Here is a 64,616-nt window from a genome sequence, read left to right on the forward strand (position 1 = left end):
TAACCCTAACCCTAACCCTAACCCTAACCCTAACCCTAACCCTAACCCTAACCCTAACCCTAACCCTAACCCTAACCCTAACCCTAACCCTAACCCTAACCCTAACCCTAACCCTAACCCTAACCCTAACCCTAACCCTAACCCTAACCCTAACCCTAACCCTAACCCTAACCCTAACCCTAACCCTAACCCTAACCCTAACCCTAACCCTAACCCTAACCCTAACCCTAACCCTAACCCTAACCCTAACCCTAACCCTAACCCTAACCCTAACCCTAACCCTAACCCTAACCCTAACCCTAACCCTAACCCTAACCCTAACCCTAACCCTAACCCTAACCCTAACCCTAACCCTAACCCTAACCCTAACCCTAACCCTAACCCTAACCCTAACCCTAACCCTAACCCTAACCCTAACCCTAACCCTAACCCTAACCCTAACCCTAACCCTAACCCTAACCCTAACCCTAACCCTAACCCTAACCCTAACCCTAACCCTAACCCTAACCCTAACCCTAACCCTAACCCTAACCCTAACCCTAACCCTAACCCTAACCCTAACCCTAACCCTAACCCTAACCCTAACCCTAACCCTAACCCTAACCCTAACCCTAACCCTAACCCTAACCCTAACCCTAACCCTAACCCTAACCCTAACCCTAACCCTAACCCTAACCCTAACCCTAACCCTAACCCTAACCCTAACCCTAACCCTAACCCTAACCCTAACCCTAACCCTAACCCTAACCCTAACCCTAACCCTAACCCTAACCCTAACCCTAACCCTAACCCTAACCCTAACCCTAACCCTAACCCTAACCCTAACCCTAACCCTAACCCTAACCCTAACCCTAACCCTAACCCTAACCCTAACCCTAACCCTAACCCTAACCCTAACCCTAACCCTAACCCTAACCCTAACCCTAACCCTAACCCTAACCCTAACCCTAACCCTAACCCTAACCCTAACCCTAACCCTAACCCTAACCCTAACCCTAACCCTAACCCTAACCCTAACCCTAACCCTAACCCTAACCCTAACCCTAACCCTAACCCTAACCCTAACCCTAACCCTAACCCTAACCCTAACCCTAACCCTAACCCTAACCCTAACCCTAACCCTAACCCTAACCCTAACCCTAACCCTAACCCTAACCCTAACCCTAACCCTAACCCTAACCCTAACCCTAACCCTAACCCTAACCCTAACCCTAACCCTAACCCTAACCCTAACCCTAACCCTAACCCTAACCCTAACCCTAACCCTAACCCTAACCCTAACCCTAACCCTAACCCTAACCCTAACCCTAACCCTAACCCTAACCCTAACCCTAACCCTAACCCTAACCCTAACCCTAACCCTAACCCTAACCCTAACCCTAACCCTAACCCTAACCCTAACCCTAACCCTAACCCTAACCCTAACCCTAACCCTAACCCTAACCCTAACCCTAACCCTAACCCTAACCCTAACCCTAACCCTAACCCTAACCCTAACCCTAACCCTAACCCTAACCCTAACCCTAACCCTAACCCTAACCCTAACCCTAACCCTAACCCTAACCCTAACCCTAACCCTAACCCTAACCCTAACCCTAACCCTAACCCTAACCCTAACCCTAACCCTAACCCTAACCCTAACCCTAACCCTAACCCTAACCCTAACCCTAACCCTAACCCTAACCCTAACCCTAACCCTAACCCTAACCCTAACCCTAACCCTAACCCTAACCCTAACCCTAACCCTAACCCTAACCCTAACCCTAACCCTAACCCTAACCCTAACCCTAACCCTAACCCTAACCCTAACCCTAACCCTAACCCTAACCCTAACCCTAACCCTAACCCTAACCCTAACCCTAACCCTAACCCTAACCCTAACCCTAACCCTAACCCTAACCCTAACCCTAACCCTAACCCTAACCCTAACCCTAACCCTAACCCTAACCCTAACCCTAACCCTAACCCTAACCCTAACCCTAACCCTAACCCTAACCCTAACCCTAACCCTAACCCTAACCCTAACCCTAACCCTAACCCTAACCCTAACCCTAACCCTAACCTCCTGCCCACACCATACAACCTAACCCTAACCCTAACCCTAACCCTAACCCTAACCCTAACCCTAACCCTAATTCACTAACCCTAACCCTAACCCTAACCCTAACCCTAACCCTAACCCTAACCCTAATTCACTAACCCTAACCCTAACCCTAACCCTAACCCTAACCCTAACCCTAACCCTAATGCAGCACTAACCCTAACCCTAACCCTAACCCTAACCCTAACCCTAACCCTAACCCTAACCCTAACCCTAATGCACTAACCCTAACCCTAACCCTAACCCTAACCCTAACCCTAACCCTAATGCACTAACCCTAACCCTAACCCTAACCCTAACCCTAACCCTAACCCTAACCCTAACCCTAACCCTAACCCTAATGCAGCAACGATGGATGGTACTTAAGGCTGGAGGACGGGACACATTCAGTAGTAGCCAAGCAGGAACTCTGGATGGTGCCTAAAGCTAAAGCACAAGGTGCATTCATTTGGACAACAGCAACAGTCTGAGGTGCGGGCCAGAACCAAGAGGCAGACAACATAGGGAGGGCGTTTTTCCCCCCTCTGCCCACCATTTTAAAACCTAACCCTAACCCTAACCCTAACCCTAACCCTAACCCTAACCCTAACCCTAACCCTAACCCTAACCCTAACTCACTAACCCTAACCCTAACCCTAACCCTAACCCTAACCCTAACCCTAACCCTAACCCTAACCCTAATGCAACCCTAACCCTAACCCTAACCCTAACCCTAACCCTAACCCTAACCCTAACCCTAACCCTAATGCACTAACCCTAACCCTAACCCTAACCCTAACCCTAACCCTAACCCTAACCCTAACCCTAACCCTAACCCTAACCCTAACCCTAACCCTAACCCTAATGCAGCGTAACCCTAACCCTAACCCTAACCCTAACCCTAACCCTAACCCTAACCCTAACCCTAACCCTAACCCTAACCCTAACCCTAACCCTAATGCAGCGTAACCCTAACCCTAACCCTAACCCTAACCCTAACCCTAACCCTAACCCTAACCCTAACCCTAACCCTAACCCTAACCCTAACCCTAACCCTAACCCTAACCCTAACCCTAATGCAGCGTAACCCTAACCCTAACCCTAACCCTAACCCTAACCCTAACCCTAACCCTAACCCTAACCCTAACCCTAACCCTAACCCTAACCCTAACCCTAACCCTAACCCTAACCCTAATGCAGCGTTCCAAGAAGGAACGATGGATGGTACTTAAGGCTGCAGGACGGGACACATTCAGTAGTAGCCAAGCAGGAACTCTGGATGGTGCCTAAAGCTAAAGCACAAGGTGCATTCATTTGGACAACAGCAACAGTCTGAGGTGCGGGCCAGAACCAAGAGGCAGACAACATAGGGAGGGCGTTTCCCCCCTCTGCCCACCATTTTAAAACCTAACTTTTGCAAGTGACGCACTAAGGACTTGGTCTGTTTGTTTGTAGCTCCCTGATGAGCCGCAAGATGGCGAAACCGGTCGGAGTGTTCCAAGAAGGAACGATGGATGGTACTTAAGGCTGCAGGACGGGACACATTCAGTAGTAGCCAAGCAGGAACTCTGGATGGTGCCTAAAGCTAAAGCACAAGGTGCATTCATTTGGACAACAGCAACAGTCTGAGGTGCGGGCCAGAACCAAGAGGCAGACAACATAGGGAGGGCGTTTCCCCCCTCTGCCCACCATTTTAAAACCTAACTTTTGCAAGTGACGCACTAAGGACTTGGTCTGTTTGTTTGTAGCTCCCTGATGAGCCGCAAGATGGCGAAACCGGTCGGAGTGTTCCAAGAAGGAACGATGGATGGTACTTAAGGCTGCAGGACGGGACACATTCAGTAGTAGCCAAGCAGGAACTCTGGATGGTGCCTAAAGCTAAAGCACAAGGTGCATTCATTTGGACAACAGCAACAGTCTGAGGTGCGGGCCAGAACCAAGAGGCAGACAACATAGGGAGGGCGTTTCCCCCCTCTGCCCACCATTTTAAAACCTAACCCTAACCCTAACCCTAACCCTAACCCTAACCCTAACCCTAACCCTAACCACTAACCCTAACCCTAACCCTAACCCTAACCCTAACCCTAACCCTAACCCTAACCCTAACGCACCGTAACTCTAATACAGCAAACCTAATCTCCCACCCCACCCCTAAAATCTAAGCCTAACACACCCCACCCTACTCCTAAACCCTGACCCTCACTTAACCCTACCCCTAATGCAACCCTAACCCATAACTCCAACCCCCCAGCCCTGAATCTAATCACAACTCTCCAAATGCACCCCACTCTACCCCTAAAGCCTAACCGTAACTCTAATACAGCAAACCTAATCTCCCACCCCACCCCTAAAATCTAAGCCTAACACACCCCACCCTACTCCTAAACCCTGACCCTCACTTAACCCTACCCCTAATGCAACCCTAACCCATAACTCCAACCCCCCAGCCCTGAATCTAATCACAACTCTGACCCTGGACCCTAACCCTGATGCACCCTACCCTACCCCTAAACACCTAACCCTAACCCTGATGCACCCTACCCTACCCCTAAACACCTAACCCTAACCCTGATGCACCCAACCCTACCCCTAAAACATAACCCTAACCCCACCCCACCCCTAAACACCTAACCCTAACCCTGATGCACCCCAACCTAACCCCAATATAGCCCTGAACCTAACTGCGACCCTGACCCTCACCTAACCCCAACACTAACCCCAGTGCAGCAACCCTAACCCTAACCTGAACCCCCCAACCTCAATACAACATAACCCTAACACTACGTAAAATAAAGGGTAGAGTTCCAACACCAATAATAATAACTAAATACGACATAGAGGCCATAAATTGGCAAAACCCAGGAACTGATTATAACCCCAGAGGGGGATCAAAGGATTACGGATCAAGAAATTACTAAGAAGCGATCGGCAAGAAAAAGAAGCCAGGTGGTAAGGTAAAGCGTGGGCCAACCAAAAGTGGCAGGTATAAGTGACAAGAAGCTCAAGGGATGAGTGAGAATACGAACACAAGAGGGTGTAACTACCCTCCTGCCCACACCATACAACCTAACCCTAACCCTAACCCTAACCCTAACCCTAACCCTAACCCTAATTCACTAACCCTAACCCTAACCCTAACCCTAACCCTAACCCTAACCCTAATTCACTAACCCTAACCCTAACCCTAACCCTAACCCTAACCCTAACCCTAACCCTAACCCTAATGCAGCACTAACCCTAACCCTAACCCTAACCCTAACCCTAACCCTAACCCTAACCCTAACCCTAACCCTAATGCACTAACCCTAACCCTAACCCTAACCCTAACCCTAACCCTAACCCTAACCCTAACCCTAATGCACTAACCCTAACCCTAACCCTAACCCTAACCCTAACCCTAACCCTAACCCTAACCCTAACCCTAACCCTAACCCTAATGCAGCAACGATGGATGGTACTTAAGGCTGGAGGACGGGACACATTCAGTAGTAGCCAAGCAGGAACTCTGGATGGTGCCTAAAGCTAAAGCACAAGGTGCATTCATTTGGACAACAGCAACAGTCTGAGGTGCGGGCCAGAACCAAGAGGCAGACAACATAGGGAGGGCGTTTTCCCCCCTCTGCCCACCATTTTAAAACCTAACTTTTGCAAGTGACGCACTAAGGACTTGGTCTGTTTGTTTGTAGCTCCCTGATGAGCCGTGAGATGGCGAAACCGGTCGGAGTGTTCCAAGAAGGAACGATGGATGGTACTTAAGGCTGGAGGACGGGACACATTCAGTAGTAGCCAAGCAGGAACTCTGGATGGTGCCTAAAGCTAAAGCACAAGGTGCATTCATTTGGACAACAGCAACAGTCTGAGGTGCGGGCCAGAACCAAGAGGCAGACAACATAGGGAGGGCGTTTTCCCCCCTCTGCCCACCATTTTAAAACCTAACTTTTGCAAGTGACGCACTAAGGACTTGGTCTGTTTGTTTGTAGCTCCCTGATGAGCCGTGAGATGGCGAAACCGGTCGGAGTGTTCCAAGAAGGAACGATGGATGGTACTTAAGGCTGGAGGACGGGACACATTCAGTAGTAGCCAAGCAGGAACTCTGGATGGTGCCTAAAGCTAAAGCACAAGGTGCATTCATTTGGACAACAGCAACAGTCTGAGGTGCGGGCCAGAACCAAGAGGCAGACAACATAGGGAGGGCGTTTCCCCCCTCTGCCCACCATTTTAAAACCTAACTTTTGCAAGTGACGCACTAAGGACTTGGTCTGTTTGTTTGTAGCTCCCTGATGAGCCGCAAGATGGCGAAACCGGTCGGAGTGTTCCAAGAAGGAACGATGGATGGTACTTAAGGCTGCAGGACGGGACACATTCAGTAGTAGCCAAGCAGGAACTCTGGATGGTGCCTAAAGCTAAAGCACAAGGTGCATTCATTTGGACAACAGCAACAGTCTGAGGTGCGGGCCAGAACCAAGAGGCAGACAACATAGGGAGGGCGTTTCCCCCCTCTGCCCACCATTTTAAAACCTAACTTTTGCAAGTGACGCACTAAGGACTTGGTCTGTTTGTTTGTAGCTCCCTGATGAGCCGCAAGATGGCGAAACCGGTCGGAGTGTTCCAAGAAGGAACGATGGATGGTACTTAAGGCTGCAGGACGGGACACATTCAGTAGTAGCCAAGCAGGAACTCTGGATGGTGCCTAAAGCTAAAGCACAAGGTGCATTCATTTGGACAACAGCAACAGTCTGAGGTGCGGGCCAGAACCAAGAGGCAGACAACATAGGGAGGGCGTTTCCCCCCTCTGCCCACCATTTTAAAACCTAACTTTTGCAAGTGACGCACTAAGGACTTGGTCTGTTTGTTTGTAGCTCCCTGATGAGCCGCAAGATGGCGAAACCGGTCGGAGTGTTCCAAGAAGGAACGATGGATGGTACTTAAGGCTGCAGGACGGGACACATTCAGTAGTAGCCAAGCAGGAACTCTGGATGGTGCCTAAAGCTAAAGCACAAGGTGCATTCATTTGGACAACAGCAACAGTCTGAGGTGCGGGCCAGAACCAAGAGGCAGACAACATAGGGAGGGCGTTTCCCCCCTCTGCCCACCATTTTAAAACCTAACCCTAACCCTAACCCTAACCCTAACCCTAACCCTAACCACTAACCCTAACCCTAACCCTAACCCTAACCCTAACCCTAACCCTAACCCTAACCCTAACGCACCGTAACTCTAATACAGCAAACCTAATCTCCCACCCCACCCCTAAAATCTAAGCCTAACACACCCCACCCTACTCCTAAACCCTGACCCTCACTTAACCCTACCCCTAATGCAACCCTAACCCATAACTCCAACCCCCCAGCCCTGAATCTAATCACAACTCTCCAAATGCACCCCACTCTACCCCTAAAGCCTAACCGTAACTCTAATACAGCAAACCTAATCTCCCACCCCACCCCTAAAATCTAAGCCTAACACACCCCACCCTACTCCTAAACCCTGACCCTCACTTAACCCTACCCCTAATGCAACCCTAACCCATAACTCCAACCCCCCAGCCCTGAATCTAATCACAACTCTGACCCTGGACCCTAACCCTGATGCACCCTACCCTACCCCTAAACACCTAACCCTAACCCTGATGCACCCTACCCTACCCCTAAACACCTAACCCTAACCCTGATGCACCCAACCCTACCCCTAAAACATAACCCTAACCCCACCCCACCCCTAAACACCTAACCCTAACCCTGATGCACCCCAACCTAACCCCAATATAGCCCTGAACCTAACTGCGACCCTGACCCTCACCTAACCCCAACACTAACCCCAGTGCAGCAACCCTAACCCTAACCTGAACCCCCCAACCTCAATACAACATAACCCTAACACTACGTAAAATAAAGGGTAGAGTTCCAACACCAATAATAATAACTAAATACGACATAGAGGCCATAAATTGGCAAAACCCAGGAACTGATTATAACCCCAGAGGGGGATCAAAGGATTACGGATCAAGAAATTACTAAGAAGCGATCGGCAAGAAAAAGAAGCCAGGTGGTAAGGTAAAGCGTGGGCCAACCAAAAGTGGCAGGTATAAGTGACAAGAAGCTCAAGGGATGAGTGAGAATACGAACACAAGAGGGTGTAACTACCCTCCTGCCCACACCATACAACCTAACCCTAACCCTAACCCTAACCCTAACCCTAACCCTAACCCTAACCCTAATTCACTAACCCTAACCCTAACCCTAACCCTAACCCTAACCCTAACCCTAACCCTAATTCACTAACCCTAACCCTAACCCTAACCCTAACCCTAACCCTAACCCTAACCCTAATGCAGCACTAACCCTAACCCTAACCCTAACCCTAACCCTAACCCTAACCCTAACCCTAACCCTAACCCTAACCCTAATGCACTAACCCTAACCCTAACCCTAACCCTAACCCTAACCCTAACCCTAATGCACTAACCCTAACCCTAACCCTAACCCTAACCCTAACCCTAACCCTAACCCTAACCCTAACCCTAACCCTAACCCTAATGCAGCAACGATGGATGGTACTTAAGGCTGGAGGACGGGACACATTCAGTAGTAGCCAAGCAGGAACTCTGGATGGTGCCTAAAGCTAAAGCACAAGGTGCATTCATTTGGACAACAGCAACAGTCTGAGGTGCGGGCCAGAACCAAGAGGCAGACAACATAGGGAGGGCGTTTTCCCCCCTCTGCCCACCATTTTAAAACCTAACTTTTGCAAGTGACGCACTAAGGACTTGGTCTGTTTGTTTGTAGCTCCCTGATGAGCCGTGAGATGGCGAAACCGGTCGGAGTGTTCCAAGAAGGAACGATGGATGGTACTTAAGGCTGGAGGACGGGACACATTCAGTAGTAGCCAAGCAGGAACTCTGGATGGTGCCTAAAGCTAAAGCACAAGGTGCATTCATTTGGACAACAGCAACAGTCTGAGGTGCGGGCCAGAACCAAGAGGCAGACAACATAGGGAGGGCGTTTTCCCCCCTCTGCCCACCATTTTAAAACCTAACTTTTGCAAGTGACGCACTAAGGACTTGGTCTGTTTGTTTGTAGCTCCCTGATGAGCCGTGAGATGGCGAAACCGGTCGGAGTGTTCCAAGAAGGAACGATGGATGGTACTTAAGGCTGGAGGACGGGACACATTCAGTAGTAGCCAAGCAGGAACTCTGGATGGTGCCTAAAGCTAAAGCACAAGGTGCATTCATTTGGACAACAGCAACAGTCTGAGGTGCGGGCCAGAACCAAGAGGCAGACAACATAGGGAGGGCGTTTCCCCCCTCTGCCCACCATTTTAAAACCTAACTTTTGCAAGTGACGCACTAAGGACTTGGTCTGTTTGTTTGTAGCTCCCTGATGAGCCGTGAGATGGCGAAACCGGTCGGAGTGTTCCAAGAAGGAACGATGGATGGTACTTAAGGCTGGAGGACGGGACACATTCAGTAGTAGCCAAGCAGGAACTCTGGATGGTGCCTAAAGCTAAAGCACAAGGTGCATTCATTTGGACAACAGCAACAGTCTGAGGTGCGGGCCAGAACCAAGAGGCAGACAACATAGGGAGGGCGTTTCCCCCCTCTGCCCACCATTTTAAAACCTAACTTTTGCAAGTGACGCACTAAGGACTTGGTCTGTTTGTTTGTAGCTCCCTGATGAGCCGTGAGATGGCGAAACCGGTCGGAGTGTTCCAAGAAGGAACGATGGATGGTACTTAAGGCTGGAGGACGGGACACATTCAGTAGTAGCCAAGCAGGAACTCTGGATGGTGCCTAAAGCTAAAGCACAAGGTGCATTCATTTGGACAACAGCAACAGTCTGAGGTGCGGGCCAGAACCAAGAGGCAGACAACATAGGGAGGGCGTTTCCCCCCTCTGCCCACCATTTTAAAACCTAACTTTTGCAAGTGACGCACTAAGGACTTGGTCTGTTTGTTTGTAGCTCCCTGATGAGCCGTGAGATGGCGAAACCGGTCGGAGTGTTCCAAGAAGGAACGATGGATGGTACTTAAGGCTGGAGGACGGGACACATTCAGTAGTAGCCAAGCAGGAACTCTGGATGGTGCCTAAAGCTAAAGCACAAGGTGCATTCATTTGGACAACAGCAACAGTCTGAGGTGCGGGCCAGAACCAAGAGGCAGACAACATAGGGAGGGCGTTTCCCCCCTCTGCCCACCATTTTAAAACCTAACTTTTGCAAGTGACGCACTAAGGACTTGGTCTGTTTGTTTGTAGCTCCCTGATGAGCCGTGAGATGGCGAAACCGGTCGGAGTGTTCCAAGAAGGAACGATGGATGGTACTTAAGGCTGGAGGACGGGACACATTCAGTAGTAGCCAAGCAGGAACTCTGGATGGTGCCTAAAGCTAAAGCACAAGGTGCATTCATTTGGACAACAGCAACAGTCTGAGGTGCGGGCCAGAACCAAGAGGCAGACAACATAGGGAGGGCGTTTCCCCCCTCTGCCCACCATTTTAAAACCTAACTTTTGCAAGTGACGCACTAAGGACTTGGTCTGTTTGTTTGTAGCTCCCTGATGAGCCGTGAGATGGCGAAACCGGTCGGAGTGTTCCAAGAAGGAACGATGGATGGTACTTAAGGCTGGAGGACGGGACACATTCAGTAGTAGCCAAGCAGGAACTCTGGATGGTGCCTAAAGCTAAAGCACAAGGTGCATTCATTTGGACAACAGCAACAGTCTGAGGTGCGGGCCAGAACCAAGAGGCAGACAACATAGGGAGGGCGTTTCCCCCCTCTGCCCACCATTTTAAAACCTAACTTTTGCAAGTGACGCACTAAGGACTTGGTCTGTTTGTTTGTAGCTCCCTGATGAGCCGTGAGATGGCGAAACCGGTCGGAGTGTTCCAAGAAGGAACGATGGATGGTACTTAAGGCTGGAGGACGGGACACATTCAGTAGTAGCCAAGCAGGAACTCTGGATGGTGCCTAAAGCTAAAGCACAAGGTGCATTCATTTGGACAACAGCAACAGTCTGAGGTGCGGGCCAGAACCAAGAGGCAGACAACATAGGGAGGGCGTTTCCCCCCTCTGCCCACCATTTTAAAACCTAACTTTTGCAAGTGACGCACTAAGGACTTGGTCTGTTTGTTTGTAGCTCCCTGATGAGCCGTGAGATGGCGAAACCGGTCGGAGTGTTCCAAGAAGGAACGATGGATGGTACTTAAGGCTGGAGGACGGGACACATTCAGTAGTAGCCAAGCAGGAACTCTGGATGGTGCCTAAAGCTAAAGCACAAGGTGCATTCATTTGGACAACAGCAACAGTCTGAGGTGCGGGCCAGAACCAAGAGGCAGACAACATAGGGAGGGCGTTTCCCCCCTCTGCCCACCATTTTAAAACCTAACCCTAACCCTAACCCTAACCCTAACCCTAATGCAACCCTAACCCTAACCCTAACCCTAACCCTAACCCTAATGCAGCGTAACCCTAACCCTAACCCTAACCCTAACCCTAACCCTAATGCAGCCTAACCCTAACCCTAACCCTAACCCTAACCCTAACCCTAATGCAGCGTAACCCTAACCCTAACCCTAACCCTAACCCTAACCCTAACCCTAATGCAGCGTAACCCTAACCCTAACCCTAACCCTAACCCTAACCCTAATGCCCTAACCCTAACCCTAACCCTAACCCTAACCCTAACCCTAACGCAGCGTAACCCTAACCCTAACCCTAACCCTAACCCTAACCCTAATGCAGCGTACCCTAACCCTAACCCTAACCCTAACCCTAACCCTAACCCTAATGCAGCGTAACCCTAACCCTAACCCTAACCCTAACCCTAACCCTAACCCTAATGCAGCAACCCTAACCCTAACCCTAACCCTAACCCTAACCCTAATGCAGCGTAACCCTAACCCTAACCCTAACCCTAACCCTAACCCTAACCCTAATGCAGCGTAACCCTAACCCTAACCCTAACCCTAACCCTAACCCTAACCCTAATGCAGCGTAACCCTAACCCTAACCCTAACCCTAACCCTAACCCTAACCCTAATGCAGCGTAACCCTAACCCTAACCCTAACCCTAACCCTAACCCTAACCCTAATGCAGCGTAACCCTAACCCTAACCCTAACCCTAACCCTAACCCTAACCCTAATGGCTAACCCTAACCCTAACCCTAACCCTAACCCTAACCCTAATGCAGCCTAACCCTAACCCTAACCCTAACCCTAACCCTAACCCTAATGCAGCGTAACCCTAACCCTAACCCTAACCCTAACCCTAATGCAACCCTAACCCTAACCCTAACCCTAACCCTAATGCACCCTAACCCTAACCCTAACCCTAACCCTAACCCTAATGCAGCGTAACCCTAACCCTAACCCTAACCCTAACCCTAATGCAGCGGGGCCTAACCCTAACCCTAACCCTAACCCTAACCCTAACCCTAATGCAGCGTAACCCTAACCCTAACCCTAACCCTAACCCTAACCCTACCCTAACCCTAATGCAGCGTAACCCTAACCCTAACCCTAACCCTAACCCTAACCCTAATGCAGCGTAACCCTAACCCTAACCCTAACCCTAACCCTAATGCAGCGTAACCCTAACCCTAACCCTAACCCTAACCCTAATGCAGCATTACCCTAACCCTAACCCTAACCGTAACCCTAACCCTAACCCTAATGCAGCGTAACCCTAACCCTAACCCTAACCCTAACCCTAATGCACTAACCCTAACCCTAACCCTAACCCTAACCCTAATGCAGCATTACCCTAACCCTAACCCTAATGCAGCGTAACCCTAACCCTAACCCTAACCCTAATGCCCTAACCCTAACCCTAACCCTAACCCTAATGCAGCGTAACCCTAACCCTAACCCTAACCCTAATGCACTAACCCTAACCCTAACCCTAATGCAGCGTAACCCTAACCCTAACCCTAACCCTAATGCAGCGTAACCCTAACCCTAACCCTAACCCTAATGCAGCGTAACCCTAACCCTAACCCTCACCCTAACCCTAATGCAGCGTAACCCTAACCCTAACCCTAACCCTAATGCAGCGTAACCCTAACCCTAACCCTAACCCTAACCCTAATGCAGCGTAACCCTAACCCTAACCCTAACCCCACCCTACTCCTAAACCCTGACCCTCACTTAACCCTACCCCTAATGCAACCCTAACCCATAACTCCAACCCCCCAGCCCTGAATCTAATCACAACTCTGACCCTGGACCCTAACCCTGATGCACCCTACCCTACCCCTAAACACCTAACCCTAACCCTGATGCACCCAACCCTACCCCTAAAACATAACCCTAACCCCACCCCACCCCTAAACACCTAACCCTAACCCTGATGCACCCCAACCTAACCCCAATATAGCCCTGAACCTAACTGCGACCCTGACCCTCACCTAACCCCAACACTAACCCCAGTGCAGCAACCCTAACCCTAACCTGAACCCCCCAACCTCAATACAACATAACCCTAACACTACGTAAAATAAAGGGTAGAGTTCCAACACCAATAATAATAACTAAATACGACATAGAGGCCATAAATTGGCAAAACCCAGGAACTGATTATAACCCCAGAGGGGGATCAAAGGATTACGGATCAAGAAATTACTAAGAAGCGATCGGCAAGAAAAAGAAGCCAGGTGGTAAGGTAAAGCGTGGGCCAACCAAAAGTGGCAGGTATAAGTGACAAGAAGCTCAAGCGTTGAGTGAGAATACGAACACAAGAGGGTGTAACTACCCTCCTGCCCACACCATACAACCTAACCCTAACCCTAACCCTAACCCTAATGCAGCGTAACCCTAACCCTAACCCTAACCCTAATGCAGCGTAACCCTAACCCTAACCCTAACCCTAACCCTAATGCAACCCTAACCCATAACTCCAACCCCCCAGCCCTGAATCTAATCACAACTCTGACCCTGGACCCTAACCCTGATGCACCCTACCCTACCCCTAAACACCTAACCCTAACCCTGATGCACCCTACCCTACCCCTAAACACCTAACCCTAACCCTGATGCACCCAACCCTACCCCTAAAACATAACCCTAACCCCACCCCACCCCTAAACACCTAACCCTAACCCTGATGCACCCCAACCTAACCCCAATATAGCCCTGAACCTAACTGCGACCCTGACCCTCACCTAACCCCAACACTAACCCCAGTGCAGCAACCCTAACCCTAACCTGAACCCCCCAACCTCAATACAACATAACCCTAACACTACGTAAAATAAAGGGTAGAGTTCCAACACCAATAATAATAACTAAATACGACATAGAGGCCATAAATTGGCAAAACCCAGGAACTGATTATAACCCCAGAGGGGGATCAAAGGATTACGGATCAAGAAATTACTAAGAAGCGATCGGCAAGAAAAAGAAGCCAGGTGGTAAGGTAAAGCGTGGGCCAACCAAAAGTGGCAGGTATAAGTGACAAGAAGCTCAAGCGTTGAGTGAGAATACGAACACAAGAGGGTGTAACTACCCTCCTGCCCACACCATACACCCTAACCCTAACCCTAACCCTAATGCAGCGTTACCCTAACCCTAACCCTAATGCAGCGTAACCCTAACCCTAAACCTAACCCAAACCCTAATGCAGCGTAACCCTAACCCTAATGCAGCGTAACCCTAACCCTAACCCTAATGCAGCGTAACCCTAACCCTAACCCTAATGCCGCGTAACCCCTAACCCTAACCCTAATGCAGCGTAACCCTAACCCCTAACCCTGACCCTAACCCTGATGCAGCATAAACCTAACCCTAACACCTAACCCTAAAGCAGCGTTGTCACTAACCCTAACCCTCATTCAGCGTTGTCCCTAAACCGAACACCTAACCCTTACCCTAATCCTAATGTAACCCTAACCCTAACCCTAATGCAGCATACCCTAACCCTAACTCTCACTATCTCTAACCCTAACCCTAATGCAGTGTCACTAACCCTAACAACCCTAACCCTAACCCTAATGCATTCATTTGGACAGCAGGAACAATCCAAAGTGTGGGCCAGCAGTCCCAAGTGGCAGACAACACTGGGTGGGCCTGTTCCCCCCTCTGCTCAAAATGCTAAATCTAACACTAAGAGTGACACACTTTGGATTCGGCTTGTTTTTGTCTCTCCCTGACGAACCGCAAGGGCGGCGAAACCGGTCGGAGCAGTTCCAAGAAGGAACAACACCCTAATGCACGATTAACTCTCACCCGACCACCTGCCTGCACCTAACCCTATGGCACCAACCCTAATGCAATGCAGTGTTATCCTGACCCTGACCTCAACCCTCGCGCAATGCAATGTTACCCTAACCCTGACCTCGACCCGAATGCATTTTAATGTATCCCAACGCATCCCCCCCATCCCACCCTCTAATGTAACCCTAATACTCTAACCCACCAATAACCCTAATACCCTAACAAAATGGAATACTCTGACCCTAACATGAACCCTAACCTTAATCCTATCGTTCAAAATAACCATGGCCCTAGCCCTGACCCGACCCCAACCCTAATGAAGTGTCACTAATCCCCATACACTGATCCCCTCGCTCACCAGGCACAGACTCCCTCTCCCTCAAGGCACTGATCCCCACTCTTGAGAGGCACAGACTCCCTCTCTCCCCGGGTACTGACCCCCCATCTCCTCGAGCAGTGACCCACCCACTTCCCAGGCACTGACCCACCCCCTCCCTGAGCACGATCCTCTCTCTTCCCAGGCACTGACATCCCCACTCTCCCCAGGAACTGACCCCCTTCTCTCCCTGGGTCAGACTCTCCTCTCCACCCGGGCACTGACACCCTCCCCTCTCCACCAGGCACTGACACCCCCCCTCCCCAGGTACTGACACTCCCCCTCTCTTCCTGGGCACTGATCCACCCCCTCTCCCCAGGCACTGATCTCCTCTCTCACTAGACACAGACTCTTTCTCTCCCTGGGCACTGACCTCCCCAGGCACTGACATCACCCCTTTCTCAGGCATTGACACCCGGGCAGTGAACCCCTCCTCTCTCCCCGGGCACTGACCCCCTCTCCCCAGGCACAGATCCACTTTCTCCCTGGGCAACGATCAAGCTGTCCTCCCAGGCACTGACCCCACCCCCTCTCTCTCCCGGACACTGATCCTCTTTCTCCGGACACCAACACCCCACCTCTCCCCTCTCTCTGCGAAGCTGAAAGTTGCAGTTCTTCCGTCACGAGAGAGCAGATACTAACCCTAGCTGCCAATTGGGCGGTTGATGTGCCAATCAGCAGTGGGCGGTGTTGGGTCGGGCCTGTGATTGGGCGGCGTTGGGTCGGGCCTGTGATTGGGCGGCGTTGGGTCGGGCCTGTGATTGGGCGGCGTTGGGTCGGGCCTGTGAGTGGGCGGCGTTGGGTCGGGCCTGTGAGTGGGCGGCGTTGGGTCGGGCCTGTGAGTGGGCGGCGTTGGGTCGGGCCTGTGAGTGGGCGGCGTTGGGTCGGGCCTGTGAGTGGGCGGCGTTGGGTCGGGCCTGTGAGTGGGCGGCGTTGGGTCGGGCCTGTGAGTGGGCGGCGTTGGGTCGGGCCTGTGAGTGGGCGGCGTTGGGTCGGGCCTGTGAGTGGGCGGCGTTGGGTCGGGCCTGTGAGTGGGCGGCGTTGGGTCGGGCCTGTGAGTGGGCGGCGTTGGGTCGGGCCTGTGAGTGGGCGGTGTTGGGTCGGGCCTGTGAGTGGGCGGTGTTGGGTCGGGCCGGGTCGCAATGTCGGCGCTCGGTCTGTGGGCAGTGGTTTTGCTGTTTGCGGTCTCCCGTTGCGCTCAGTGCCGCTTCCAGACCTTAGAGCACCTGCGGCCGGCCGTGAGGGACAAGGTACAGACTGAGGCGGTGCAGGAGTTGCTGCAGCGGCTGCTCGGGTCCCGGGCACGGGACTTCCTGCTTACGGTGAACAGATCGATAGTTGGGGCCGAGCAGCAGACTCTGGACCGGTTTGAATTGCGGTCCCTACTGGATGGTCGAGTTTCCGTCCTGGGAACCACCGGTGTGGCCGTAGCTACTGGACTCTACCGGTACCTGAGCTCCTTCTGCGGCTGCCACATCTCCTGGTCCGGGGATCAGCTGGAAGTCCCCTCGCCGCTGCCCCGTGTCCCCGGACTAGTGCGCGTCACTTCGCCCAACAGGTAATGTCCCCTTGCCGCTGCCTCATGTGATTAGAACACTGACAATCTAGCCAGGGGGACAAAAGGGGAAGGGGACTAGTACAAGCTATGTTGGGGAGAAGGGATTAGTTTAAACTCCTGTGCACATCGGGGGCGTGAGGAGGGCTAAATGCTTCTAAGTGCTAAAATTCCCATACACTGGAGATGGGGAGGGAAAGTGGTACTAACCCTTCCATGTAAAGTAGATCTTTTAATAAATGTCCTCATAATATATTGGACTAATTATTTGTGAAAATTGATCAATCTTTAGGAATGTTTTCTTTCTGTTTACATTCAGGTTCCGTTACTATCAGAATGTGTGTACCTACAGCTACTCGTTCGTCTGGTGGAACTGGGAACGCTGGGAGAGAGAGATTGACTGGATGGCATTGAGTGGCATTAATCTGCCATTGGCATTTACTGGTCAAGAAGCCATATGGCAAAGGGTAAGGGGTTCCTGCAGTATAGAATAATGGGCAAGTAAGTGTAATTCGCAGCTGTAACCTAATTGAGGGGTTCGGATTACTTGCTGTAAAGGAATGATGTGGAGATGCCGGTGATGGACTGGGGTGGACAAATGTTATAACCTGGTGTTGTAAGATTCCTTACAGCTGTAAAGGAAGATAGTCTTATAAATGCACGTTGACCTTTCATATCTTTAGCTTGGTACCTGGAATTTAATTTTATATAATGTGTCACTTAAGTTAAAATGTTACAATTTTCAGTGCTTTTTTTTGCTGTTTTCAGAAGCATTTGATGGTCTCTGCGCATTTGATGGTCTTTCATGGTCTCTGTCTATTTGATGGTCTCAGTGTAACACTAAATTTTCTGACGATGAAACATGTAATGACAAAAGAACCTTTGGCCCATCAAGCCTGGTCCATCCATGGATCATAAACAATCGACCCTGTCATCAACTCCACTGAACCTGTTTCGTCTCCATTAATTTTTCCTGATGCCCAAAAGTTTTTGAGCTAAACTCTCAAATAGTTATCTACCTCCATTTTCTCCACAGCTGCAGAAATAATAGAATTCCATGAAGTTTGATTATCTCTGTGTACGCCTTTCATTATAACCTTCAAATCCAGTTCCTAACGCAACTCCTTTATAAAGGAGTTAATGGCAAAGCACCAACTGTTTTACTAGGAGTTTATTGTAGACGCTGGGTATGATAGTATCATAGTAGGTACAACACAGGAGGAGACCATTCAGCCCATTGTTCCTGGAATGGCTTTTTAAAAGAGCAATTCAGTTGGTCCCACAGCCCTATAAATTTTTCACTTCAAGTATTTATCCAATTCCCTTTTGGAAGTTACTATTGAATCTGCTTCTACCACCCTTTCAGGCAGTGCATTCCAGATCATTACAACTCGCTGCATAAAAAATGTTTCTGTATGTTGCCTCTGGCTCTTTTGCCGATCACCTTAAATCTGTGTCCTCTGGTTACCGACCCTTCTGCCACTGGAAACAGTTTCTCCTTATTTACTTTGTCAAAACCATTCATGATTTTGAACACGTCTATCAAATCTCCCCTTAACTTTCTCTGTTCTAAGGCGAACAACCCCAGCTTCTCCACTCTCTCCACATAACTGAAGTCCCTCATTTCTGGCACCATTCTAGTAAATCTCTCCTGTACCCTCTCTAAGGCCTTGACATCGTTCCTAAAGTGTGGTGCCCAGAATTGAACATAATACTCCAGCTGAGGCCTAACCAGTATTTTATAAAGGTTTAACATAACTTCCTTGTATTTGCACCCTATGCCTCTATTAATAAATTGTAAACAATTTTACAACACCAAGTTATAGTCCAGCAATTTTATTTTAAATTCACAAGCTTTCGGAGATTTTCTCCTTCCTCAGGTAAATGTTTCAAGATCTCCTTGAAGCCTACGCATTTATACATATTGAATAATACATGGTGTTTACAGACTGCCTCTGCAACTGCCCGTTGCCAAGGCAATCACCGTGTTCAGACAGAGAGGTGTCATCTGCAGAACCCCCGAATACACATTCACAAAAAAACAAACAGGGAAAAAAAACAGAGAAAAAAAAGAGACAAAAAAAAAACAGAGAGAGAGGCAGATGTTTCTGCCTCTCTCTCTGTTTTTTTTTTGTCTCTTTTTTTTCTCTGTTTTTTTTCCCTGTTTGTTTTTTTGTGAATGTGTATTCGGGGGTTCTGCAGATGACACCTCTCTGTCTGAACACGGTGATTGCCTTGGCAACGGGCAGTTGCAGAGGCAGTCTGTAAACACCATGTATTATTCAATATGTATAAATGCGTAGGCTTCAAGGAGATCTTGAAACATTTACCTGAGGAAGGAGAAAATCTCCGAAAGCTTGTGAATTTAAAATAAAATTGCTGGACTATAACTTGGTGTTGTAAAATTGTTTACAATTGTCAACCCCAGTCCATCACCGGCATCTCCACATCTATTAATAAAGCCCAGGATCCCATAAGCTTTTTTGACAGCCTTCTCAACTTATCCTGTCACCATCAAAGATTTGTGTATGTGCACCCTCAAGTCTCTATGTTCTTGCACCCCCTTTAAAATTGTACCATTTAATTTATAATGCCTCTCCTCATTCTTCCTACCAAAATGCATCATTTCACACATCTCTGCATTAAATTTCATCTGCCATGTGTCTGCCCATTTCACCAGTCTGTCCATGTTCTCCTGAAGTCTGTTAGTATCCTCCACATTGTTTACTACATTTCCAAGTTTCATGTCATCTGCAAACTTTGAAATTATACCCTCTATACCCTAGTCCAGCTCACTAATGTATATCAAAAAGAGCAGTGGTTCTAATTCTGACCCCCTGGGGAACACCACTGTATACTTCCCTCTGGTCTGAAAAACAACTGTACACCACTACTCTCTGCTATCTGTCCCCTAGCCAATTTTGTATCCACGCTGCCGTTGTCCCTTTAATCCCATGGGCTTTAATTTTGCTAACAAGTCTATTAGTAAATTATGAGGTGCAAGTTGGCTATGATAGATTGGGGAACTTTACTAAAAGGGATGATGGTGGATAGGCAATGCTAATATTTAAAGAACGTGTGCAGGAATTACAACAATTATTCATTCCTGTCTGGCGCAAAAATAAAACAGGAAAGGTGGCTCAATCTGGCTTACAAAAGAAATTAGGGATAGTATTAGATCCAAAGAGGAGACATATAAAATTGCCAGAAAAAGTGGCAAACCTGAGGATTGGGAGCAGTTCAGAATTCAGCAAAGGAGGACAAAGATTGCTTAAGAGGGGAAAAATAGAGTATGAGAGTAAACTAGCAGGGAACATAAAAACTGACTGTAAAAGCTTCTATAAATATGTCAAGAGAAAAAGATTAGTGAAGACAAGTGTAGGTCCCTTACAGTCAGAAATGGGGAAATTATAATGGGGAACAAAGAAATGGTAGAACAATTAAACACATACTTTGGTTCTGTCTTCACAAAGAAGGACACAAATAACCTGCCAGAAATGTTAGGGAACCAAGCGTCTAGTGAGAGGGAGGAACTGAAGGAAACCATTATTAGTTTTTAAAAAAATAGTGCTAGGGTAATTACTGGGGCTAAAGGCTGTCAAATCCCCAGGGCCTGATAATCTACATCCCAGAGTACTAAAGGAAGTGGCCCTGGAAATAGTGGATGCATTGGTGATCATCTTCTAAAATTCTATAGACTCTGGAACAGTTCCTACAGATTGGAGGGTGGCAAATGTAACTCCACTATTTAAAAAAGGAGGGAGAGAAAAAACAGAATTACAGACCAGTTAGCCTAACATCAGTAATGGGGAAAATGCTAGAGTTTATTATAAAAGATGTGACAACAGAACACTTGGAAGGCATTAACAGGATTGGACAAAGTCAGCATAGGTTTATGAAAGGGAAATCATGCTTAACAAATCGACTGGAGTTTTTTGAAGATGTAACTAGTGGAATAGATAGGGGAGAACCAGTGGATGTGGTGTATTTGGATTTTCAGAAGGCTTTTGATAAGGTCCCACACAAGAGGTTAGTGTGCAAAATTAAAGCACAAGGGATTGGGGGGAATATACTGGCATGGATTGAGAATTGGTTGACAGATAGGAAACAGAGAGTAGGAATAAACAGCTCTTTTTCTGGGTGGCAGGCAGTGACTCGTGGGGTACCGCAGGGATCAGTGCTTGGGCCCCAGCTATTCACAATATATATCAATGATTTGGATGAGGGAACTAAATGTAACATTTCCAAGTTTGCAGACGACACAATACTGGGGTGGAATGTGAGTGGTGAGGAGGATGCAGAGAGGCTCCAATGTGATTTAGACAAGTTGGGTGAGTGGGCAAGAACCTGGCAGATGCAGTATAACGTGGATAAATGTGAGGTTATCCACTTTGATTGTAAAAACAGAAAGGCAGATTATTATCTGAATGGTGATAGATTGGGAAAAGGGAGAGGTGCAACGAGACCTGGGTGTCCTTGTATGCGAGTCGCTGAAAGCGAGCATTCAGGTGCAGCAAGCAGTTAGGAAGGCGAATGGTATGTTGGCCTTCATTGCAAAAGGATTTGAGTACAGGAGCAGGGATGTCTTACTGCAGTTATACAGGGTCTTGGTGAGACCACATCTGGAGTATTGTGTGCAGTTTTGGTCTCCTTAATCTGAGGAATGATGTCCTTGCCATGGAGGGAGTGCAACGAAGGTTTACCAGACTGATTCCTGGGATTGCAGGACTGACGTATGAGGAAAGATTGGGTCGACTAGGCCTATATTTACGAGTTTAGAAGAATGAGAGGTGATCTCATCGAAACATATAAAATTTTAACAGGACTAGACAGACTAGATGCAGGGAGGATGTTCCCAATGGCTGGGGAGTCCAGAACTAGGGGTCACAGTCTCAGGATACGGGGTATGCGATTTAGGACCGAGATGAGGAGAAATTTCTTCATTGAGGGTGGTGAACCTGTGGAATTTTCTACCACAGAAGGCAGTGGAAGCCAAGTTAGTAGATGTATTCAAGAAAGAGATAGATACATTTCTTAATGCTAAAGGGATCAAGGGATATGGGGAAAAAGCGGGAACAGGGTACTGTGTTAGACGATCATCCATGATCTTTTTGAATGGCGGAGCAGGCCCGAAGGGCCGAATGGCCTACTCTTGCTCCTATTTTCTATGTGTCTATTATGTGGTACTTTATCAAATGCTTTTTGAAAGACCATATACACATCAACTGCACTACCCTCATCAACCCTTTCCATAACTTCACCAAAGAACTCAATTAAGTTAGTCAAACACGATTTTCCTTTAACAAATCCATGCTGACTTTCATTTATTAGCCCATACTTTTCCAAGTGCCAATTAATTTTGCCCCGGATTATTGTCTCTAAAAGCTTCCCCATCACTGATATTAGGCTGACTGGCCTGTAACTGGTGGGTTTATCCCCCTCCCCTTTTTTGAACAGGGGTGTAACGTTTGTAATCCTCCAGTCCTCCGGCACCATCCCCATATCTAAGGAGGATTGGAAGATTGTGGCCAGAGCCTCTGCAATTTCCAACCGTACTTCCCTCAGTAACCCAGGATACATCCCATCTGGACCGGGTGACTTTTCTACTTTGAGTACTGCCAATCTTTTAAGTATCTCCTCTTTATCTATTTTTATCCTATCCAATATCTCTACTATCTCCTCCTTTACTGCTACAGTGGCAGCATCCTCTTCTCTAGTGAAGACGGATGCGAAGTAGTCATTTAGTGCCTCAGTCATGCCCTCTGCCTCCACAAGAAGATCTCCTTTTTTGTGCCTAATTGGTCCCATGCTTACTTTGACTACTCCTTCACTATTTACATAAAAGACTGTAATCGAACCTTTAAAGAGGAGATGGTTCGAGTACAGTCTAGGTACATTGTCTTTGTGACTGGAACACTGTTAGTGGGGTTCTGCAGGGCTCAGTACTGGGTCCCTTGCTTTTTGTGGTATATATATCAATGATTTAGACTTAAATGTAGAGGGCATGATTAAGAAGTTTGCAGATAATACAAAAGTTGGCTGTGTGGTTGATAGTGAGGAAGAAAGCTGTGGACTGCAGGAAGATATCAATGGACTGGTGGGCAGAAAAGTGGCAAATGGAATTCAATCCAGAGAAGTGTGAGGTAATGCATTTGGGGAGGACAAACTAGGCATGGGAGTACACAATAAATGGGAGGATACTGAGAAATATGGAGGAACAGAGGGAACTTGGAATGCATGTCCACAGATCCCTGAGGGTAACAGGACCGGTAGATAAGGCAGTTAAGAAAGCATACTTTCATTTATTAGCCGAGGCATAGAATAGAAGAGTAGGGAGGCGATGCTGGAACTGTGTGAAACACTAGTTAGGCCACAGCTAGATTACTGCGTACAGTTCTGGTCACTGCATTACAGGAAAGATATGATTGCACTAGAGAGGATACAGAGGAGATTTACGAGGATGTTACCAGGACTGGAGAATTTTAGCTATGAGGCAAGATCGGATAGGCTGGGGTTGTTTTCTTTGGAACAGAGGCGGCTGAGGGGAGATTTAATTGAAGTGTATAAAATTATGAGGGGCCGAGATAGAGTGGATAGGAAGGGCCTATTTCCCTTAGTAGAGAGGTCAATAACCAGGGGGCATAGATTTAAAGTAATTGGTAGAAGGGTTAGAGGGGAGTTGAGGAGAAATATTTTCACCCAAAGGGTGATCGGGGTCTGGAACTCACTGCCTGAAAGGGTGGTAGAGGCAGAAACCCTCATCGCATTTAAAAACTACTTGGATATGCACTTGAAGTGCTGTAACCTACAAGGCTACAGACCAGGAGCTGGGAAGTGGGATTAGGCTGGATAGCACTTTTTCAGCTGGCACAGACATGATGGGCCAAATGGCCTCCTTCTGTGCCATAAATTTCTGTGATTCTTTGTTTCCCATGAGGGGTAAAGGTAGGGCAACCAAAGCCAGAGCTCCCTGGGTCACGAATGAGATAGAGTGTAAGATGAAGCATAAAGAGGAGGCCTATGACAGATGTCTGATTGATAATACAAGTGAGAACCAGGCTGAATATAAAAAGTGCAGAGAAGTAAAAAAGGAAATAAGAGGAGAAAAGAGAGAATATGAGAATAGACTGGTGGCAAACATAAAAGGGAATCCAAGAGTTTTCTATAGGCATATAAATAGTAAATGGGTAGTTAGAGGAGGGGTGGGGCCGATTAGGGTCCAAAAAGGAGATCTACGTATGGAGGCAGAGGGCATGGCTAAGGTACTAAATGAGTACTTCGCATCTGTCTTAACCAAGGAAGAAGATGCTGCCAACGTCACAGTAAAAGAGGAGGTAGATGAGATACTGGATGGGCTAAAAATTGATAGAGGAGATACCAGAAAGGCTGGCTGTACTTAAAGTAGATAAGTCACCCGGTCCGGATGGGATGCCTCCTAGGTTGCTGAGGGAATTCAGGGTGGAAATTGCGGAGGTACTGGCCATAATCTTCCAAACATCCTTAGATACGGGGGGGTGGTGCCAGAAGACTGGAGAATTGCAAATGTTACACCCTTGTTCAAAGAAGGGCGTAAAGATAAACCCGGCAACTACAGGCCAGTCAGTTTAACCTCGGTGGTGGGGAAGCTTTTAGAAACGATAATCCGGGATAAAATTAATAGTCACGTGGATACATGTGGATTATTAAAGGAAAGCCAGCATGGATTTGTTAACGGCAAATCGTGTTTAATTAACTTGATTGAGTTTTTTGATGAGGTAACAGAGAGGGTTGATGAGGGCAATGCAGTTGGTGTTATGTATATGGACTTTCAAAAGGCATTTGAAAAAGGGCTTGTCAGCAAAATAGTAACCCATGGAATAAAAGAGGCAGTGGCAGCATGGATACAAAATTGGGTAAGTGACATGAAACAGACAGTAGTGGTGAACGGTTGTTTTTTGGACTGGAGGAAGGTATATAATGGTGTTCCCTAGGGGTCGGTGCTGGGACCATTGCTTTTCTTGATATATATTAATGACTTGGACTTGGTATACCAGGCACAATTTCAAAATTTGCAGATGACACAAAACTTGGAAGTGTAGTAAACAGTGAGGAGGATAGTAATAGACTTCAGGAGGACATAGACAGGCTGGTGGAATGGGCGAACACATGGCAGATGAATTTTAACGCAGAGATGTGCAAAGTGATACATTTTGGCAGGAAGACAGAGGAGAGGCAATATAAACTAAAGGGTACAATTCTAAAGAGGGTGCAGGAACAGAGAGACCTGGGGGTATATGTGCACAAATCTTTGAAGGTGGCAGGACAGGTTGAGGAAGCGGTTAAAAAAGCAAATGGGATCCTGGGCTTTGTAAATAGATGTGGAGATGCCGGTGATGGACTGGGGTTGACAATTGTAAACAATTTTACAACACCAAGTTATAGTCCAACAATTTTTATTTGAAATCTACAAGCTTTCGGAGGCTTCCTCCTTCGTCAGGTAAATGTTCAGGAGCTCCTCGAAGCCTACGCATTTATACATATAGAACAATACATGGTGTTTACAGACTGCCCCTGCAACTGCCCGTTGCCAAGGCAATCACCGTGTTCAGACAGAGAGGTGTCACCTACAGAACTCCCGAATACACATTCAACAAAAAAACAAACAGGAAAAAAAAACAGAGACAGGCAGAAACATCCGGAAGGCAGAGAAAGCCAGCAAATGACCCATTATATTAAAAACAGATAGCTTTTGTTCGCAGGTGGGGTAACGTGTAGCGTGACATGAACCCAAGATCCCGGTTGAGGCCGTCCTCATGGGTGCGGAACTTGGCTATCAATTTCTGCTCGACGATTTTGCGTTGTCGTGTGTCTCGAAGGCCGCCTTGGAGAACGCTTACCCGAAGATCGGTGACTGAATGTCCCTGACTGCTGAAGTGTTCCCCGACTGGGAGGGAACCCTCCTGTCTGGCGATTGTTGCGCGGTGTCCGTTCATCCGTTGTCGCAGTGTCTGCATGGTCTCACCAATGTACCATGCTCCGGGGCATCCTTTCCTGCAACGTATGAGGTAGACAACGTTGGCCGAGTCACAGGAGTATGAACCATGCACCTGGTGGGTGGTGTCCTCTCGTGTGATGGTGGTATCTGTGTCGATGATCTGGCATGTCTTGCAGCGGTTACCGTGGCAGGGTTGTGTGGTGTCGTGGACGCTGTTCTCCTGAAAGCTGGGTAATTTGCTGCGAACGATAGTCTGTTTGAGGTTGGGTGGCTGTTTAAAGGCGAGTAGTGGAGGTGTGGGGAAGGCCATAGCGAGGTGTTCGTCGCCATTGATGACATGTTGAAGGCTGCGGAGAACATGGCGTAGTTTCTCCGCTCCGGGGAAGTACTGGACGACGAAGGGTACTCTGTTGGTTGCGTCCCGTGTTAGTCTTCTGAGGAGGTCTATGCGATTTTTCGTTGTGGCCCGTCGGAACTGTCGATCGATGAGTCGAGCGTCATATCCCGTTCTTACCAGGGCGTCTTTCAGAGTCTGTAGGTGTCCATCCCGTTCCTCCTCGTCTGAGCAGACCCTGTGTATTCGCAGGGCCTGTCCATAGGGGATGGCCTCTTTGACGTGGTTAGGGTGGAAGCTGGAAAAGTGGAGCATTGTGAGATTGTCCGTGGGCTTGCGGTAGAGTGAGGTGCTGAGGTGCCCGTCTTTGATGGAGATTCGTGTGTCCAAGAAAGAAACTGATTCTGAGGAGTAGTCCATGGTGAGCTTGATGGTGGGATGGAACTTGTTGATGCTATCGTGTAGTCTCTTTAGTGATTCTTCGCCGTGGGTCCATAGAAAGAAAATGTCGTCGATGTATCTGGTGTATAGTGTTGGTTGGAGGTCCTGTGCAGTGAAGAAGTCCTGCTCGAACTTGTGCATGAAAATGTTGGCGTATTGGGGTGCGAATTTGGGAAAATGTTGGCGTATTGGGGTGCGAATTTGGTCCCCATGGCTGTTCCGTGTGTTTGGGTAAAGAACTGGTTATCGAAGGTGAAGACATTGTGATTCAGGATGAAGCGGATGAGTTGTAGGATGGCGTCTGGAGTTTGGCTGTTGTTGGTGTTGAGTATTGATGCTGTCGCAGCGATGCCGTCATCGTGGGGGATACTGGTGTAGAGTGCCGAGACGTCCATCGTGGTGAGAAGGACGATGGACTTCTCACCACGATGGACGTCTCGGCACTCTACACCAGTATCCCCCACGATGACGGCATCGCTGCGACAGCATCAATACTCAACACCAACAACAGCCAAACTCCAGACGCCATCCTACAACTCATCCGCTTCATCCTGGATCACAATGTCTTCACCTTCGATAACCAGTTCTTTACCCAAACACACGGAACAGCCATGGGGACCAAATTCGCACCCCAATACGCCAACATTTTCATGCACAAGTTCGAGCAGGACTTCTTCACTGCACAGGACCTCCAACCAACACTATACACCAGATACATCGACGACATTTTCTTTCTATGGACCCACGGCGAAGAATCACTAAAGAGACTACACGATAGCATCAACAAGTTCCATCCCACCATCAAGCTCACCATGGACTACTCCTCAGAATCAGTTTCTTTCTTGGACACACGAATCTCCATCAAAGACGGGCACCTCAGCACCTCACTCTACCGCAAGCCCACGAACAATCTCACAATGCTCCACTTTTCCAGCTTCCACCCTAACCACGTCAAAGAGGCCATCCCCTATGGACAGGCCCTGCGAATACACAGGGTCTGCTCAGACGAGGAGGAACGGGATGGACACCTACAGACTCTGAAAGACGCCCTGGTAAGAACGGGATATGACGCTCGACTCATCGATCGACAGTTCCGACGGGCCACAACGAAAAATCGCATAGACCTCCTCAGAAGACTAACACGGGACGCAACCAACAGAGTACCCTTCGTCGTCCAGTACTTCCCCGGAGCGGAGAAACTACGCCATGTTCTCCGCAGCCTTCAACATGTCATCAATGGCGACGAACACCTCGCTATGGCCTTCCCCACACCTCCACTACTCGCCTTTAAACAGCCACCCAACCTCAAACAGACTATCGTTCGCAGCAAATTACCCAGCTTTCAGGAGAACAGCGTCCACGACACCACACAACCCTGCCACGGTAACCGCTGCAAGACATGCCAGATCATCGACACAGATACCACCATCACACGAGAGGACACCACCCACCAGGTGCATGGTTCATACTCCTGTGACTCGGCCAACGTTGTCTACCTCATACGTTGCAGGAAAGGATGCCCCGGAGCATGGTACATTGGTGAGACCATGCAGACACTGCGACAACGGATGAACGGACACCGCGCAACAATCGCCAGACAGGAGGGTTCCCTCCCAGTCGGGGAACACTTCAGCAGTCAGGGACATTCAGTCACCGATCTTCGGGTAAGCGTTCTCCAAGGCGGCCTTCGAGACACACGACAACGCAAAATCGTCGAGCAGAAATTGATAGCCAAGTTCCGCACCCATGAGGACGGCCTCAACCGGGATCTTGGGTTCATGTCACGCTACACGTTACCCCACCTGCGAACAAAAGCTATCTGTTTTTAATATAATGGGTCATTTGCTGGCTTTCTCTGCCTTCCGGATGTTTCTGCCTGTCTCTGTTTTTTTTTCCTGTTTGTTTTTTTGTTGAATGTGTATTCGGGAGTTCTGTAGGTGACACCTCTCTGTCTGAACACGGTGATTGCCTTGGCAACGGGCAGTTGCAGGGGCAGTCTGTAAACACCATGTATTGTTCTATATGTATAAATGCGTAGGCTTCGAGGAGCTCCTGAACATTTACCTGACGAAGGAGGAAGCCTCCGAAAGCTTGTAGATTTCAAATAAAAATTGTTGGACTATAACTTGGTGTTGTAAAATTGTTTACAATTTGTAAATAGAGGCAAAGAGAACAAAAGCAAGGAAGTTATGTTGAACCTTTGTAAAACTCTGGTTGAGCCACAACTGGAGTATTGTGTCCAATTCTGGGCACCGCACTTTAGGAAGGATTTACTAGAAATAAAGATTTACTAGAATGGTTCCAGGGATGAGGAACTTCAGTTACGTGGATAGACTGGAGAAACTGGGGTTGTTCTCCTTAGAGCAGAGAAGGTTAAGAGGAGATTTGATAGAAGTGTTCAAAATCATGAAGGTTTTAGATAAAGTAAATAAAGAGAAACTGTTACCATTGGCAGAAGGGTCGAGAACCAGAAGACACAGATTTAAAGTGATTGGCAAAAGAACCAAAGGTGACATGAGGAAAAGCTTTTTTACACAGCGAGTTGTTATAATCTGGAATGCACTACCTGAAAGAGTGGTGGAAGCAGATTCAATAGTGGCTTTCAAAAAGGAATTGGATAAATACTTGAAGGGAAAAAAAATTGCAGGGCTACAGGGAAAGAACGGGGAAATGGGACTAACTGGATTGTTCTTACAAAGAGCCTGCCCGGGCTCAAAGGGCCAAATGGCCGCCTCCTCTGCTGTAACCATTCTATGATTCAGCCTGGTTCGCTACTGTATTATGAACCTTACATTCATCATAAGCATCCTTTTTCATTTTAATCTCTCTATCTTTAGTCATCCAGGGAGTTCTAGCTTTCCCCCTCGTAGGGATGTGTCTGCTTTGTACCCGAACCAAGTCCTCCTTGAAGGCCTCCCATTGTTCAATTGCTGTTTTGCCTACCAATTTTTGATTCCAATCCACCTGGGCAAGATGCCTTTCTAACTCACTGAAATTTGCCCTCCTCCAGTTAAGCATTTTCACATTTGATTATTCCTTGTCCTTTTCCATAACTATTCTAAACCTAATGATATTATGATCACTGTTCACCAAATGCTCCCTGACTGAAACATGCTCCACCTGCCCCACTCCATTCCCCAGAACTAGATCCAGCATTGTTTCCTTACTGGTTGAGCTGGAAACACACTGTACCAGAAAGTTCTCGAACACATTTCAGGAATTCCTCCCCCTCTTTGTCCTTTTGATAGAGTTTTTTGATGAGGTAATAGAGAGGGTCGATGAGGGCAATGCAGTTGATGTGGTGTATATGGACTTTGAAAAGGCGTTTGATAAAGTGCCGCATGGTAGGCTTATCATCAAGATTGCGGCTCATGGAATAAAGGGGGCAGTAGCAACATGGATACAGAATTGGCTAAGGGTCAGGAAACAGAGAGTAGAGGGGAATGGTTGTTTTTTTGGATTGGATGGAGGTGTACTGTGGTGAATCCCAGGGGTCAGTGCCGGGGCCACTGCTTTTCTTGATATATATTAATGACTTGGACTTGGGTGTACATGGCACAAATTTCAAAATTTGCAGATGACACAAAACTTGGAAGGGTAGTAAACAGTGAGGAGGATAGTGATAGACTTCAAGAGGATATAGACAGGCTGGTAGCATTGGCAGACACGTGGCAGATGAAACTCAACGCAGAAAAATGCGAAGTGATTCATTTCGGTAGGAAGAACGAGGAGAGGCAATATAAACTAGAAGGCACAACTCTAAAAGAGGTACAGGAACAGAGAGATCTGAGGGTTTATGTGCACAAATTGTTGAAGGTGGCAGGGCAGGTTGAGAAAGTGGTTAAAAATGAATATGGGATCCTGGGCTTTATAAAGGCAGTAAGGGAGAGTGTACAAAACATGACCGGACAGATGGTCTGAGAAAGCAGGGCAAAGACCAAGGGAAGTCTAGATTAAACTGCATTTATTTCAATGCAAGAAGTCTGATGGGCAAGGCAGATGAACTCAGGGCATGGATGGGTACATGGGACTGGGATGTTATAGCTATTACTGAAACATGGCTAAGGGAGGGGCAGGACTGGCAGCTCAATGTTCCAGGGTACAGATGCTATAGGAAAGATAGAGCAGAAGGTAAGAGAGGAGGGGGAGTTGCGTTCTTGATAAGGGAGAACATCACGGCAGTAGTGAGAGGGGATATATCCAAGGGTTCGCCCACTGAGTCTATATGGGTAGAACTGAAAAATAAGAAGGGAGAGATCACGTTGATAGGTTTGTACTACAGACCCCCAAATAGTCAACGGGAAATTGAGGAGCAAATATGTAAGGAGATTACAGACAGCTGCAAGAAAAATAGGGTGGTAATAGTAGGGGACTTTAACTTTCCCAACATTGACTGGGACAGCCATAGCATTAGGGGCTTGGATGGAGAGAAATTTGTTGAGAGCCTTCAGGAGGAATTTCTCATTCAGTATGTGGATGGCCCGACTAGAGAGGGGGCAAAACTTGACCTCCTCTTGGGAAATAAGGAAGGGCAGGTGACAGAAGTGTTAGTGAGGGATCACTTTGGGACCAGTGATCATAATTCCATTAGTTTTAAGATAGCTATGGAGAAGGATAGGTCTGGCCCAAAAGTTAAAATTCTAAATTGGGGAAGGCCAATTTTGATGGTATTAGACAGGAACTTTCAGAAGTTGATTGGGAGAGTCTGTTGGCAGGCAAAGGGACGTCTGGTAAGTGGGAGGCTTTCAAAAGTGTGTTAACCAGGGTTCAGGGTAAGCACATTCCTTATAAAGTGAAGGGCAAGGCTGGTAGAAGTAGGGAACCTTGGATGACTCGGGAGATTGAGGCCCTAGTCAAAAAGAAGAAGGAGGCATATGACATGCATAGGCAGCTGGGATCAAGTGGATCCCTTGAAGAGTATAGAGATTGCCGGAGTAGAGTTAAGAGAGAAATCAGGAGGGCAAAAAGGGGACATGAGATTGCTTTGGCAGATAAGGCAAAGGAGAATCCAAAGAACATAAGAACATAAGAACATAAGAAATTGGAGCAGGAGTAGGCCAATCGGCCCCTCGAGCCTGCTCCGCCATTCAATAAGATCATGGCTGATCTGATCCCAACCACAAATCTAAAGAACACAAGAAGTCGGAGCAGGACCCGGCCACATAGCCCCTGGGCCCTCTCCGCCACCCACAGGGCATTGACCGATCCGAACTCAGCTTCATGTCCAATTTCCTGCCCGCTCCCCATAACCCCTAATTCCCTTTACTTCTAGGAAACTGTCTATTTCTGTTTTAAATTTATCTAATGATGTAGCTTCCACAGCTTCCTGGGGCAGCAAATTCCACAGACCTACCAAAGAGCTTCTACAAATACATAAAGGGCAAAAGAGTAACTAGGGAGAGAGTAGGGCCTCTGAAGGATCAACAAGGTCATCTATGTGCGGAACCACAAGAGATGGGTGAGATCCTGAATGAATATTTCACATCGGTATTTACGGTTGAGAAAGGCATGGATGTTAGGGAACTTGGGGAAATAAATAGTGATGTCTTGAGGAGTGTACATATTACAGAGAGGGAGGTGCTGGAAGTCTTAACGCGCATCAAGGTAGATAAATCTCCGGGACCTGATGAAATGTATCCCAGGACGTTATGGGAGGTTAGGGAGGAAATTGCGGGTCCCCTAGCAGAGATATTTGAATCATCCACCGCTACAGGTGAGGTGCCTGAAGATTGGAGGGTAGCAAATGTTGTGCCTTTGTTTAAGAAGGGCGGCAAGGGAAAGCCTGGGAACTACAGACCGGTGAGCCTGACATCTGTAGTGGGTAAGTTGTTAGAGGGTATTCTGAGAGATGATTAGGAACAGTCAGCATGGTTTTGTGAGAGGAAAATCATGTCTCACGAATTTGATTGAGTTTTTTGAAGGGGTAACCAAGAAGATAGATGAGGGCTGTGCAGTAGACGTGGTCTACATGGACTTTAGCAAAGCCTTTGACAAGGTACCGCATGGTAGGTTGTTACATAAGGTTAAATCTCACGGGATCCAAAGTGAGGTAGCCAATTGGATACAAAATTGGATTGACGACAGGAGACAGGGTGGTTGTGGAGGGTTGTTTTTCGGACTGGAGGCCTGTGACCAGCGGTGTGCCTCAGGGATCGGTGCTGGGTCCGCTGTTATTTGTTATTTATATTAATGATTTGGATGAGAATTTAGGAGGCATGGTTAGTAAGTTTGCAGATGACACCAAGATTGGTGGCATTGTGGACAGTGAAGAAGGTTATCTAGGATTGCAACGGGATCTTGATAAATTGGGCCAGCGGGCCGATGAATGGCAGATGGAGTTTAATTTGGATAAATGTGAGGTGATGCATTTTGGTAGATCGAATCGGGCCAGGACCTACTCCGTTAATGGTAGGGCGTTGGGGAGAGTTATAGAACAAAGAGATCTAGGAGTACAGGTTCATAGCTCCTTGAAAGTGGAGTCACAGGTGGATAGGGTGGTGGAGAAGGCATTCAGCATGCTTGGTTTCATTGGTCAGAACATTGAATACAGGAGTTGGGATGTCTTGTTGAAGTTGTGATGTGGAGATGCCGGTGATGGACTGGGGTTGACAATTGTAAACAATTTTACAACACCAAGTTATAGTCCAGCAATTTTATTTTAACTTCACAAGCTTTCGGAGGCTTCCTCCTTCCTGAACATTTACCTGAGGAAGGAGGAAGCCTCCGAAAGCTTGTGAAGTTAAAATAAAATTGCTGGACTATAACTTGGTGTTGTAAAATTGTTTACAATTGTTGAAGTTGTACAAGACATTAGTAAGGCCACACTTGGAATACTGTGTACAGTTCTGGTCACCCTATTATAGAAAGGATATTATTAAACTAGAAAGAGTGCAGAAAAGATTTACTAGGATGCTACTGGGACTTGATGGTTTGACTTATAGGGAGAGGTTGGATTGACTGAGACTTTTTTCCCTGGAGAGTAGGAGGTTTCGGGGGGATCTTATAGAAGTCTATAAAATAATGAGGAGCATAGATAAGGTAGATAGTCAAAATCTTTTCCCAAAGGTAGGGGAGTCTATAACGAGGGGGCATAGATTTAAGGTGAGAGGGGAGAGATACAAAAGGGTCCAGAGGGGCAATTTTTTCACTCAAAGGGTGGTGAGTGTCTGGAACGAGCTGCCAGAGGCAGTAGTAGAGGCGGGTACAATTTTGTCTTTTAAAAAGCATTTGGACAGTTACATGGGTAAGATGGGTATAGAGGGATATGGGCCAAGTGCAGGCAATTGGGACTAGCTTAGTGGTATAAACTGGACGACATGGACATGTTGGGCCGAAGGGCCTGTTTCCATGTTGTAAACTTCTATGATTCTATGATTCTATAAATAGGGGCATAGAGTACGAAAGTATGGAAGTCATGGTGAATCTTTATAAAACACTGGTTCAGCCACAACTGGAGTATTGTGTTTAGTTCTGAGCAACGCACTTTAGGAAGGCCGTGAAGGCCATAGACAGGGTGTAGAACAGATTTACGAGAATGATTCCAGGAATGAGGGACTTTAGTCACGTGGATAGACTGGAGAAGCTGGGGTTGTGCTCCTTGGAACAGAGATGGTTGTGAGAAGATTTGATGAGGTATTCAAAATCATGAAGGGTCTAGACAGAGTAGAAAGAGAGAAACTGTTCCCATTGGCGGAAGGGTCAAGAACCAGAGGACATCGATTTAAGGTGATTGGCAAAAGAACCAAAGGTGACATGAGGAAAAACTTTTTTACACAGCGAGTGGTTAGGATCTGGAATGAACTACCCGAGGGGGAGATGGAGGCAGATTCAATTATGGCCTTCAAAAGGGAAACCGGAGAAGTACTTGAAAGGAAAAAATTGCAGGACTACGGGGAAAGGGCGGGGAGTGGGACTAGCTGGATTGCTCTTGCACAGAGCCGGTGCAGATTCGATGGGCCGATTGGCTTCCCTCCGTGCTGTAACCTTTCTATGACTCTTTACACTGTTACTGTCCCAGTCTATATTGGAATAATTGAAGGCCCTCATTATCACTACTCTATAGTTCTTGCATCTTTCTGTAATTTGCTTGCAAATTTTCTCCTCTATCTCCTTCCTACTATTTGGTGGCCTATAGTATACACCCAGTAGCGTAATAGCTCCACTATTGTTCCTTAATTCTAATCAAATAGATTCTGTCTTTGACCCGTCAACTACATCATAGTTATAATAGTTTCTTTGATCAAAACTGCCACCCCCTCTCTTTCCTTCCCTATCTTTCCTGAATACATTGCACTTAGGAATATTCAAGTATCCAATCCTCCCCATCTTTGAGCCAGGTCTCTGTTATTGCCACTATATCATCATCCCATGTGGCAACTTAAGCCTGCGGCTCACCAAACTTATTTACCATGCTACGTGCATTTATGCATGTAAGAACATAAGAATCAGGAGCAGGAGTAGGCGAGATGGCCCCTCGAGCCTGTTCCTCCATTCAATAAGATCGTGGCTGATCTTCGACTCAACTCCACTTTCCCGCCTGATCCCCATATCTCTTGATTCCCCCAGATCCCAAAAATCTATTGATCTTAGCCTTGAATATACTCAACGAATCAGCAAACAGAGCCCTTTGGGGTAGCGAATTCCAAAGATTGACAACTCCCTGAATTCACTCCAATCTTGTCTTAGACTGCCTCGCATTTGCCCCCTGTCTGATCCTTCCTATTTCTGAACTGTTCTTTATTCTAGTGCTACTTGTCCCTCCCAGTTCTCTGTGCACCTTGTTTCTCCTCTCTAATGTTTCATCCTGGTGTCCATCCCCCTGCCAAATTAGTTTAAACGCTCTCCCACAGCACTAGTTAAGCTCCCCGCGAAGATATTGGTTCCAGCTCTGTTGAGGCGCAACAGATCCCTCCTGCCCCAGGAACCTGAAGCCCTCCCTCCTGTACCATTGCTCCAACCAAGCATTAACCTGTCCTATCCTACTATTCCTATACTCACCAAGGCGTGGCACTGGGGTAATCCAGAGATTACTACCTTTGAGGTCCTGCTTTTTAACTTCCTCCCTAGCTCCTGAAACTCTGACTGCAGGACCTCGACCCTTTTCCTTCCTATGTCATTGGTACCCACATGGACCACGACTTCTGGCTATTCCCCTTCTCTTCCTCCCCCCCCCCTCAAAATGTTCTGCACCCTCTCACTGATGCCCTTTACCCTGGCACCAGGGAGGCAACACACCATGCAGGGCTCATGTCGGCGGTTGCAGACACGCCTGTCCATCCCCCGACTATCGAATCCCCAATAACAACTGCATTTCTTTTGCCCCCCTGTGCAGCCGAGTCTCCCACGGTGCTAAGGATTTGCTCCTGACTGCACTCCCCCGAGATATCAATACCCTCACTGGTAGTCAACACTGAATACCGGTTTGTGAGTGCCACACTCCCAGGGGATTCCTGCACTGCCTGCCTGTTCCTCCTAGTCTGTCTGGTGGTCATCCACTCCCTCTCCGCCTGAACTCTCTGCAGCTGCGGGGTGACCACCTCCTAAAACGTGCTATCCACGAAACTCTCAGCTTCCCATTTGCACTGTGGTGACGCTAGCCGCCCCTCAAGCTCAAAAACCCTGAGCTCGAGTTCGAGCAGTTGGCGTCACTTCCTGCGCATATGGTTTTCCAGGACACACACAGTGTTCTGGAGATCCCACACGGCACAGGATGTGCATGGGTCGGGCCACAGCTGTCCTACCATGTTAGCTACAGTTATTTAAACTTGTTTGTTTAGCTTTGAGGCACTTTACTGTTTATCTGACATTAAAACACTAACAACTAAAAAAAACACTAAACAACCAATAAAAAAGACTATACAATGAACAAAATACTACTGACTTACCCTCGGCGCTCCTCCTTGCCTTGTTTTGATTCCTCGTGGGCTCCCTTTATGCTCCGCTCAGTCTTAATCTATAGTTCTTTGGTTTAAATCACTTAGCACCTCCTTCCCCCTCTGCACCTAATTCCTACACTCATTAAATTCCCAGTTGAAAGTCCTCACTCTGTTAGCAATTCACTCTGCTAGAGGTTCATTCTCTGCCTTTCCCAACCTCTGTGCTCAAACTCAAGTGTAGCGGTTACGGTACTGGACTAGTATCTATCTGTCCAATCTACCAACCTGTTTATGTCCGCCTGAAGTTGCCTTCTTCCCTCTTTGATGTCCCTATATTTGTGTCTTCTGCACATTTTGATTTGTGCTCCCGACGCCCAAGTTCAAATCAATCATCTATACTGAGAACAAAAGTTGTCCCAGTACCGGCCTCTAGGGTACACCACCTCCAACTATTCTGCAGTCTGAGCAATCCCAACCCTTTGTTTCCTGTTCATCAACCAACTTTCCACCTTTGCTGCAATATTTCCTCTTACACCAAATCTGTGCCTTTATCAAATGCCTTCTGAAAATCCATATACACATGTTGAGGCTTGAATATGTGCTATTGTTCCATTTTATGAGACATTACCAAGATTTGCGTCCTAGTATTCATGGTAGAGCTGTGCGAAGCTGCTGCTTGTTCAGCAGGTCAGAGTTCGTCATTGTGTAACTGTACAGAGTTGCTGTTTATCCAAAGCAAGGATGAATGATGATAATTTTATTTTAGGTGTACATTTCACTTGGCCTCAATCAAACAGAAATTGACAACTTTGTCGTTGGCCCTGCATTTCTTGCATGGGGTCGCATGGGGAATATGCACAGCTGGGCAGGACCATTGTCAAGTTCCTGGAACAAAAATCAATTGAATCTGCAGGTAACAATCAGCATTGCCAAACTATTGCTGTTCTTAGAATCTTTGGTAGCTTAAAAGGTAAAGGTACAATTATTTCCAAACATTTTATTGGAATACCTGTCAACAGTGGCTTATGGATTAATATACCACTACATATGGACTGTGGTGAATGCTCCCAAGTAGTCATATTTCCTATCTAGAAGATGTAAAATATGTTCAATCCTAACCAACTGTTGTGGGGAAAATGCTGGAGTCTATAATTAAGGATAGGGTGACTGAACACCTCGAGAATTTTCAGTTAATCAGGGAGAGCCAGCATGGATTTGTGAAAGGAAGTTCGTGCCTGACAAACCTGATTGAATTTTTTGAAGAGGTGACTAAAGTAGTGGACAGGGGAATGTCAATGGATGTTATTTATATGGACTTCCAGAAGGCATTTGATAAGGTCCCACATAAGAGACTGTTAGCTAAGATAGAAGCCCATGGAATCGAGGGAAAAGTACGGACTTGGTTAGGAAGTTGGCTGAGTGAAAGGCGACAGAGAGTAGGGATAATGGGAAGGTTCTCACATTGGCAGGATGTGACTAGTGGAGTCCCGCAGGGATCTGTCTTGGGGCCTCAATTATTCACAATATTTATTAACGACTTAGATGAAGGCATAGAAAGTCTCATATCTAAGTTTGCCGATGACACAAAGATTGGTGGCATTGTAAGCAGTGTAGATGAAACATAAAATTACAAAGCGATATTGATAGATTAGGTGAATGGGCAAAACTGTGGCAAATGGAATTCAATGTGAGGTCATCCACTTTGGATCAAAAAAGGATAGAACAGGGTACTTTCTAAATGGTAAAAAGTTAAAAACAGTGGATGTCCAAAGGGACTTAGGGGTTCAGGTACATAGATCATTGAAGTGTCATGAACAGGTGCAGAAAATAATCAAGAAGGCAAATGGAATGTTGGCCTTTATATCTAGAGGACGAGAGTACAAGGGGGCAGAAGTTATGCTGCAGCTGTACAAAACCCTGATTAGACCGCACCTGGAGTACTGTGAGCAGTTCTGGGCACCGCACCTTCGGAAGGACATATTGGCCTTGGAGGGAGTGCAGCGTAGGTTTACTAGAATGATACCCGGACTTCAAGGGTTAAGTAACGAGGAGAGATTACACAAATTGGGGTTGTATTCTCTCGAGTTTCGAAGGTTAAGGGGTGATCTGATCGAAGTTTATAAGATATTAAGGGGAACAGATAGGGTGGATAGAGAGAAACTATTTCCGCTGGTTGGGGATTCTAGGAGTAGGGGGCACAGTCTACAAATTAGAGCCAGACCTTTCAAGAGCGAGATTAGAAAACATTTCTACACACAAAGGGTGGTAGAAGTTTGGAACTCTCTTCCGCAAACGGCAATTGATACTAGCTCAATTGCTAAATTTAAATGTGAGATAGATAGCTTTTTGGCAACCAAAGGTATTAAGGGATATGGGCCAAAGGCAGGTATATGGAGTTAGATCACAGATCAGCCATGATCTTATCAAATGGCGGAGCAGGCACGAGGGGCTGAATGGCCTACTCCTGTTCCTATGTTCCTAAACTGCCATTACCCATTATTGTCTTATTTGAGCAACCAGCACACAGCAGGTAAAACATGAAATGCAAATAAACAAAACCAGACTGAGATAGATGGATCTTTGGATTCTAAGAGAATTAAGGGATATGGGGATTGGGTGGGAAAGTGGAGTTGAGGTCAAAGATCAGCCATGATCTTATTGAATGACTGAGCAGGCTCGAGGGGCCTTATGGCCTACTTCTACTCCTATTTCTTATGTTCTTTTATATGTTTTTTTTAAAAGCAAGAACATAATTAACCTGGGAATGATTCACAAGGCTGGAACCCAGCCAGGGAGCTCATGTGACTTACAAACCATTGGCCCTTTGCTTTGATTACACTCCCTTGTAACTTGATCTCATGTAGACACTCTCTTACCTAATGGCATAAAATTAACCTTTGATAAAATTGTATTATTGCCATACTATATTTTCACTCTCGTACCCAAAGAAAGGTGCTCTTATGCACATAGGTATTCCAGTGACTTGTGCATTTCACACTAACCCAAATGTGTTCTAATTGTAATATTTTATAGTAAATGTTTAGACTGTTTTGCTAATTTCAGGTTGCTTTGCATGACCTCATTAAAGGTTCTCTCATTGAGTCTACTCTATTGAGTATGCCTGAAATCATCAAAAACAAACTTTTATATTTTTTTCTGTGAAATGATCTTGTTAAACAGAACACACACTAGTCAGTGGGATCATACAAGATAAACCCATTCATGCTGTGCCTGCCATAATACCGAAGTGCCTGCCATACTTGGTGGGTTTACTTTGCATATTCAGGTCCTGGTTGTCATGTGTCCTCCATGTAAATCAGACTGGTTACTAAATGGATTGTTAATTGTCCAGTGGAGTCACTCTGTTAAATTTGCACAAACAATTGCAACTGCAGCAGAATTCTGCTCTGTTACTAACTGACTACTTGCTTTATTCCAACACTAAGCACAAGATCCTTCTGCGGATGAGGTCTTTGGGGATGTTGCCAGTCCTTCCTGCCTTTGCTGGATTTGTACCTGGTGCCATCACAAGGTACGAGCTGCATTCCCTATTTTTTTTTAACTTGATGCTTGTAACATTGAAATGGTTTCTTATGATTTTGAAGAAATATCTATACCTGGAGTGTACTGAGAAAGTGATTATAAAAGTTAATTGCTTATGCAATGATATTTTGAGTTCTTATTATCAAGAAATTATAGCAGCTGCATGTTGTATGTTGCTGCTTCCTGGATAGTAAATCCCATTATTGGATGTTGTGGAGCTTTGGCTTTTTAGAAAGACAGGGAATTTGCTGATCCAAGCTATTCATTACAAAAGAAAATATTCCATAAACTCATTACCACACAACATATGGTGAGATGATTTAGTTGAATGTTTCTTTCTGTTTGCTTGTGAACCACAATGGAAAGTAAAGAGTTATTTCTCCTCCTGCTGTACCCACTCCTTGAGCTGACAGACATGAAGCTTTTCTGGGGTTGACACCTTCAATCTAATCAACATTAATTAACCCAATCCCTTGTTTCCTGCCTGTTAACCAGCTTTTTATCCCTGCTGCTATATTTCCTCTTATACCATAAGCCAGTTTCTTTGTAACAAGCCTTCTGTGATGCTCCTTATCAAATGCCTTCTGATAATCTATATACACCACATTTTACTGCATTCCTTTTACCTGTTCCAGTCACTTCAAAAACCTCAATTAAATTTGTCTATCATGATTTATCCTTTTATCAAAGAGGAACTATATAGAGTAGATGCTTTTAATGAACATTACCATCTGGATCGATCCACTTGGAGCTACAAACTGCCTTCATTTTTATTTGCTTGAGTATAATATAATATAATATATGATGCATCTATCCATGACAGTATTGGTAGGAGTGAGACGAAGTCCCGTCTTCGCATTGAGGACACCATCCAATGTGTTGTGTGGCACTATCACCGTGCTAAATGGGATAGATTCAGAACAGATCTAGCAGCTCAAAACTGGGCATCCATGAGGTGCTGTGGGCCATCAGCAGCAGCAGAATTGTATTCCAGCACAGTCTGTAACCTCATGGCCCGGCATATCCTCACCCTACCATTACCAACAAGCCAGGGGATCAACCCTGGTTCAATGAGGAGTGTAGAAGAGCATGCCAGAAGCAGCACCCGGCGTACCTAAAAATGAGGTGCCAACCTGGTGAAGCTCCAACTCAGGACCACATGCATGCTGAACAGTGGAAGCAACATGCTATAGGCAGAGCTAAGCGATTCCACAACCAATTAAACAACTAACGGGAGGAGGAGGCTCTAAACATCCCCATCCTCACTGTTGGCGGAGTCCAGCACGTGAGTGCAAAAGACAAGGCCAAAGTGTTTGCAACCATCTTCAGCCAGAAGTGCTGAGTGGATGATCCATCTCGGCCTCCTCCCGATATCCCCACCATCACAGAAGCCAGTCTTCATCCAATTCGATTCACTCCACGTGATATCAAGAAACGGCTGAGTGCACTGGATACATCAAAGGTTATGGGCCCCGACAACATCCCGGCTGTAGTGTTGAAGTCTTGTGCTCCAGAACTAGCCGCGCCTCTAGCCAAACTGTTCCAGTACGGCTACAATACTGGCATCTACGCGTCAATGTGGAAAATTGCCCAGGTATGTCCTGTCCACAAAAAGCAGGACAAATCCAATCCGGCCAATTACCGCCCCATCAGTCCACTCTCAATCATCATCAAAGTGATGGAAAGTGTCGTCAACAGTGCTATCAAGCAACACTTATTCACCAATAACCTGCTCACCAATGCTCAGTTTGGGTTCCGCCAGGACCAGTCAGCTCCAGACATTATTATAGCCTTGGTCCAAACGTGGACAAAAGAGCTGAATTCCAGAGGTGAGGTGAGAGTAACAGCCCTTGACATCAAGGCAGCATTTGACCGAGTGTGGCACCAAGGAGCCCTAGTAAAATTGAAGTCAATGGGAATCAGGGGGAAAACTCCAGTAGCTGGAGTCATACCTAGCACAAAGGAAGATGGTAGTGGTTGTTGGGTGCCAAACATCTCAGCCCCAGGACATTACTGCAGGAGTTCCTCATGGCAGTGTCCTAGGCCCAACCATCTTCAGCTGCTTCATCAATGTCCTTCCCTCCATCATAAGGTCAGAAATGGGGATGTTCGCTGATTGCACAGTGTTCAGTTCCATTCACAACCCCTCAGATAATGAAGCAGTCCGTGCCCGAATGCAGCAAGACCTGGACAACGTCCAGGCTTGGGCTGATAAGTGGCAAGTAACATTCACGCCAGACAAGTGCCAGGCAAGACCATCTCCAACAAGAGAGAGTCTAACCACCTCCCCTTGACATTCAACGGCATTACCATCGCCGAATACTCCACCATCGACATCCTGGGAGTCACCATTGACCAGAAACTTAACTGGACCAGCCACATAAATACTGTGGCTACAAGAGCAGGTCAGAGGCTGGGTATTCTGCGGCGAGTGACTCACCTCCTGACTCTCCAAAGCCTTTCCACCATCTACAAGGCACAAGTCAGGAGTGTGATGGAATACTCTCCACTTGCCTGGATGAGTGCAGCTCCAACAACACTCAAGAAGCTAGACACTATCCAGGACAAAGCAGCCCGCTTGATTGGCGCCCCATCCACCACCCTAAACATTCACTCCCTTCACCACTGGCACAGTGTGGCTGCAGTGTGTACCATCCACAGGATGCACTGCAGCAACTCGCCAAGGCTTCTTCGACAGCACCTCCCAAACCCGTGACCTCTACCACCTAGAAGGACAAGGGCAGCAGGCACATGGGAACAACATCACCTGCACGTTCCTCTCCAAGTCACACACCATCCCGACTTGGAAATATATCGCCGTTCCTTCATCGTCGCTGGGTCAAAATCCTGGAACTCCCTTCCTAACGGCACTGTGGGAGAACCTTCACCACACGGACTGCAGCGGTTCAAGAAGACGGCTCACCATCACCACCTCAAGGGCAATTGGGGATGGGCAATAAATGCTGGCCTCACCAGCGATGCCCACATCTCATGAACGAATAATTTAAAAAAATGTTATTCTCCATTTTCGTCCTGGGCCAAACAACTGCACCCGAGAAGCAGACTAATAACCAGCTGTCAGGCCCTTCTGTTGGGCAATGCCTGATCTCCACTTGGTGTCTTCTCATGGGACCATTGCTGAAATTGAGATCTTACTGATGTTGGAGATTACAACCTGTATCCCACCACTCTTGCTTCAAATGTGAGTGCTCTAATATGCTGTGCCATAATCAGCTGGTCTTACAATGAAGTACCAGTTGGCATACCTCTGGAAGATAAGCAAACGGGGAAGAGTGTTGGATTAGCTACATTTTGGAATGGTATCCTACATTTTCAGTTTAGATTCTACGTACGTGTTTCTGTCTCTGTAGAAATTTCACCTGTTGTACCAAGTCTTTTCTGCTATTCACTCTGGCAAAAGAATTGCAGAAGAATCCAGAAAAGCCAACCTGGAACTGGGAAGATCATATGATTGGCAAAGTTACCATCACCTATTAATTTGTATGAGTTGTGGGCAAATCTTTAGAATCCATAATTTGGAATAAAGTGAGTGAGCATTTAGAAATGCATGGGTTAATCAAGGGCAAGCAGCATAGATTTGTTAAAGGCAAGTCATGTTGGACAAATTTAATTGAAGTTTTTGAAGTGACTGGAATAGGTAAAGGGAATGCAGTAAATGTGGTGTATATGGATTTTCAGAAGGCATTTGATGAGCATCACAGAAGGCTTGTTACAAAGAAACTGGCTTATGGTATAAGAGGAAATGTAGCAGCACGGATAGAAAGTTGGTTAACCGGCAGAAAACAAGGGATTAGGTTAATTAATGTTGATTAGATTGAAGAAGGGTTAGAAATGGAGTAACACAGAGGCCAGTGCTGGATTCTCTTTTGCATTTGGTATACATAGATGAAAGTTGCTGATGACACAAAAATAAGGGGTTTGACAAACAGAAAGGAGGACTGTTAAAAATACAAAAATGTCAGGAGGACATAGACAGATTAGCAGAATGGGCTGACAAGTAGGAAATGCAATTTAATGTGGAGATGGGTGAGGTAACATATTTTGGGACAAAATATAAGGAATGGTACTACATAGTTAATGGAAATATGCTGATGGGTTTGAAAGAATAAAGATACCTCGGTGGCCAAATGCATAATTCCTGAAAATTCAAGTACAAGTACAAGTGCAGGTGGATAAAGCCTTAAAAGGCAATAGAAATTAGTTTTATAAATAGAGGCATTGAATACAAGAGTAAAGAGACAATGATAATTTTTTACAAGGCAATGATTAGGCCACAGTTAGATTCTGTGTACAGTTTTGGGCCCCATTGTAGAAAAGGCATTGAAGCCATAGAATCCGTACAATGTAAATTTACCAGGATGATGCCAGGGATAGAAAGTTACAGATATGAAGAGAGGCTCGAGACATTGGGATTGTTTCCACTGGAGCAGAGGTAGCTCAGAGGAAATTTAAGAGGTTTTTAAAATTACAAAGTGTCTTGATAGGGTGAATAGGGATCTTCTGATTGGGTCATCAATGATAATGGGTTATCAATTTAAAATTATCACTGAGAGCGAAGAGAGAGATTAGGAGAACTTTATGCAGCAAGTTGTTGGACTATGGAATGAGTTGCCACATAAATTATTTGAGGCAGAGACTACTGCACCCAGTAAGAGAAAAAGTGGATAAATATTTGAAGCAGAGGATGATGCCAAGCTATGGGGAGAGAAGGGGCAGTGGGATTAATTCTGGATTGTTCTAGCAAAGCGCCAGCACAGACACAATGGGCCACAAGGCCTACTTCTGTGCTGTAAACCTCTTTGATTCTCATGATATTTGCTTCATAGATTTAAAGGGGTGAATTTTCATTTTGGTGCCCAGTGGTAATCCAGTGCAGCAGATCGTCTGTCCATTGTAATCAATGGAATGAAAATCGGGTGGGTTGTACAACGGGGGTTGGGGGGGTGCAATCTGCGCTGCCAAACCACTGTCCAGGTGGGGAAGACAAAAATTTACCCCAAAATGTCTATGCTTCAGTACAAGCTTATTTTTTTTTAAACAATGATTTTTATTTTTCAGATTGTTCCCTAAAGAAAACATCACAAGGCTAGGGAGCTGGGGACATTTGAATTGTTCTTATTCTTGTTCCTATCTGCTGGATTCTGAGACTCCCCTCTTTCAGCATATAGGCAAGATGTTTCTGTTGGAACTAATTAAAGAATTTGATACTAACCATATTTACAATGCAGATACATTCAATGAAATGAGCCCTAGCTCCTCCGACCCTAAATATTTATCCTCTGCCAGCAATGCAGTCTTCAAATCGATGATACAAGGTAATGTTCTCAAAACAATATCTTCAGAATCTTTTTCAATACAAACTGAAGGCATTATTCAACTAGCTTTCCCTTCTTGATATATATTTAAGATTTTTTCTGCCAAGACCTGAAAAAGATTTACATTTATAGACTGGACCTTAAGGCATTTGTACCCATTTCTTCTATTAAAAGCTACTGCTTCAATCAGTGTATATACAGGACCAGAAAAGACCATCTGGCTGATCCCAAAGTTCAAAAAGTACCATTTTCTAATCTCTTAAATTCTTCAATCACATCTTTGTCAAAAACTACCTAGCACCTACTGAATTGACCAAAACAATTCATCTCCACTGTCTCCCTGGGTATTTTATTCCACACATACACTGACGTTGGCCAATGTTGCATTGTAGCAATGCCAGTGACATCAGCTGCTAGTGTAAGTGTAATAAAAAAAAACATTTTTATTTTTGGCACTGTGGCCTGTGCAATTGATCAATCTATGAGTTAAATTCCTGCCCCCATCACCATAGCAACACTGAACAGCAGGGATAAAAACGGTATCCCTTGCATCCGGTATTGCTAATGAGTCAAATGTTATATATGGGGTGATGTATTGTATGTCATCTGGCAGAAAATCCAAGGGAGAAGAAAATGGGCGGAGCTGAAGACATTGGGTGTCCCATGTCCTGTCCCCAGCCACCCAAGGTATGCCCAGAAATTAGAGGAGGGAAGGCAGAGGATCCTGGAAATTAAGTCTAAAATGTGTGCTCACCTTCCCTGTTCTGAACTTTAGTCTATGCCTCCTAGTTAGAATTTGTCTTTATGTTGAACAATTTATTTGGGTTCAATTTAGCTGCAGCTCTTAATCTTCAAAACTTCAATGAAGTTTTGCCTGAGCCTTTTCTGCGGTATAAACATTCCCAACTTCCTCAGGTTCAGATTTGTAGCTCAGGTTCCCGAACCCTGGTATGAACTTAATTCCCCGCTCCTGTACCATATCCAAAGCCAGAATGTCCCGACTAGAAACGGTACCTGTGCTTATACTTTTGCTTCTGATTCAAAAAGTACATGAGTATAATAAAATAAATGACACACCTTTGCTTTATTCCAACCACTTTGTGAATAATGACATCATTCATTCACTTCAATAAACATAACTGTCAGCAGTGTCTCAGTGGGTAGCACTCTTGCCTCTGAGTCCACACGGACTGCAGCGGCTCAAGAGGCGGCTCACCACCACCTTCTCAAGGGTAATTAGGGATGGGCAATAAATGCTGGCCTTGCCAGCGACGCCCACATCCCACGAACAAAAGAAAAAAAGAAGGTCGTGGGTTCAAGACCCACTCCAGGGACTTGAGCACAAAATCCAGGCTGATACTCCAGTGCAGTACTGAGGGGAGTGCTGCACTGTCGGAGCTGCCGTCTTTCAGATGAGACGTTAAAACCGAGGCCCCGTCTACCCTTTCAGATGGATGTAAAAGATCCCACGGCACTATTTCGAAGAAGAGCAGGGGAGTTCTGCCCAGTGTCCTGGCCAATATTTATCCTTCAACCAACATCACTAGAACAGATTATCTGGTCATTATCACATTGCAGTTTGTGGGAGCTTGTTGTGCGCAAATTGGCTGCTGCGTTTTCTACATTACAACTACATTGTGACTACATTGCACAAAAATACTTCATTGACTGTAAAGCGCTTTGGGACGTCCTGAGGTCATGAAAGCTGCTATATAAATGCAAGTCTTTTTTTCTTTCTAAAGGTTCTTTTTTAAGCTATTCATTATGTGAGTTGGAGTGGGATTTTGTACAGTATGGATGTTATAAGTACATCATCACGAACAAACATTCCTCCTTTTAGCTGTAAAGTCAGTGACTGTATGATGGTGATAACGGAGACCTGGCTCAAAAAAAGGGCAGGATTGGGTACTAAATATTCCTGGATATAAGACGTTCAGGAAAGATAGAGAAGGGAAAAAAAGGAGGAGGTGTGGCAGTATTAATTAAGAAGAATATTGCAGTGCAGGACAGAGAGGATGTCCTTGAGGGGTCAAGGATAGAATCTATTTGGTTAGAGTTAAGAAAAAACAGAGGTGCTATTACACTACTGGGTGTATTCTATAGCTCACCAACTAGTGGGAAGGATATAGAGGAGCAAATCTGCTGGGAAATTAGAGAGGTGCAAGAACTATAGAGTAGTGATAATGGGGGACTTCAACTATCCTAATATAGACTGGGATAGTAATAATGTAAGGGGCAAAGGGGGGGATATGTTCAGGAGAATTTTCTTGATTAATATGACTCTGACCCAACGAGGAAGGAGGCATTGCTGTAGCTAGTTCTGGGGAATGAAGTGAGTCAAGTAGAGCAAGTGACAGTGGGGGAACATTTAGGGAACAGTGATCATAGTATCATATGATTTAGATTAGTTATGGAAAAGGACAAGGAGCAATCTAGAGTAAATATGCTTAATTGGAGGAGGGCCAATTTCAGTGGGTTGAGAATGGATCTGGCCTGGGTAAATTGGAGTCAAAGATTGGCAGGCAAAACTATAGTCGAACAATGGGCACCCTTTAAAGAGGAGATGGTTTGGGTACAGTGTGGTACGTTCCCACGAGGAGCAAAGGTAGGGCAATCAGGCTGAATATAGAAAATACAGAGGAGAAGTGAAAAAAGAAATAAGAAGGGAAAAGAGAGAGTATGAGAATAGACAGATGGCTAACATAAAAGGGAATTCAAAAGTCTTCTATAGGCATATACAAACATATGAAATTAAGAGCAGGAGTAGGCCATTCGGCCCCTCGAGCCTGTTCTGCCATTTGATAAGATCATGGCTGATCTGATTGTGACTTCAACCTTACTTTCCCGTCTACGTATTATAACCTTTGACTCCCTTGTTCATCAGGAATCTATCTAACTCAGCCTTAAAAATATTCAATGACCCTGCCTCCACCGCTCTCTGGGGAAGGGAGTTCCACAGACTCATGACCCTCTGAGAAAAAAATTCTCCTCATCTCTGTCTTAAATGGGAGACCCCTTATTTTTAAACCATGGCCCCTAGTTCTAGTCTCTCCCACAAGGGGAAACATCCTCTCAGCATCTACCCCTTCTAGTCCCCTCAGGATCTTATATGTTTCAATAAGATCACCTCTCATTCTTCTAAACTCCAGTGTACACAGGCCCAACTTGTCCAACCTTTCCTCATATAATAACCCCCTTATCCTGGGAATCAGTTGAGTGATCCTTCTCTGAACCACCTCTAAAGCAATTATGTCCTTTCTTAAATAAGGAGTCCAAAACTGCACACAGTATTCTAGATGTGGTCTCACCAATGCCCTGTACAACTGGAGCAAAACATCTCGACTTTTACATTCCATTCCTCTTGCAATAAATGACAACATTCCATTTGCCTTCCTAATCACTTGCTGTACCTGCATACTAACTTTTTGTGATTCATGTACTAGGACACCCAGATCCCTCTGTACCTCATAGTTCTGCAATCTCTCTCCATTTAAATAATATACTGCTTTTCTATTCCTCTTGCCAAAGTGGACAAGTTCACATTTTCCCACATTATACTCCTTCTGCCAAATTTTGGCCCACTAATTTAACCTATCTATATCCCTTTGCAGACTCCTTGGGCTCAATATTACCAGGGTGGCGGGTTCGCGGCGGTGGGGGGGGGGGGTCTATTGGGCGCGTGGGTGACGCGCCCGGTGAAATCAGTCTGCCCCGCGCGCAATTGCAGGCTGATTGGATCCACTTACCTGGTCTTCCGGGTTCCCCGCTGCTGAGCTGCGCGTTGGGCGGACTGCGCATGCGCAGTAAGGTCTGTCAGTTGGAGGAGCTCTATTTAAAGGGGCAGTCCTCCACTGACTGATGCTGCAAGAAATAGGAAAAATTACAGCATGGAGCAGCCCAGGGGGAAGGCTGCTCCCAGGTTAATGATGCCTCCAGGTATCATTGGATGGGGTGAGGAGGAGGGGGAGGACAGAGATCTTCCACCCGGCGGGCAGGAGGAAGCGGCCTGCCTCTGCCACCAAGAAGGCTTGGCTCAAGGTGGCAGAGAAGGTCACCTGCACCACCAACATATCGCCCACCTGCATACAGTGCAGGAGGCGCTCCAATGACCTCAGTAGGTCAGCCAAAGTGAGTACACTTACTCATTCCCCTACACTCCGTCTGCCACATCACCGCCCCCACCCCACACCTCCTTCTGCACTGCCAACACTACTCTATCACATCACTCCTCACACCCACTCAAACCTCATCCTCATCTTACCTGCACTTACTCACCTCGCCAGTACTCATCCCGCCACTACCACTCAACCCAATCCTCATACAATCTCATGGCTCTATCTCATACTCACCCTCTCATGCATCTCTTTCACGGTCAGCCTCACTCAACCTGCCACTACCTGTGCTGCAGCCACAGGGCATGCATCACATATGTGCAGTAGGCAGCGTAAGGCAAATGTGTCGTGAGCATGAAGGGGATGCACAAGGGTGTTTGAGGGTTTGTCATGGTTTTTACTTATATTTAATTTCTGAGCAACTCACATCACATAATATTGGCACCACTACTGCCACGTCTTTGCGAATCTTGTCTGGTTTGTGCAATAATGCCCTTTCCTGAGGATCACAATGAAGACCCACACCTGATGGCACCCATTGTGTCACTGCAGAATGGGTGTAGGTGTATTTGCAGGGCTCTTTTGTGCAGACGACTGAGAGACGCAGCGATGTCCCCGGTGGCACCCTGGAAGGATGCGGAGGAGAAGTTGTTGAGGGCAGTGGTGACTTTGACAGCGACAAGTAAGAAGATGGTGCTCGGGCCAGCCGGGAGCAGCTCGGCATGAAGGAGGCTGCAGATGTCCATGACTACATGTCGAGTGACTCTGAGCCTCCGTGTGCACTGCTGCTCAGAGAGGTCCAGGAAGCTGAGCCTTGGTCTGTGGAACCTGTGGCGAGGGTAGTGCCCTCTGCGACGCATCTCTCTATGCGATTGCCCTCCCTCCTTCTGTGCAGGTGGATGTGTCACAACATGCGGGGCTGCGTGCACACATCAGCGCGTCTGTGGGAAACCCGGAAGTGGGCGGGTTAGAGCCGGGCTCCCGACCCGCTCTGGGATTCCCCGATTTTCGAAGCCCCCCACCCCGTCAGGAACGCACCCGATAGCGGGTGCTAATATCGAGCCCCTTATGTCCTCTTCACAACTTACTTTCCTACCTACCTTTGTGTCATCAGCAAATTTAGCAACCATACATTCGGTTCCTTCATCCAAGTCATTGATATCGATTGTAAATAGTTTAGGCCCAAGCACTGATCCCTGTGGCACTCCACTTGTTATATCTTGCCAACCTGAAAATGACCCATTTATGCCTACTATATCTTTCCTGTTAGCTAACCAATCCTTTATCCATGGTAATATGTTACCCCCTACACCATGAGCTCTTGTTTTGTGTAGTAGCCTTTGTTGTGGTACCTTCTCAAAAGCCTTCTGGAAATCCAAGTGCACCACATCCACAGGATCCTTTTTATCTACGTTGCTTGTTACTGCCTCAAAGAACTCTAATAAATTAGTCAAACACGATTTCCCTTTCACAAAGCCGTGTTGACTCTGCCTGATTGCATTGAGATTTTCTAAGTGCCCTGCTATAGCCTCCTTAATAATAGATTCTAGCATTTTCCCTATGACAGATGTTTACCTAACTGGCCTGTAGTTTCCTGCTATCTGTCTCCCTCCTTTCTTGAATAGAGGAGTTACATTCGCTATTTTCCAATCTGATGGGACCTTTCCAGAATCTAGGGAATTTTGGAAAATATATATAGTAAATAGGTAGTAAGAGGGGTGGTGGGGCCTAAATGGGACCAAAAAGGAGATCTATGCATGGAGGCAGAGGGCATGGCTGAGGTACTAAATGAGTACTTTGCATTTGTCTTTACCAAGGAAGAAAATGCTGCCAAAGTCACAATAAAAGAGCAGGTAGTTGAGATATTGGATGGGCTAAAAATTGATAAAAAGGAGGTGCTAGAAAGGCTGGCTTTACTTAAACTAGATAAGTCATCCGATCCGGATGGGATGCATCCAGGGCGGAAATTGCAGAGGTACTGGACGTATTCTTCCAATCCTCCTTAAATAAGGGGGTGGGGTCAGAGGACCGGAGAATTGCAAATATTACACCTTTTTTCAAAAAAGAATGTTAGGATAAACCCGGCAACTTGCAGGCCAGTCAGTTTAACCTCGATGGTGGGGAAGTTTTTAGAAATGATAATCCGGGACAAAATTAATTGTCACTTGGACAAGTGTGGATTAATTAAGGAAAGCCAGCACGGATTTGTTAAAGGCAAATCGTGTTTAACTACCTTGATTGGGTTTTTTGATGAGGTAACAGAAGGTTGATGAGGGCAGTGCGGTTGATGTGTATATGGTCTTTCAAACGGCGTTTGATAAAGTGCGACATAATAGGCTTGTCAGCAAAATTGAAGCCCACAGAATAAAAGGGGCAGTGGCAGCATAGATACGAAATTGGCTAAGTGACAGGAAACAGAGAGTAGTGGTGAACGGTTGTTTTTCGGACTGGAGGAAGGTGTACAATGGTGTTCCCCAGGGGTCAGTACAAGGACCACTTCTTTCTTTGATATATATTAATGACTTGGACTTGGGTGTACACAAAACTTGGAAGTGTAGTAAAGAGTGAGGTGGATAGTATAGACTTCAAGAGGACATAGACAGGCTGGTGGAACAGGCGGACACATGGTGGATGAAATTTTACACAGAGAATCGCGAAGGGATACATTTTGGCAGGAAGAATGAGGAGAGGCAATATAAACTAAATGGTACAATTCTAAAGAGGGTGCAGGAAAAGAGAAACCTGTGGGTATATGTGTGCAAATCTTTGAAGGTGGCAGGACAGGTTGAGAAAGCAGCCTTTTTAAAAAAAAAGCTTACGGGTTCCTGGGCTTTATATATAGAAGCATAGAGTACAAAAGCAAGGAAGTTATGTTGAAACTTTATCAAACACTGGTTCGGCCACAACTGGAATATTGTGTCCAATTCTGGGCACCACACTTTAGGAAGGATGTGAAGGCCTTAGAGAGGGTGCAGAAAAGATTTACTAGATTGGTTCCAGGGATGAGGGACATTAGTTACGTGGATAGACTGGAGAAGCTGGGGTTGTTCACCTTAGACAGAGAAGGTTAAGAGGAAATTTGATAGAAGTGTTCAAAATCATGAAGGGTTTAGATAAAGTAAATAAAGAGAAACTGTTCCCATTGGTAGAAGGGTCGAGAACCAGAGGACACAGATTTAAGGTGATTAGCAAAGAAACAAAAATGACATGAGGAAAAACTTTTATCGCAGCGAGTAGTTATGATCTGGAATGCGCTGACTCAATCGTGGCTTTCAAAAAGGAATTGAATTCTCGAAGGAAAAAAATTTGTAGGGCTACAGGGAAGGAGCGGGGGAATGGGGCTAACTGAATTGCTTTTACATAGAGCCAGCATGGGCTTGATGGGCGGAATGGCCTCCTGTGCTGTAACCATTCTATGATTCTATACACAGAAATTATCACTGTCAGACATTCGAGGAAGATGTCATAATGACCAATGATCACCATGTGGCCAATGAGTAGTGTGAAATGTTTTTACACGGAGGGTTGTTAGGACCTGTAATTTCCCATCAGAAACATTGTTGGAATAGAATACCCCTTTGAAAGGGAAGTGAATAAATATTTGTATAAAATTTTTTTGAAGGGTATGGCGAAAGGGCTAGGGAATTGGACCAAGTGACTAGCTCTTTCAGTGAGCTGGCACAGACACAAACAGCTGAATGGCCTCCCTCTGTAAAATTCAATGATTCTATGATAACTCGAGCAAGAGTCCAACTTTTGATGCAAGATTTTTCTATTTGAACTTTACATGTATTAAGGATTCAACATGATCTGCTAAAAATTCACATCTGTAGAATTCCGGAGATGCTGTTGAAATCCTGTATCCAGTGTCAGATGTCCCTGTTTGACCCTCCTCCCCCTTATGGGAAAGGGGATGGTCTTATGAGAAAACAATTGATATTTGGAGACTGATATCCAAGAAATGATTGATTGTACCACCAAATAGAAGGTGTAATCGTATTTTTACAAAATGAATATAATTTTGTGGCGCATAGCCTAATGCTCCTTGCTAAAGGTCAGAAGTAGATAGCATCACTATCATCAGTATTGCCTTTTTGGTGGTAAATGTAGCCATCAACCTGATCCTTGCACATCCAACCAGTCCCTATGGTCCCTTAACATGACTATGCAAGACTGCCAATTCCAGTGTGGACGATGGCTTTCTACATAGAAACCAGTAGTGGGGGGTGGGGTGGGGGTGTCAGATAATCTTTTTGTCACCTCTTGGATCAATATTTCCAATGTCCTATCCTCCACCTTCATAAACTCCAACTTACTTACAATTTAGCTGCCCATATCCTGTTTTGCAGTATGTTCTGCTGACCTAACACCCTCCTCTCTGACCTACTTTTGAGCTATGTCCTCCAGCATACTTTGTCCTCATCTTCAAATCATTCTATGGATTGTTCTTATCTTATCTCTGTTGCCTTCTCCAGTGTTATGTCCCCTCCTGTACCCTTCAGCCATCTGACTCAGGCCTTTTGTGCATCTCTGTACATTGGTGGAACAGCCTTCAACCACCTCTGCTGTATTCCCAGAATTCCATTCTTCAACCTTTCCAATTGACCAATTTGACCCATCTTTTCGTCATCTCACTACTGAACATAAGAAATAGGAGCATGAGTAGGCCATACGGCCCCTCGAGCCTGCTCCGCTATTCGATAAGATCATGGCTGATCTTTGACCTCAACTCCACTTTCCTGCCCGATCCCCATATCCCTTGATTCCCCTGGAGTCCAAAAATCTATCCATCTCAGCCTTGAATATATTCAATGACTCAGCAGCCACAGCCCTCTGGGGTAGAGAAATGCATGAAGAAATTCCTCCTCATCTCAGTCTTGAACTACTGGCCCCTTATCCTGCGATTATGCCCTCTAGTTCTAGACTCTCTAGCCAGGGGAAACAATCTCTCAGCATCTACCCTGTCAAGCCCCCTTAGAATCTTTTATGTTTCAATGAGATCACCTCTCGTTCTTCTAAACTCCAGAGAGTATAGGCCCATTCTACTCAATCTATCTTCATAGGACAACCCTCTCATCCCAGGAATTAATCTAGTGAACCTTTGTTGCACCTCCTCTAAGGCAAGTATATCCTTCCTTAGATAAGGAGACCAAAACTGTACGCAGTACTCCAGGTGAGGTCTCACTAATGCCCTGTACAACTGTAGTAAGACTTCCTTGCTCTTGTACTCCAACTCCCTTGCAATAAAGGCCAACATACCATTTGCTTTCCTAATTGCTTGCTGAACCTACATACTAACTTTTTGTGCTTCTTGTACCAGGACACCCAAGTCTCTCTGAACACCAACATTTAATAGTTTCTCACCATTTAAAAAAATATTCTGTTTTTCTATTCTTCCTACCAAAGTGAATAACCTCACATTTCCCCACATTATACTCCATCTGCCACCTTCTTGCCCACTCACTTAACATGTGTATATCCCTTTGCAGACTCTTTGTGTCCTCCTCACAGCTTACTTTCACATCTAGCTTTGTACTGTCAGCAAACTTGGATACATTTCATTCGGTCCTTCATCTAAGTCATTAATATAAATTGAAATGGGCAGACACATGGCAAATGAAATTGATTGCAGAGTAGTATGAAGTGATGCATTTTTGAAGGAAGAATGAGGTGAGGCAATATAAACTTAATGAATAGTACAATTTTAAAGGGGTTGCAGGAACAGAGAGACCTGGGGGAATATGTACACAAATCTTTGAAGGTGGCAGGACAAGTTGATATGGCTGTTTTTTTTTAAAAAAGCATACGGGATCCTTGGCTTTATAAATAGAGGGATAGAGTGCAAAAGTATGGAAGTTACGCTAAACCTTCATAAATCACTGGTTAGGCCTCAGCTGAAGTATTGGGTCCGATTTTACCAGGGGTGCGGGTTCCCAGCGGATGGGCAAGCGGGCGTATTGGTAACGCGCCCGGTGAAATTAGTGGGTTTCCCGCGCGATCGCAGCAGGCAACCCACTAATTGGATTCACTTACCTGCTCCTCCGGGTTCCCCGCTGCTGATCTGCGCGTCGGGCGGGCTGCGCATGCGCAGTAAGATCTGTCAGCTGGAGGCGCTCCATTCAAAGGGGCAGTCCTCCACTGACAGATGCTGCAACCAGTAGCAAAGATGACTGCATGGAGCAGCCCAGGGGGAAGGCTGCTCCCAGTTTAATGATGCCTCACCCCGGGTATCAATACATGGGGTGAGGAGGAGGGGGAGGAGAGAGATCTTCCACCCGGCGTGTGGGAGGAAGCGGCCCGCCTCCGCCACCAGGAAGGCCTGGCTCGAGGTGGCAGAGGGGGTCACCTGCGCCACCAACATATCGCCCACCTGCACACAGTGCAGGAGGCGGTCCAATGACCTCAGTAAGTCAGCCACAGTGAGAACACGTAGTCTTTCCCCTACACTCCGTCTGCCACATCACTGCCCCCACCCCACATCTCCTTCGGCACTGCCAACACTACTTTGTCACATCACCCCTCATAACCACTCAAACCCCATCCTCATCTTACCTGCACCTACTCACCTCGCCAGTACTCACCCCGCCACTACCACGCAACCCAATCCTCATACAATCTCATGGCTCTATCCCATACTCATCCTCTTGTGCATCTCTCTCACGGCCAGCCTCACTCAACCTGCCACCACCTGTGCTGCAGCCACAGGGCATGCATCACATTTGTGCAGTAGGCAACGTAAGGCAAACGTGTCGTGAGCATGAAGGGGATGCACAAGGGTGTTTGAGGGTTTGTCAAGGTTGTTACTTATATTGAATTTCAGAACAACTCACATCACACATTATATTGGCACCACTACTGCCATGTCTTCGCCAATCCTGTCCAGTTTGTGCAATAATGCCCGCTCCTGGGTATCACTATGAGGACCCACCACTGATGCCACCCAGTGTGTCACTGCAGAGTGGGTGTAGGTGTATTTGCAGGGCTCTTCTGCGCAGACGACTGAGAGACATCGGCGATGTCCCCGGTTGCACCCTGGAAGGCCGCAGAGGAGAAGTTCGGGAGGGCAGTGGTGACTTTGACAGCGACAGGTAGGAAGATGGTGCACGGGCCAGCCAGAAGCAGCTCGGCATGAAAGAGGCTGCAGATATCCACGGCTACATGTCGAGTGACTCTGAGCCTCCGTGTGCACTGCTGCTCAGAGAGGTCCAGGAGGCTGAGCCTCGGTCTGTGGACCCTGTGGCGAGGGTAGTGCCCTCTGCGACGCATCTCTCTCTGCGGTAGCCCTCCCTCCTGCTGTACAGGTGGATGTGTCACAGCACTCTGTTGTGGAGCTCCACGTGTCAGAGGTGGACGGCGTGGATGGTGAGGCTGGTGATGCTGTTCGCTCTCCGAGGAGGTCATGACTGCAGCTACGGCGGCCCCCATCCGCAAGATGTACATCTGAGGGGGTCCGCAAGGTAGGTACATGACTCCGGACCCCGGGGTAAGTGTGCAGGTTGGTGACTTTGACCGTCAGGAGGAGGGTGGTGGAGGCCAAACTTTGTCCCAAGTGACAGAGTGGCCTCCTGCAATGGGTGAGGGTCTCCCCTCCCCCCCCCCCCCCCCCAACTGTCAAATGGACCTTTGCAGCTGCCACAGGCTGACAGCTGCAACACATCCATTCGATCTGGGAGTGTTTCCCCCAGTGTGGGAAACAGTCCCATGTTGATCCAAAATCTCTCACAGTCCCTTAATCAGGTCAGTCAATGACCTGAAATAGCTACATAAATACTCTCAAGTGGCATCCCGCTGGCTTTAATTGCCTGCGGGATTCCCACCAGCGGGGGCCGCGCTTGCACGCCGGTGCGTCAGCGGGGAACCCGGAAGTGGGCGGGATCGAGGCGGGATCCGGTCGGGATGCTGGATTTCGCAATTTTTGAGGCCCCCCCAACGAGAACGCACCCGATAGCGGGTGCTAAAATCGGGCCCAATGTGTCCATTTCTGGGCACCACACTAGGTGCAGAGGAGATTTACTAGAATGGTATCAGGGATGAGGGATTTCAGTTATGTGGAGAGACTGGAGAAGCTGGGATTGTTCTCCATGGAGCGGAGAAGATTAAGGGGATATTTAATAGAAGTGTTCAAAATTCTGAGGGGTTTTAATAGAGTAAATAGGAAGAAACTGGCAGAAGGGCCGGTAAACAGAGGGGATAGATTTAAGATAATTTAGCAAAAGAACCAGATGGAAGATAAGTTTTTTTCAACGCAGCGAGTTATTATGTTCTGGAATGCATTGCCTGAAAGGGTGATGGAAGCTGATTCAATAATAACTTTCAAGAGGGAATTGGATAAATATTTGAAGGGGAAAAAATTGCAAGGCTATAGGGAAAGAGCTGGGGGAATGGGACTAATTGGATTGTTCTTTCAAAGATCCAGCCCAGGCATGATGGGACAAATGGCCTTCTTCTGTGCTGTATGATTCAATGATAACTCTTGCACTATGTCTTATCCATTGCATTGTTCCATTTATCTGATTTTTCTCCTCCCCCTCTGTGAAGTGCTTTGGAATGTTTTCTACACTCTAAAAAGGAGTGCTATGTAAATGCATGTTGTTGTTTAATTATGTTGGATGATAATTTATTTTGCAAAGAGAAAGAGGGAGAATGAGATGGTTTGAAGATAAAGTCCTGGCAAAGTAAAAGGCAATTGCAGGTGTTTTATACTTGGATACCTCTTCTACAGTCTGTTCATGGGACCTTGTCAGTGATGCAGGCTATAAACAAAAAAAAAACTTTTATTTAAGTCCCCTTTGATTATATAAGCAATAGCCATTTCGATAAAGATTTAAAACTGTTGAAATGTTATATATATCACCAGCATGATCAATACTCCTTCACAAAACTGTATCATTGTTAACCAGCATCATTAAACTCCATTGTTTGAATATATTTCTTTTCCCACAGTGGACCCTTTGGCAATCTGGCTTATGCAAGGATGGTTATTTGTGAACAAGCCTTCATTTTGGCAGCCAACCCAGGTCAAAGCCTTGTTACATGGTGTGCCGTTGGGAAGGATGATTATTCTGGATTTATTTGCTGACAGTAGACCAGCGTATTCCTTCACAGAGTCTTTCTATGGACAACCTTTTATATGGTGCATGTTGCATAATTTTGGTGACAACATAGGAATGTATGGAACAGTGGAAACTATCAATAAAGGGCCTTTTGAAGCTAGGTCTTTTCCAAATTCTACCATGGTGGGTACAGGATTGACACCAGAAGGAATTGAACAGAATGATGTTGTGTATGAGCTAATGAATGAAATGGGCTGGCGCCGAGAGCCTTTAAACCTTACAGAGTGGGTTATGTTGTATGCACAAAGACGATATGGAAAGAAAAATGATCATGCTGTAGCTGCATGGCTGCTCTTATTCCAAAGTGTCTACAATAATACGTTCTATCGACCAGACCACAACAGAAGTCCATTGGTTCACAGACCTTCTTTGAAATTGGATATTTCATTATGGTATAATAAAAGTGATGTTTATGAAGCATGGAGGCAGATGCAAGCAGCTGTTTCTGATCTGTTCCCTAGTGAGACCTTCAGATATGACCTTGTTGATGTGACAAGACAGTCTGTTCAGCTCTTAGTATCAGAATTTTATGAAGACCTCAAGAATGCATTCTTAAACTATTCCATTGTGGGGCTGCAGACTTCAGGAAATGCCTTATCTCATGACCTACTACCTGAGCTTGACAAACTCTTGTCCAGTAACAGACACTTTTTATTGGGTCACTGGCTAGAAACAGCCAGGTCCTTGGCAACAAATGAAAAAGAAGCAGACCTATATGAATTCAATGCTCGTAGTCAAATTACTCTTTGGGGGCCAGGTGGGAATCTTTTGGATTATGCCAACAAGCAGTGGGGTGGTTTGATTAATGACTATTATGCACAGCGTTGGGATCTCTTCGTGTCAACACTTATTAAGTGTCTTAAGATGAGAGTTCCGTTCAATCAAGCCCACTTTAACCAAATAGTCTTTCAAGTGGAACAAAATTTTATCGTAAACAAAATAAGATATCCAGACAAACCAGTGGGAAATACCTTTGAGATTGCAAAAAAGTTGTTCCTGAAATATTATCCCCAGACAATAAAAAGATTTAACTAATGATCCATTCAACATTGACATATAGTCATGTTTAGTTTGGATTAACTTTAAAGAGGAGTAGTCTCTTCAATTGGTCTGCAAAATTCTATATAAAGATATGTACAAGTTACTCCTATGAAGCAAAGACTATACTTTTAAAAAAAAATCTTGATCAGCTACCTGCCAATGCCATTAACCATAAGAAACAAGACTTTAACCTAATTTCCCAATGTTAGGATTTTAATGATCTGATTTTAACTTTGGTAAACTGCTTGTTTTTGCCATTTTCAATCCTTGGGACTTTTTGCATTAGTTGTCCCGAATGCTCTAGTTGTTGAAAATATATTTCCCCATAACCTTGCCAGATATGTGGCGGAAACCCTGATTTACGCTGCACGTCTGAAGTTCTGGTGACTATGTTTAAGCAGTTGTAAGGACATTTCTGGCATATGTTGCCTAAATTGTTGTAACATATGATGTATTGCTTTCTTTTTATCTAAATAATTATCCAATAAAAATAATGGGGAAAGCACTTTGAAAAAATGTAATGTTCAGATGTACGGAGTTTGGTGTGTGATGGAATTGCTCACACATCTCCAATTCATTGCAGTCAATGTCTTTGTATTTAGTCTGTTATAATAAACCTCACTTTATAACTTAAGTTTAACTTGACAAAGATTGAAGTCCATACAGACTTTAATAAGTCTGGCACAGGCATGATGGGCCAAATGGCCTAGTGCTGTAAGATTCTGTGTCTTAACCAGCTGAACCATTGGGGGAGCTTCTTATAAGCTCATGTATTTTTTAGACTTTTACCTTGTGTAAAGTGACGTGTTAGTCAGAATTCATTTGACACCCCAACCCAACAACAACTTGCATTTATATAGCGCCTTTAACGTAATAAAACGTCCCAAGGTGCTTCACAGAAATGTAATCAGACATAATTTGTCACGAGCCATATAGAAAATAGGAGCAGGAGTAGGCCATTCGGCCCCTCGAGCCTGCTCCACCATTCAATATGATCCTCTATCTCAATATCATATTCCCGCTCTCTCCCCATGCCCCTTGATGCCTTTTGTGTCTAGAAATCTATCTATCTCCTTCTTAAATATATTCAGTGACTTGGCCTCCACAGCCTTCTGTGGTACATAATTCCACAGGTTCACCACCCTCTGAGGGAAGAAATTTCTCCTCATCTCAGTCCTAAATATCCTACCCTGTATCCTGAGACTGTGACCCCTTGTTCTGGACCCCCCAGCCAGGGGAAACATCCTCCCTGCATCCAGTCTGTCTAGCCCTGTCAGAATTTTATATGTTTCAATGAGATACCCTCATTCTTCTAAACTCGAGTAAATATGACTGAGTCGACCCAATCTCTCCTCACACGACAGTCCTGCCATCCCAGGAATCAGTCTGGTGAACCTTCGCTGCACTCCCTCTATGGCAAGTATATCCTTTCTTAGGTAATGAGACCAAAACTGTACACAATACTCCAGGTGTGGTCTCACCAAGGCCCTGTATAACTGCAGGAAGACATCCTCACATCTCACGATCCCACTTAGTTTTGTGTCGTCAGCAAACTTGGAAATATTACATTTGGTTCCCTCATCCAAATCATTGATATATGTTGTGAATAGCTGGGGCCCAAGCACCGATCCCTGTGGTACCCCGCTAGTCACCACCTACCACCCCGAAAAAGACCCATTTATTCCTACTCTCTGTTTCCTGTCTGCTAACCAATTTTCAATCCATGCCAGTATAAAGAGATATTAGGACAGGTAACCAAAAGCTTAGTAAAAGAAGTACATTTTAAGGAGTGGCTTAAAGGAGGAGAGGGAAGTGGAGAGGTTTAGGGAGAGAATGCCAGAATTTAGGGCATAGGCAGCTGAAGGCATGGCCGCCAATGGTGGAGCATTTGTGATGGAGCATGGGTGATGGTTTCATCAGCAGATGAGCTGAGGCGGGGGCGGAGACAGGCGATGTTATGGAGGTGGAAGTAGGCAGTTTTGGTGATTGAGAGGATATAGTGTCGGAATAGTAATGGTCTATATTAATGACTTAGATGAAGGGACCGAGTGTAATGTATCCAAGTTTGCTGACGATACAAAGCTAGGTGGAAAAATAGGCTGTGAGGAGGACACAAAGGGATATAGACAGGTTAAGTGAGTGGGCAAGAAGGTGGTAGATGGAGTATAATGTGGGAAATGTGACGTTATTCACTTTAGTAGGAAGAATAGAAAAACAGAATATTTTTTAAATGGTATGAAACTGCTAAACTTTGGTGTCGAGAGTCTTGGGTGACCTCGTACAAGAAACACAAAAAGTTAGTCTGCAGGTACAGCAGGCAATTAGGAAGGCAAATGGCATGTTGGCCTTTATTGCAAGGGGGTTGGAGTACAAAAGTAAGGAAGTCTTACTACAATTATACAGGGTTTTGGTGAGACCTCACCTGGAGTACTGCATACAGTTTTGGTCTCCTTATCTAAGGAAGGATATACTTGCCATAGAGGCAGTGCAATGAAGGTTTTTTTCATTCAATACTGGATGTCGGACAAGTAGCGTGAGAATTCAGGGTCAGCGAAAGGGTCAAGAGAGGTGATCGTGAGGTAGAGCTGGGTGCCATCAGCATGCATGTGGAATCTGACATTGCGTTTTTGGATGATGTCGCCAAGGAGCAGCATGTAGATGAGAAATAGGAGTAGCCAAGGATAGATCCTTGGGACTCCAGAGATAACGGTGTGGGAGTGGGAAGAGAAGCCATTGAAAGAGATTCTCTGGCTACGACTGTATAGATAGGAATGGAACCAGGCGAGCGTAGTCCTACCCAACTGGACAACGGAGGAGAGGCATTGAAGGCGAATGGTGTGGTCATCTGTGTCAAAGGTTGCAGACAGGTCGAGAAGGATGAGGAGGAATAGTTTACCCTGGTCCCAGTCTCTCAGACTGTTATTTGAAGTTGGTTCTTTATAGATACTGTGTGGTACAGGCAATTAGAAGAATCTCATCTTGAACTTGTTCTAAAATTGTTACAGGCTAAAAGATTGAAATATTTTCTTTGCTGACTGTAACAATCCTAAATTAATGAATTTGGATAGTCATAATTCAGTTCTCAGTGAGCATGAGCCCACAGCTCAAAACTACCCATAATCTGGTATTAAACTGGTCCCATCACCTAGGCTGACGGAATAGCTGGTGTGGAAAGTTTGCACTGAGTTTGTGGTTAAGATACTTTGTGTTTGAGTTTTACTTCTGTGTGTTTCTTGTTGTCCTGTTGTGGAGATGCCGGTGATGGACTGGGGTTGACAATTGTAAACAATTTAAAACACCAAGTTATAGTCCAGCAATTTTATTTAAATTCACAAGCTTTCGGAGGCTTCCCCCTTCGTCAGGTGAACGATGTGAAATGAGGGGATGGGGGAGGAGAGAAATGAGGGGATTATGGGGGAAGGAGAGAAATGAGGGAATGAGGGGGGAACGGAGAGAATGAGGGAATGAGGGGGGGAAGGAGAGAAATGAGGGGATTATGGGGGGACTGGGATAGGGACTGTGTTTGATGTTGACATTGGGTGGAAATATTGTTCTATTTGTCAGCATTGGTTTCCTTCATGACCACAAAATTACCTATTTTATGGGGAAAAGGGGAAGCAAATATTTAGCAGTACTAACAAGATTTTGTTCTAGTTTGTCCATTCAAAATATGCTTTGCATTGTTTAATTTTTGTAAAGACCCAATTTACAATATTTACGCTTTGTGATAAAGTCTGTTTTCACAGTAACTGTCATCAGCCTGTTTCTTTGTGTTTGGATGGAGCAAAGTGGACTGGATTAACTCACCCGCAGCCACCCCCATCCCCATCCTCATCATCCCCCCATCCACATCCCCATCATCCCCCCATCCCCATCCCCATCTCCCCCATCCTCATCCCTATCCCGATCCCCATCCCCATCCTCATCTCGATCCCCCCATCCCCATCCTCATCCCTATCCCCATCTCCCCCATCCTCATCCCTATCCCTATCCCCATCCCCATCCCTATCCCTATCCCGAACATCCCCATCCTCCCCCCATCCCCATCCCCCCATAATCCCCTCATTTCTCTCCTACCCCCCTCATTCCCTCATTTCTCTCCTTCCCCCCATAATCCCCTCATTTCTCTCCTCCCCCCCATAATCCCCTCATTTCTCTCCTCCCTTCCCCCCCATAATCCCCTCATTTCTCTCCTCCCCCCATCCCCTCATTTCTCTCCTCCTCCCATCCCCTCATTTCTCTCCTCCCCCCATCCCCTCATTTCTCTCCTCCCCCCCATTCCCTCATTTCTCTCCTCCCCCCATTCCCTCATTTCTCTCCTTCCCCCCATCCCCCTCATTTCTCTCCTCCTCCCCCCATCCCCTCATTTCTCTCCTCCCCCCATCCCCTCATTTCTCTCCTCCCCCCATCCCCTCATTTCTCTCCTCCTCCCCCCATCCCCTCATTTCTCCTCCTCCCCCCATCCCCGCATTTCTCTCTCCCCCCATCCCCTCATTTCTCTCCTCCCCCCATCCCCTCATTTCTCTCCCTCCCCCCATCCCCTCATTTCTCTCCTCCCCCATCCCCTCATTTCTCTCCTCCCCCCCCATCCCCTCATTTCTATCCTCCCCCCCCATCCCCTCATTTCTATCA

At 46.3% G+C, this 64,616-nt stretch overlaps 1 protein-coding gene across 2 annotated transcripts; it reads left to right on the top strand.

Moving 5' to 3' along the window:
• Positions 1-16,774: 16,774 nt before the first annotated feature.
• naglu (N-acetylglucosaminidase, alpha) lies at positions 16,775-60,618 on the top strand. Of its 2 annotated transcripts, XM_067969282.1 has the most exons (6): positions 16,775-17,218; positions 17,535-17,682; positions 37,606-37,752; positions 40,286-40,371; positions 45,462-45,718; positions 58,774-60,618. In XM_067969282.1, exons 1-6 carry the CDS (start codon positions 16,803-16,805, stop codon positions 59,976-59,978), a joined length of 2,259 nt encoding a protein of 752 aa, XP_067825383.1. In that variant the 5' UTR covers positions 16,775-16,802; the 3' UTR covers positions 59,979-60,618. The 2 variants fall into 2 exon arrangements, with proteins under 2 accessions (XP_067825383.1, XP_067825384.1); XM_067969283.1 differs by lacking the exon at positions 37,606-37,752.
• The last annotated feature ends 3,998 nt before the right edge of the window (positions 60,619-64,616 follow it).

Source organism: Heptranchias perlo, chromosome 30 (assembly GCF_035084215.1).
Source record: "Heptranchias perlo isolate sHepPer1 chromosome 30, sHepPer1.hap1, whole genome shotgun sequence".
Classification (NCBI taxonomy): domain Eukaryota; kingdom Metazoa; phylum Chordata; class Chondrichthyes; order Hexanchiformes; family Hexanchidae; genus Heptranchias; species Heptranchias perlo.

Excerpts from the sequence above, each read along its gene's own strand:
- naglu (XM_067969282.1), top strand. The coding sequence starts at position 16,803 with ATGTCGGCGCTCGGTCTGTGGGCAGTGGTTTTGCTGTTTGCGGTCTCC. Across the intron at positions 37,753-40,285 it reads AAAATCAATTGAATCTGCAG|CACAAGATCCTTCTGCGGAT; the intron begins GTAACAATCAGC and ends TCCAACACTAAG. Across the intron at positions 45,719-58,773 it reads CTTCAAATCGATGATACAAG|TGGACCCTTTGGCAATCTGG; the intron begins GTAATGTTCTCA and ends CTTTTCCCACAG.